Source organism: Mustela nigripes, chromosome 16 (assembly GCF_022355385.1).
Source record: "Mustela nigripes isolate SB6536 chromosome 16, MUSNIG.SB6536, whole genome shotgun sequence".
NCBI classification, from domain to species: Eukaryota; Metazoa; Chordata; class Mammalia; order Carnivora; family Mustelidae; genus Mustela; species Mustela nigripes.
Window position 1 is genome coordinate 37,725,496 of NC_081572.1, and position 69,612 is coordinate 37,795,107.

Sequence of the window (69,612 nt, forward strand, 5' to 3'; positions counted from 1 at the left end):
TCGATTCGTTTTCGGGGTTGAAGACAAATTTTTAAAGAGGAGTTCAGTGCCAGGGCCATTCCAGAGGGGCTGTTAACTTAATGTCCTGCCTCGTTCCCTCCAAGCCTGCTCCCTCTTGAACTACACGAGGGTCAGGACTTGCCATTTCCAGCAATTGCTTCTGAGTTCTCGCATTTGGACGAGGGGTGGGGGTGAGGAATGGAGAGGAAGGGGCACGGATTACAGGACAGGGCGGCAGGCCAGGCTCTGACTCCGTTATGAAGTTCTCCGGGTGACCCTGGGCCAACGGTCCCCTTCTTTGGGGTCTCCCGTGTGTGAAAGTGTGGAGGCTGACAGACACCATCATGACGGCGTCCCCTTGGTTTCCTGGAGTGACCTGGTCTCTGTAGTTCATTTGGGCAGGAGGCCTCAGTGGTGAGCAGTGGCTCGTGTCCCCTCCCCCTCATCCCCACGCGGGACCAAGGAGTTGGCAATTCCACATCCAAATGCCACGGGGTCCACCCAGCTCTGTTCCTGCTGCCTTGGTTCTTGTCCCTTCTGCGGCAGCATCCTCTGAACTGGTTCTCCTGCCCCCCCGCCCCCGAATTTTCCTCCGGTCACCGGGTCAGAGGGAAATAGCCTAAACCTCAAGTCTGAGCCTGACACCCCCACCCCTGCCCTGTCCACGCTGAACTCAGCACACTGCCTCTGGCTTCTGCAATTCTGCATGTGTATTTCGTGCTTCTTTTACCACTAGTGACTCCTATTCCAGAAATATATGCATAAAAAAAATAAAGGAAACATGTGCAGAGATATGGGGAAAAAAAAAAAAGAAAAAAAAAGCACGGGGCATGGGGTGTGCGGCCTTCGGGCCTTTATGCCCACCGGCTTCGCCTCCCAAAATGCCTTTGGCTCCATCCTTAGCAAACTCAGTTTGAGAACGTCCCCTCCCACCTCCTTTGTGTCCCACCAACCAAGGTTAAAACATCACACATGGCATCAATCATTCCAGATAACCGTGGGCAGCTGACTCGTCCATCTTTCCAGCAGGGCTGGGGCTCCTAGGGGGACAGGCTCCTGGTTTTGCCTCCATGCTCCCCAATAGGGCCTGGTGCACAGTAGGAGCCTAATGTGTTGAATAGACCAATAGATCTTGAACATGAAGGCCTGAGAAACTCCATTTGCTGAGAACCTCTAGGAGCAGGGTCTGTGCTGGGAGCTTCAGTCCGGTCAGCAACCCAAGGGCTGCCATGATCCGTTGGGCAGATGACTGTGGAAGACAGGCTTCCTTCCATGCTGGGCGGCAGCAATGTTGGGGCAGGTACCAGTGCAGCCCTAGTCCTGTCCCTGGTACCTCAAGGCACAGATTTCGGTGGCTGTAGCCCCCTGGCTGGGCCTCTGGAGGCTGGCCTGGCATCCTGTCGGGCTCTTGCCTCTGGCCAGGCCTCCTGTCTCCACCCCCATCTCCACCCACCCCAAGGCTGCTGCCTGTTCTGGGGAGTGGCAACCCAGGGCTGTGGAGGCCCTGTGCAAACACACAGACCAGATGTGCCCAGGGACTGTGCACTAGCCCTTGCTAGTCCTCCTGAGAGGGAGAGGCCCACCCAGCCGCCTTTGCTCTCTCCTGCCTGGCTCTCTGCCATAGAGACCCCCTCCCCCCACGGGCTTTCCTCCATGGAGAAGGGAAGCCTCCCTGAGTGTGACAGTGACAGGCAGGGACCTGCTGGGGGGTGGGGGGACTGAAGGGGGAAAGGAATCCAGATACCAATCTTTTTTCAACTCCCCACCCCACCCCAGCCTTTTCTCTGGAAGCCCTGAGGCTTGCCCCACCTTCCCGAATCAATGAGGGCAACTCCTAGAGGAGGTACCTCTTTGTAGGGGAACTTTCTGGGTCAGCACGTCCTCAGCCCCAGGGTCCGAAGGGATGTGAATGTCGGAGCAGCAGCAGGCCTGTGGCCCGGCTCAGCCGTGTTTTGATCTCAGGCCATTTAGTGTGTCCACAGTGTGCGTGTGCATGTGCGTGCGCACGCATGCACCAGGGCAAGACACAGAGCCAGGCACTATGCACTTTTCTCTTCTCCAGGAGCTGCTGCTCCGATCCAGTCTGGTCACCCCCATTTATTTAAGAAAATCAGACACAGTGGTGGGTAGAACCCAAGAGAGAAGCGGCTGTGGGCTGGGAGGGGTGGGGAGACGCTTGGCTCCCTGCTGCCTTGGCCTGTCCCAAGGTCCTTCACAGCATGTCCCCTGGTACCCTCTCCCCTTCCCACCAGATTCTGCTTCCTGGGGGTAGGGTGGCTGGCTGCCCCTGCGGAGAGGAAGGCATGGTCAGCAGAGCAGGAGGGGTGGGGCTAAGGCGCAGTGTTGACCTCGCTGTGGGCTCAGCAGGGGGACCCGGCGTCCCTGGGCTGCCCAGACCACAGTGCTGGGGTATGGTTTGCAAGGGGCAGACCCAGGGCTCCTCCCCACTGAGGCCCCTGCCCACAGCCAGTTTAGACAGAGGAAGGAGTCCTGAGATCTCAGGAAGGTGCCTGGCTTGGCCCAAGACCCCTCTGTAGGGTCAGCTCCCAGGTCCTGGGAAGGGACCAGGGGCACCCAGAAGCCAGCAGATGCTACCAGTGTCCACCCCCCACCACCACCAATAGTTTGTCCACAGCAAGATCCTTGGCAGGGCAGGCCGCCGCCGCCTCCCCACCCTGCAGGACAGAAATCCCTGAATAGTGGTTTGAGAAAAGTCTTTGTGCAGCTTGTGACACAAGACCCCCCAAAGCCCCCCCCCAACACAGGGGGAAGACAGGGGACACGGGGGGCAGGGGCACAGTGTGGCCCACCTCACCCCAAGCTTGGCCTCCATACCTCACTTTTGGGGCAGGGGGTTGTCTACGACGGGAGGAGGTCTGCAAAGAGTGGAACATGGCCCGGGATTGCTTTCCTCCTCGAAGCTCCTGAGGAGGGAGCCCTCCACCTTGAGTGGCAGAATTGGGTACGGGGTGAGGTGGCCGGACGGACCCCGTAGGGTAGGCGGCCACCCAGCACGGAGCAAAGCTGCAGGGGCAGGGAGTACAAAATCCATGTCGGCCGGCCTGCGTCAGTGTGAGCGGGGGTCCCAGCCACGTTTCCCACAGAGCCCCCCCACCCCGGGGGACGGCGCCTCTACGCGATCTCTTTGATTCTGCGCATGTAGTTGTGCAGGTCTGGGGGTGCCGTGGGCCGCGTGGTGCCCGCCACATCCGGGCAGCCCCAACCCAGGTCCTCTTCGTCCTCCTCGTCCTCCTCGCCGGCGGGCACCGAGTCATAGGCCAGCTCCTCCGTGGGCAGCGTGGTGAAGGTGGTAAACTTGACCCGCTTGCGCTTGGAGGTGGGCGAGCTGGCAGGGTCCTCGGCCTGGTCGCGGGCCGAGCCGCCCGAGGAGCCGTCGCCCCGCCCGTGCACCTGGCTCTGCACGCTGGTCTGGGAGCTGCCGCTGCTGTGGTGGTCGCCGTGGCAGCAGGCAGGCACGGTCTCCAGCGGGTTGCCCGCGGGTGGAGATAGCTCCCCCTGCACCCGCAGGGGCTGCCCGTTGCCCAGGAACACCCAGTGGTGAGAGTGGTCCATGCTGGTCTGGCCCTCGGGCGGTATGCGCTTGTGTCGGTAGCGCAGCACAAAGACGATGCAGTTGATGAGGAAGACGAGGATGGCGAGGCAGAAGACGCCCAGCAGTGCGTACATGCCGATCTCCAGGTCCGTCAGCCCGCGCGGCATCTGCAGGAAGCCGGTGGGCAGCGGCAAGAAGTCTTCCGTGGGCGGCACGGCGCTGGCAGTGCCTGGGCCCGGGGCCTCCGCTGCTGGTATCGCTGTGCCCGGGGGGCCGGCTCCCCGGGCCTCGTCCTCGCCCCCGCCGGGGCCTGGCTGGCTGGGGCCCGGGTAGTCGTAAGTGGGGTCCTCCTCGTCCCGCCCAAAGTGCACCCGCAGACCCACGGGGGTCGTGGCCAGCACACTCTTGCGTTTGGTTTTCTGGCAGCTCTCGGCAATGGTGAGCTCTGCGCGCAGCAGATCCCCGGCACCCTCGGCCTCCGCCACCACCAGCGGGAAGGCCCGGTCCTGGGTCACCGTAGCCACCCGCTCGTCCAGGCTGCTCACCAGCAGCCCGTAGTCCCGGGGGCTGTAGAGGGAGAGGGGGGCGGTGGTGCCATCACTGTAGGAAAGCCACAGGCTTAGAAGGGCTTCCTGGAGGAGAAAGAAGGGAACGGGAGTCAGAGAGCTAGTCCTGGCTGGCTTCCCTGCTAGGTGCTGGGCAGATGCTGAGCTCTCTGAGGACAGGGACTGTGGTACTGTGGGTCCCAGCTGTATTCCCAGCCCTGGAACTGCTCCTGGCAGGTGGCAGGGCTTAGGAAGAACTGTGGGAGCAAGAAGTCCTCCTCTGGAGGTTGTGGGCAGGTAAGGGGCATGCTACTGCTCTAAGCATTTCCTTGTCCAGTTGTCCTTCTCCCCTTGATAACCTGAATGTATGTTCTGCCTTGGGTCGACCTTGAGCCCCCTTTGTTGCAGGAGTAACCCCATATCTCCATGCCATGCCTGACTTTGGGATCATTCCCATTAGACATGTGGAGACCTTCTCCTCTTCTCCTCCCAACCTTCTCCTCTGTTAAAACATTCTGAGAATTGCCTTCCCTATGGATGAGGAAGCAAGGCCCTGAGAGAAGGGATTGGCCTGGGGTCACGGAGCAAGTTAGGGGCAGGGGGACTCCTGGCTCAGTGCTCGACACCTGCCTTCTTGCTCCCTGTGCTCCTGCCTGTCACCTTTCTGCCTCTGTCCTGCGCCCCGGTGCATCTGTTGAGGGGCTGCAGCTGGGGCTCCAGAGATGGGTGAGGGTAATTCCTAGGGGTGGAGGCAGAGGTGATGGGCTGTGTGAGAATCCGGGAGGGGGAGCCCTCAGTGGGAACATCTCGGGGTGGCAGGTGCCAGAAGCGAGATCTTGGCTGGACTCCCTGTGCAGATGGGCAGGAGAATGGGGTGGGCCAGGTGTGCTGGGCACCAATAGTGGACAGATCTTCCATTAAAGCCTGAATTTGGGGGGCTCATGGCACAAGGACAAACTGGAATTGCCTTCATCCTTTCACACTGCAAGCCCCCTGGCCAGCAGGCTGGGCACCCGGTTACCTGCTTGAGGAAGCTGAGGGTCTGCTGGGCAGCTGTGGTGGCCAGGATGGTGTGACTGCTCCCTGGGCTGGGCCGCAGGGAGAGGGCGAGGCTGGCTACCACCTGGGCCTGCAGCTGTGTGATGCTGACCTTCTCCTCCGTCACTGTTAGCAGCGTCTCCCCAAGCACAGACTCCGTCAGTGGGGACACCACCTGAGACAGAGTGGAACAGGGGTGGGCCAAGGCCAGGAAAGCAGCATCCCCAAGATTCCTAGCCACAGGAATCCCAGTGTTGCTAGAAGAGAGGGCCAGAGCGTGGGGTGGGGGTGGGAGGGTAGGCTGGGAGGCTGGACTCTTGGGCCCTGCTTTAGGGCTACAGCTGGGAACCAGGGTCCAGAGGCCAAGTGAGGTTCAGGGGCTTGCAGGAGCCAGGCAGGAACACAGATGAAAGGTGGGCAGATTCTAGGGCAAAAAATAGCCCCTCACACTGATAAATAGCGATTGATCTTGGGGAGACAAAAGGGAGTGGTGGGGACTGTGGCAAACAGAACTTGTGCTCATGCAGGATTGACTCCATCCAGTTAGTGCCAGGTAGGAATGCAGGCCCAGGGTTGCCAGATTAATTGTCTGTAAAACCAGAAGTCTAGATCTTCGAAAACAAGAGAGCTCCCAATGTTTCATTGATGAATCAGCCGCTTTACAGATAAATGCATATGGAGGCGGCTTGTAGCCGGTGGGTCACACTATTCACCATATTTTAGAGGGTAGATTTCTACCCAGGCACACAGCTATAGAGGAGGAGGGTCAGACTTGAGTTCCTACGTCCCCAAATTCCCTTTCCTGAGCCCCCTTTCCTCACCCAAACCTGCTCTCAGGGACCACACCGAGCCATATGGGGTTGGTAAAGGTCACCAGGTCTTGCAGGGAGATTGTCCTCCAAGGAGAAGTGAGAGGATCTTAACCTCTGACAGTGGGGTTTCAGTAGGTGGGGGGAGCAGGGCGCGGGGCAGCGAGTGTGTTTTGGGTGCCTGCTGGGGTTGATCCCAGGGACAGAATCCCTGTCCCTCCTGGGACGTCTGTGTTCTCTGCCCGCACGGTGCCCCTGTGCCTACCTTGAAGGGGGTGGTGCCCGGCTCCAGGCCCGCCAGCGTGCTGCTGTCCACCATGCGTGCCACTCGGGGGTCCCCCACCCGCATGAAGTCGCTGACCAGGTCAGTGACCTCTACCAGCCAGTCTGGGCCCAGCATGGGGACCACCTGGTCGGCGCCCTCGGACGATGTTGTGTGGAACTGCGTGAAGACCTGCAGAGTCGCATGTTGATACTGCAAGGTGCAGCCGCGGCTAGCGCTCGGCCGCCGCTCCTCCTCCTCCTCGTCCTCATCCTCACTCTCCCGGGCCGACCTGGAGTGGGGAGGCCGGGGGTCAGGGCTCTTCATCGGCCTCCGACCTGAACAAGTCACTCCCTCACCCTTGTGGGCTGCGGGCTCCGCCCCACTCCTTCTGTCTCTGACCAGCTGGGAGCCAGGTGTCCCCAGCCTTTTCTCTCCCAGAAAGGCAACTTCCTGCCCCTCCCTTGGCACCCTTGGCCTCTGCGGGTCTTCACCCAAGCCTGGAAATCAGCGGCGTCGAACCCTGACAAGCGCGGTCTCTTTCTCAGCACTGAGCACACGCCTGGCCCTGTTCTCCGCTCTCAACTGGGGCGAAGGCACTCCTTGCTCAGAGTGCCAGACTGCTCGGCTGGGGGTGCCCTTACAGCTGGGTGTGAACAGAACTTGGAAGGGATGAACTTGGAGATTTGGCTGAGATTTCCAAGCAGCGTGTGGAATGTGTGGCCTGGTTCCTCCTGCTGCTTATAGGAAAACCCAAGAGGAGAGAGGTAAACTGAGCCAAGCACCAGTAAGCAAAAGGGAGGCAGGACTGGATGAATCGGGACATTCAGCCTATCCAGGTTGCCGAAGATACGAAAACCAGGGGATTCGCGGTCCGGAGAGCAGGCTCTGGAGAGAGTGAGCCAAGGACATGGTTAGCGTTTTGCTACTGCTGTGGAAAAGAAGCCAGAATATCCATCCACAGAGGGCTCTCTCACCTGGCCTGACCCATCCTCACCACCATGCTGAGGTACATGCTAACGTGTCCATTTTGCAGACGAAGAAATGGGGCGCACAGAGAGGATGTGTTAAGTAGTCCAAGGTTGCCCAGCTAGGAAACGGCAATCAGGATTTAAACCCAGCCTATCTCACTTCACAGTGCACTACACCCTCGTGAACTCAAAGCTGGCCCGGGAGCTGGTCCCAGGGCAGAATCACAGACCCCCTCCCAAACCCACTGGGTCAGAATCGGCACTTTAACTGGCTCCTTGGGCTACCACGTGCACGTTCAAGTGTGAGAGGCTCTGATCCACATGGCCTGGCTCTTCCTTGATCTCTGTGTAATTGAACTGAGCCCAGCTCTTCCTTGACCACCACTTCTCCCCCAGCCCAGCCCCTCCCCACTTCGCTGCCCACCCCTCTTCCTCCCTCTGCCCTGCTGGCTCTTCCCTCAAGCAGCAGTGAGGGGTGAATGGAGTACATGCCCCTGAGATGCACACTCAGGTACATGAGGTGCCCCCCAGCGAGGGATCCTGGTGTGAGTCACTGCATGGCTGGGTTGGTACACACGAGGGTGCCCTTGGCGTTCACAGGCTGAGGCACCCACATACAGGTTTTGTCTTTGGCCTGGCTGCTCTCTCACCCTGTCTTCCCAGCCAACTCCTTTCCACTCATTCTTTAAAACTTAGCCAAGAGTCACCTCTTCCAGGAAGCCTGCCTTGACTTATCCTAGAGGAAGAGGTAGTTCTCTCCTCTGTGCCCCTTGATTCCCCACACAGAGGGCTTCCTGGGTCCACCATGTCCTGTGGCATGTACAGGACAGCCTCCCTGCTGGACCCAGACCATGGCTGGGTCAGGCACTGGTCACACTCACCCCATGTCTCAAGCATCCATCAGTGGCAGGCACACAGTAGCTGCTCAGTAAATGTTTGTTGACTGCCTAACCGACCAGCAGCCTGTGTACACCCGGGGCCTTATACACATACATGGGCCAGACCCCATACCAGGGCCGTGTCCACCTGTGAGTATCCCGAGCATCCAGTGTGTGGAAGGGCTGTACCTCCGGTCGGGGAGAATAGGCACCCTCCAGCCCTTCACTTGGCTGAGGCGTGCATCCGAGAGCTCGATGTGCAGGGGCAGCTTGGGGACCCAGACGGTCATTTCCAGAGGGGCATTGAGGATGTCATAGCGGAAGGTGACCCTGGCGTTCATGGACCCGCGCAACTCCTTTCCACTCACAAACACATAGTCGCAGCTGCTGGATACCTGGCGAGGGGGAAAGAGGGAGGTGTTAGCTTTGGGGGTCCCTGTTCCCATTATTTCTTCACAGATCATCATCTCTCAGTGGCCACTATGGGACGTTTTTGCTCCCTGGCAAGGGGTGACCATGCACCTGCCTTTATAGGAGGCTGCTTCTGAAGGCGCAGAGTACACCTCAGAGGAGCCTTAAGGCTGAGGGCCCCCCAAGCTGGCTCCCCTTCCCAACATGACTTCTTGTGCCCTGGCATGGGTGTCTTTTGGTGGCGTACTCCACGGTAGAGAGGGATGTGTCCTGAACTCATGATTCCCCCCGGCCCCCTTGGCCCTGCGACCACCAGAAAATAAGCAGCTGGTTAATTTCTGAGGCAGGGACTGTTCTAGCCAGGGGTGGAGGTAGGGGATGGAGAGAGGAAAAAATCAGGACAGACAGGTGGCTGGCTGCCACCAGTGGCTGCAGCTTGTACGAATGCATGCCTACCAAGACCCCAGCTTGCATTCCTAGAGGTTCCTTGGGTGGGCACGTGCCTGCCAAATACATCTCAGGGGACACCGGTGCCAGTCTGCAGGACAGATCCGGGTGGGTGTATACGTCAAGTGTGCCCAGTAGGTACCTGGCACACTCTGGAGTAAATCTCATGTGCAATGCGTTGAGGTGTTCCTGCTGGTACACACCCATGGGTGCATATCCTCGCATTTGGGGAGGATCTGATCATGCAGCTGGTGGGCTCGTGACATTCTGAAGACTCTGCTGGGGGCCAGGGAGGGTGCCAGGACTCTGGCTCATCTCTCATGAGCCCCTGGCTGTTCACAAACTCCTGCTAGCTCCCATAATCATCTCAGGTGGGGGTGGTAGGGCGTGGGACAGCAGCCCCGCCAGAAATGCTCATTTCCCACTTCAGGAGGCAGCGAACTCCCTCTGAAGGTTGGCAAATTCCACTCTGAGTGCTGGCAAACTTCATACAGAACCCGAGTGCATTCCATCGAGAGTGGAAACAAATTCCATTTCGAGTCTTTGTGAATTCCCTTTGGTATCTAAGCAGTCAAGACTTTGTTCTCGTCCACTCTGCAGCCAGGGTGGCGGAGCCTGGGGGGCAGAGGCAGGATGAGGGCCTTTGCAAGCAGGTCCGTTTTTCTCCTGTCCCAGCCTGCCAGCCCTGGAAAGTTCCACGGGCCTGGGCAAGCCCAGGCACCAAGCCATCTGCTCCTGCTCATTCGGGGTGAGGGGTCATTCTTCCTGGATGCGGGAGGGATGAGGTGAGGCTCTAGCTCCCCAGACCTGGGGGGATCTGGGGAAGAGTGTGGAGAGACAGAGCATACACATTCCCACCCCAGTTAGCCAGAGGGAGAAGGACACCCACGGCCCACTCCTCCTGCTCTCCTTCAGCCTGAGCTATTTACAGGCTCAGGGAACAGATTCCCTTTCCTGATCATCTGATTTGGGCACCTGCTGGAGGCTGGCCCGATGAACAGCTCACCCACCACACCGGCACCAGGACTGCCACTCTCCTGTGTCATTGCCTGTCCCACTGCCTGTGACTGCTGTCGAAAGGGGTAAATCTGGAGGCCCTCCTGGGGAGGTGGCAAACTAGGTGGGTCCCTTGAGTCAGACGGCTGTCCTGTTTGTCGGGCTGTGAGGACCTGGGGCCCAGAGTGGGTCTCTGGGGAGAGAGCTGTGGGAGGGGCCTGTAGGAGTTGGAGGATTTGGGGGTGTGTGTGCCCTGAGCAGGTCCTTCCTTACATAACCTTAACTCACATGCTTCTGGGGCTTCATCTCTGAGCTGAATCTCCTCCATTCGGGCACCAGCACCGGGTTCAGGGCGCGTCCTCGAGAGGCCCCCTTCCCACCCTTGTTGCTTTGCCCAGTGTCTGTCCGGGCAGGGGTTCAGTCATCACTTGATGTGTTAGATTGGGCTCAGGCTGTCTGCCTGCTCCCCTCTGCCTGCCATATTTCATATTCCTGCAGGAAGCCCACCAGGACCAGCAGTACCTGGGGCTTTTCTTCACCCCACTAGCCACGGAGGCCTGAAGCTATTCCTGCCACCCCGCCACCCCCCAGTTTCTCCTCCTCTTGCCTGCCACAGGGAGCTGTTTGGGATGCGAATTCCCCTCTGGCTTGGGTTTCTGTTCCCCCTGAAGGTCTGAGGCCCTTTTCCCAGGGGGCCCCCATCTCCAGGAAACCCACCTTGATGATGTCCTCATTGTCAGATTCACATTCCACTAGGGCAGAGACATCTAGGACGAGACCAGTCACCTCGATGGCGATGACCTTGACCGGGATGGCCACCGTCCTGCCCGTCAGGATAGCCGTGTTGATGATTTCGGTGTCCTGCAGGGAGGGTGGGGCCCTGCTGAGCGAGGGGCGCTTGTGTTCCTCCACTCTCCCAGGACACACCAGCCAAGCCCAGGCTCCTGACTACCCTACCCCTTGGTTGGACAGCCTTTCCCTGGGGACACCTGCACACATATGCACAGAGGTACAGCTGTCCAGTCTCACTCATCTTCTCAGATGCTCTGCTCGCTTGGTCTCCTGCTGTAGCCTTCTGGTCTACCTCCCTCCGCTGCCATGAAATAGCCCTTCCCCAGTGCCCCAACCACCTTCTCTTTGAAAACTTATATGCCTCTCAGAGTCACATTCAACACATCTGCCTGGCCATTCCAGGTGCCCCTGGGCTGGCCCAGTGTCCCTCTGGCCATTGCAGGTGCCCTGGGCTGTTTGGAGACAATCACTCCAGCCTCACCACCTCATGGCACCCTTCCCACATGCACTGTATATTAGGACAGACTACTCCCATTCCCATCCCCACACCTTTGCCCACGGGATCCCTGCCTACAGCACCCTCCTCACCATCTCTGATTGTATGAGCCCTTCCTTCCACCTGTCCTTCAAGGCTCAACTGCACGACCCCCTCCTCCAGGAAGCCTCTCCTGAGTGGCCTCTCTATGGGTGACTTTTCCCACCTCTGGCTCCCTGCGTATCTGCAGTCCTACTCCAGTACCAGGCACAGAGTGCCACCTGCTTCCAGTGAGTGTGCGTGCACACGCGCACACACACACACACACACACACACACACACGCACACACCCTTCCACTCACAGGCACGCCTGGGTGCAGGAGATAGTCACACACTTGGGCTCAGGCCCCCGCGTACACAAGCACTGATCCATATGCATGCTCAGCCGGGCACACATTGGTCACGCACAGGCACCCATGACAGACACATGCGCCCACGGACCCGGCCGCCGCCCTGCTCACCATGGCCAGGGGCAGGATGGCCTGCACATCCCGCTGGATGACTGTCAGCTCGGTGACCGCCCGCTCCAGGTCAGGCAGGGCGCTGTGGCCGCGGTAGTCGACGTGCCACATGATTCTCCTCTTGACCGACTGGCTGGTGAAGTTCTCCATCTCAAAGTCCAGCTGCAGGATCTCCAGCGGCCCCTGGCCTTCCCTGCAGGGTCAGGGCGGGAAGTAGAGCCCGGGAGGAAGGGCTGCAAACAGCCCGGAAGCTCTGAAATCCCTTGTGGGCCCCCCAGCCCTCCTTGGCAGCCTGCTTGCTGGGGCCTTCAAGCCTTCTCCGGCCACCCCAGGTGCCCCAGCCTGGATCTAAAGTACCCAGCACCAGAGCACCGGCCCTCCTGCCAGCCTGGCTTCCTCCATCATGGGTCCCCCCCCCACACCCCTTCTCAGTGCCGTCCGGCAAGGAGGTGGGCAAGGGTGCTTACCAGGGGGGCAGCGGCGTGCCCTGGGCCCAGGCCACATCCACAGTGGCTGTTGAGTGCTTTGCTCCAGTCAGCAGCTCCGAGGTCACGTGCCACTGGCCGCTCCGTGACTTGGTGCCCAGAAGGGTCACACCCTTCTTGGCCTTCACCCTAGGACAACGTGGGAAAAAGAGAGGGAGACAGTCAGCCTAGGGCCCAGTGACTGCCTGTCTGGCCAATCCTGCCCCCCAACCTCAGGATGGGGCTAGGAGTAGGGGCAGCAGGTGAGTAATTCTCCCCAGTAAATTATCCTGGACTCAATGCTGGAGATGAACCTGGGGAATCTGGTATCATATAGCTGAAACCTCCAACCCTCCGTGGAGGCTTCAATCGCTTCTACCATATCTCTCTGCCAAGCTTTTATCAAACCTCTACTTGCATACCTCAGTGATAGGAGACTCACTATTGCACACATCCCATTCCATTCTTAGAAAGCCCCTAAAAACTAGAAACCCCTTTCCCACATTTAGCAGAAGTATAACAGTCATGGGTTCTGCCCGGGCAAGAGAGAACAACTCTCCTTCATTTCAATTGTAACAGTTCTTCAGACAGTGGGAGCGGGGCAGGTGTTCCCTGAGTCTTCTTTGTTGCTTTTTGCCATAGTTTCAAGTTAACCCTTGCAGTTAGGGTTCAGCCCTTGCAACTAGGTCTAGTCACCCTCCTCTGGACACTAAACACATGGGCATTGTGGCCCATACGGAATACAACACTTCAGCTGTGCTCTGATTAACACTGACTAAAGAAGAACAGTGACCACCTCCTGAATTCTACATGTTCTACTCCTGTTAATGCAGCCCAAGATCTGTGGTGACTGATTTAAATAATATTCACATTCAGGTATCAATAAATCAGGTCTATCCCTCTCAGGAATATCTGAACTATAAAGTGACACCCTCAGGAGAGAGGGCAAAATTTAACTCAAAGAAGTTGGAGGTCAATGGCAATGTTTTGGGTCCTATGCATAATACCTGGGGCAGGGGAGATATTTTGCCCTTGATACGACCTACTTAAAGTATCTCTGAGTTTGTGAACTGTATCCTGTTCAGGGTGTAGAAAAGGCTGGGACTCCTGGAAATTTTTTTCTCCCAACTCCAGGATGGGGCAAATGTCCTGATACATGGACAGACTACTGCTCATCTTTTGGCTCCCAGCCAACGGGCTGCTCTCTGATCTCCATTTCTTCTCTTTGGCCTTGGTCTCTTCATCTGTAAAATGAGAGAGGTGCACCAGCTAACATCTATGGGCCCTTCCAACCCCATTCTCTCATTTTTCATACCTACGCTTGTGAAAACTGACATTTCTCCTTGACTGTTTCCCTGACCCACAGAGGTCAGAGGTCGGGCAGAAATTTTTGCTGTCATTAAGCCGGTGAAAACACGAGACTCAAGTAAATAAGGTGTCTTCCTGAAGTTATTCAAGCGATAAACGGAAGAGGTGGGCTTAGGATGCTGGCCAGGCAGGCAGGGAGGGGCTCGCTCCTACAAGGCAGCGAGCTATGCACTTGACCTCTGAAGGGAAGGCAGACCCTACCCCCAACCCACCAGCCCCCTACCTGAGTGTGAAATGCTCCACGCTGGGGCTGGAGGGAGAGGATGAGTTGGGGGCCAGGTAGAGGAGAATGCTGAGCACCTCCCCAGGCTTGAGGGGCCGGTCCGGCAGGCGGATCATCAGGTTGCTGTCCAGCCGGTGCTCCTGCAGGGCCCTTCTAGGGGGCGGGCGGAACAGGCTGATGCTCCCGATGCGCAGCAGTGGGTGCTGGGTGGGGCTTTCCGCGCGGGCGCCGGTCCCCGGCCCGGCTCCCCGACGTGCGCCCCCGCAGCCGCCCGACGCGTCGGGGGCATGGAGGGTGTAGTAGAGTTCGGCCTGCTGACTCTCCCCCGTGGCCTCGGGGTCTAGCCCGTCCGGAGACTTGCGGCGGGTGGTGGGCGGCGCGGCGGGGGCGGGGGGTCCGAACCAGGCCAAGGGCAGCTCGGCGCGCACCAGGCAGGTGGCCAGGCCCCCGCTGAGGCGGCAGGAACTCTTGACCTCCCGGGCGTCCCGGAAGGCGTGCAGGCGGACACAGGGCAGTCGCTCGGTGACGCCGAAGTCGTCCCAGTCGCGGCCAGCCACATAGAACAGCACCTGGGCCACCGGCTGCGAGGCGGGCACGCGGGCGCGGACAATGAAGGCTCGCACCTTCCAGTTGACGGTCAGGCGCTCAGGGATGTCCAGGGTGCTGGATGGCTGCAGCAGCTCCCGGGCCACCACCTGGCTGGTGCTGAAGGGCCCCAGGGAGACGTTGAGGACAGGTAGCTCCTTGGTCTGGAACACCACGAAGGGCTCCGAGCGCTGCAGGGAGCCGTTGGCGACCGCAGGCGGCGGAGGCCGCGCATCCCGCAGGAAGAAGGCCAGCCGAGTCCGCGACAGGCGGTAGCTGACCGGCAGCACGGGGCTGGCCTGCGGCCCCGGGGGGCTGGGGCTGGCTGGGTGGGAGCGGCCAGAGGCTGGGGACAGACAGAAGCAAGAGCCCGGAGGGGTCAGCGGAGGCTGGACTGGGACCTCTGGGCACCCCAGCGTCCCACCCCCGCGGGGGGCGTCAGCTCCAACCCCCTCTTCCCCCTTCACCACTGCCTCTTTTGCCCCAGCATGGGGGCGGTGGTAGGCCTGATAGCAGCGCAAAGCATGGTGAAGCTTTAGAGGCTTTCTTCCCTGGCGTCCTCATCGGTAAAATGAGGATAAAATGGGCTTCTGCCTGGAAATGTGGTCGTGAAGATTTACTAGTAGTGTGCACAAAGGGCTGCGAGCGAAGTGTGGCCCTGGGAATGCGGGGGCTCCGGGGGTTACAAGCTACTCAGCACTTCGCAGGCATTGGCCTGTTTAAGGCTCAAATGGACCCTCCCAGCCAGGTATTCTACCATTTCCTTGGATTTGTTCTGTTTTCTATAAATAATTTCTCTTTTTTGAGAGCCTGTTCTTGTATCTCACCAGTCAAGGTGTGGAATGCTTAAGTAACTTACCCATGTCAACTGAGCGACAGGGCCAGGACTAAGGTTTGAACGCGGGACCACCTGACTCTCAAAGCCAAGGCCGTTCCTGCCCCAACTGCCCAAGAGGGTGCAGGGCCCCCGGAGATCCCTTATTTCCCACTCCCCCCCCCCCATGCGCTATACACTCAGGGAATTTGATCCCAGTCTCCCAAACACAACGTGGGCCTTAGGTCTGACGTCTCTGGTCCCCACATCCGTGCAGGAACCTGCCAAATTCTAGCAATTCCGCTTGTTGACTCTGGGGTGTGTCCCAAGCTGCCCTCGTCCTCCATCCCTGGAACCCTGCCCCAGTTCTGTCCTGGATGCTGTTGCTAGGACGACACATGGCATGACTGGGTCTCCTGTCTCCCCATAATCGTCTCCCCGGCATGCCCTCCCTCCACAGCAGCGGAGTGATGTGCTCGTCCTGGACACAGATGGGAGCTTGTTGGCCCCTCACCGCCGGCCCAACTCCTGCTGGAGACTGTCAAGGAATAGGAAGGACCAACATGTGGGGGTTCGAGGTTTGAGAAGCAGTTCTGGATCTTGCCATGGACCCCTGAGTCACTTTCCTCATATTTAAAATCAGGGTAATGATAACAATGCTGATCTTAAAAAGATGTGGTGCTGTTACTGTTCTGTTTTTGAGAATCAAGTAAGAAAGCACTCTATAAATTATGCAATGTAAATATTAGGAAAGAATCTCTCCCTTTTGCTTACAAAACAAAATCCAAACTCACCTTGAGCTGGACTGTGACGCTCTACAACAGGGTTTCAGGTTCCCCTTTCTCCACTGTTCCCCCCAAGTTCCCACTGCCAACGAGACTGGACACTTTCTGGCTTTAGCACTCGCCAATGCCACCTTATCTCCCCTCCTTGGCTCCTGCCATGCCCTCTAAGTCAAATTCACTCCTTTCCTAACTGTACACATCCAGAATGAAATCTTCCTCCACGGTCCAGTGCCAATGCCACCTCCTCCGTGAAGTCCTCCAAGATATGACCTCAATTCCTGGGGTGTTCCTTCTCTGAGGGAACCTCTCGTCTTGCCTTGTGTGGAAGTTAGTTATCTATGAAGCTGTGCACTGAGCAAGCCTTCCACAAAGTGTGGCTGATTGGTGGGGACCCCCATCGCAAGGAGACTCCCAATCAACGCTATAGTGGTTGCTTGAAGTTTATGCACCTTTGTCACTTTATCACCATCAAAGAAACCTTGACAGTTTTACAAACCTTCCCAGCCAATTCCTCATAAAGGCAATGAACTAAAAATTCCCAGCTCTGGAGACTCTGGTGGCTCTAGTGTTTATGTCCTATTGTTTTTTTTGTTTTTTTTTTTTTTTAAATCTGTGGTTTAATTTCCTCATTCAGAAAAAGAAGCATTTGGCTTGGGGCAAGGTATAGGCCCTTAGAGTCAGGTGCTCTAAGAGGAGTGGCACCTGGTCTCATGCACCTGCTCAGGGCTTTCTCTGAGTGGCCCTTGGGGCCAGCTGGGGAAACTGCCCATGGGGGTGCGGCCCATGCTTTAACCACCAGACTGCTTCTTCCATTCCCAGGAGAACTCTGTTCCTGGGCCACCTTTCCCCCTGGATGCTCTGCACCCTGTGGGGTATGCTGGCTGCCATTGGTGGGCTAGAGGTGGGTAGCTGAGTTCAAGAGGAGGACAGGAAGATGCCTGGAGAGATGGGGGGAGCCTTTCTGGCAGGAATCCCCGCCGCACAGTTACTCCAGGAGTCTCTGACCCTCGCCATTGTTGGGAGGCTGGCCCAAGTCACACATTTGGGGTCCAGGAAAACAATCTGAGCCAGGGCACAAGGAGCCAGCCAATTGCTTTGGAAGCAGCGAGAAGCAGGCAAACAAAGATTTCAAGACTCAGGTTCAAGTTTCTCCCTGTGATACTCCCTGGCAAATTACTTCTCATGTTGGGCCTTGGTTCCCACATCTAAAATTGAGATGGTGATATCGACCCCCTTATAGGGATGTTGAGAGTAGATAAGAGGCCAAGGGGGCAGGGGAGGGCAGTGCTCAGGATGGCGGGATGGCCAGGGCTGGGATGGGGAGGAGTGGCCATGCCTGTCCCGCTGGGGTTGTGGAAGGGCAGCTGCCGCAGCTGTAAGTGCTCCCTGTCCAGGCCGGGTGGGGCTGCAGAGATCATAACCACTGTCCCTGCCTTGCTTACCGTCCCTGGGAGATCCCAGACACTGCTAAGTGGCACTTAGTCCCCTCTGACCCTCTCACTGTCCCAAGCTCCCTGTGGGCCATCTGGACCCCTGGGAGGCACGGCACGGGCCACCAGATGGGCAGCAGATGGGGGCATGGAGGAGGGGACTGGAGACCATGTTTGCATGGACCCCTCTGCCCTCAGTGGATTTTTGGTGAATGAATGGAGTTCTTGGAAGGAGCTGCCCACGGACTGGGGTGCCATGCGGGGTAGAAGTGTCTCCTGCAGCATCCGAGGGGAAACTAGGTGGCACTGAGGGAGAGGGGTCCCAATGCTGGGCAGCAGCGGATAAGGAGGCTGAGTTTCTGAAAGGGGGAGCAGCCTGTGTTAAAAAAACAAAACAAACAAACAAAAAACCCCCAAAAAACCCAGCTTGCTTTCAGACAGGGGAACCAGAAAAGACAGTATTAGGGCGCTACAGTGTCTGTATTTATGTCGTCGTGACACACGACAGCCCCTCCAGTCACCACTGTGAGTCATTCTATCTTCCGGGGCCCGGAGCCTCCTCTGTGGGGGCGGTGAGGGCTTCTGAGACTCCAGCACTAACCCCCTGTCTCCTGGGCTCACTGACTCTGCAGCCTGAAGGAAGCTGCTGGATCTCTCTGGGCCTCGGTTTCCCCAGGGCTGTGGGAGAGGCTCTGGAAGTGTTCTGGGGGTGGTGGGGGCAGGAGGGGAGACCTGTGGAGCTGTCGGCAGACAGATCAGGTTTTCAGGGATGCTCTGTGGGAAGGTGTGTGCACGCTTGTGTGTGTGTGTGCGCACGCGTGTGTGCGTGCGCAAGTGTGCACGCTGGCCTGCATCTCAGCCTGGAGCAGGCCCAGGCTGAGGACGGAAGAGCTGCTGGACAGTTTCCTGAAGGACCGCGGGTGGGAGAGGAGAAGATCTACACAGATCTGAGGTTGGTGGGCTCAGGGGGTGGGGGGCAAGAGGTGCTGTAGGGGTGTGAGTGGTGGACAGCCTGAACCCCCAACAGAGGGGCAGCTGCTCCCATAGGCTGGCGCACACCTGCCCCTAGCTGGTCTTCAGGCTTGGCCCCTCTCCCTGTTCCCCTTGCTCCCCAGATCACTTGCCCTCCAGACCCCTACTTCCTGCTCTCATGTTCTGGACCAGCTCGCCCTGAGGACCAGGCTTGACTCTGTCCTCCTGTCCTGCCTCAGCTCCCCTCGGAGAGGCCTCCCTGCTGGAGTGGAAGCCGGGCTCTTCTCTGTGTACACAGCCTCGGGCCTCCTGAGGCATTTGGGCCTGGCCCCGGGATCCTCTGCTTCTCACAGAAAGGGCTTCTCCATATCCTCTCGGGCACATGAGGGGTGTTAGGAGTTAAACTGTGACCTCCCCACCCCAACTCCTTCATGAAAGGCCTGACCTCCCAGGAGCTCAGAAAGTGGCTGTGTTTGGAGACATGGCTTGCAAAGAGGTGATGAGAGTAACATGAGGTCATTAGGGTGGGCCCCAATCCAGTACGACTGGTGTCCTTACCAGCAGAGGGGATCAAGACACAGATACCCAGAGGGAAGTCCTCGGGAAGACGCAGGGAGAAGGCGGCCCGCTGCGGGGCAAGGAGGGAGGCCCAGGAGCAGTTCTCCCCACTGACCCTTTGGCCTCGGACTTCCAGCCCCAGCACGAGAAGCAAGAGTCTGTTGTTTTAGCCCCCCAGCCTGTGGTGCTGTGCGAGGGCCGCCCAAGCAGACTCACACAGGGAATTGGCTAAATGGGCCCCTCACAGCCTCAGTCTCCCCAGTAGGGAGTAGAGACACCTTACCAGGGATGAAGATGGGCTGGGAGAGCGCACAGGGATAAGGATGGCGGCCAAGGCACTCCGAGCCCCTTCCTAACGCCACACCTAGCATGTGACCCTTTCCCGCTGAGCTGACCCCGGCAGGTGCACCCAGCTCTTCACAGCGGGGTATCTCAGAGCGGGGTGTCTGTGGGTGCCACAGCCTGTACTCCCATCCCTCCCTGCCCAGCCCCTTGGGGAGCACCAACCCAGGGCTGCTTCTGGGTTATGCTTCCCTGAGAGGCATTGGCCTTCATCGTTCCTTTCTTGTTCCAGAAAGACATGATGGCATGAATAGAGGCTTCACTGGCCCTGTGTCCAAGGGCATTGGACTAGACCCGCCGGCACCCAAGAGAAGAGGGCAGGAGATGAGGTGTGGGGTCCCCTCATCCTTCTGTGCCTGGTCCTGGCACTGCCTCTCACCACGGCCACCTGGATTGTGCTTCCCTACTGCTTGGCTCTGTCCAGCTTAGGCTGTGACCGACCTGGAGCTCGGCCCTGGTATGTGCGACACGCAAATGATCGCCAAACTGTTTCATCTGTCACTCCTGGGAATGCTCCCTGAAGGCAGGCCCATGCACCCTGAAGGCAGGCCCATGCGCCCCTCTCAGGCCACACCCAATACCAGGAGGCACCTGCTTAGTTGTGCTTTGGTCTTTCCAGCAGGACTGGGGTATGGGCAGACACTGGGTTAACGAATCTCGATTCTACCATCTTATAAGGCCTGGGGCACCTGTGCAGGGCTAGTGGCTGGACAGAGGCCCTGCCTTCTCATCTCAGCTGGCTGTTGGTGTCTGGGAGAACAGTGGGGGCCTCTGAGCGCCCCCAGGAAACCTTCTCACTTTTTCTCCAGGCGCACAGCCCTGCCCTTTCCCCCGCAAACAGATTGGAGGCTAGAGCCAGGCAGGACGGAGACGGGGGGTGCCTCTGGCCATCTCCCTGCTTCTACCTAATCAAGATCAGATGCCTCCTGCTTCTACCTCTAATTGTCCCAAAATTAAAACTAATCACTGGCAAATCAGAATTAAAAAAAAAAAAAAAAAGATTGTCATTAGCTTTGGTGAGTTTGAGGCTGAGGGACACAGCAGGGTGTCAGCAGGGCCCGAGGGCACTGGGCTGTGCTCTGAGCAGGCTTGGTTACTCACCTGTGTGTGTGAGCATGTGTGTGCCCCACCAGAGGTCAGTGTCAGGGGACCCTTCGGCACTTGCTCCTGAACTTGCCTGAACGTCAGACTCAGCAGGAGCGAACAAAACAAGCACAAACCGACTCTAGGGCTGGACCCGGGCTTAACACCATCCCCTTCGCCAGGGCAGAGACCCGGTGATCTGTATGTTTAGCAAGCATCCCAGGCCTTGTTATCACAGGGTCTGGAAAACACAGTGCTAGGCTGGAAGGGTTGGGAGATGCTGAAGGCTGTGGCTTGTACGGCGTAATTTGGCACTGCTGACAGCAGATGATGAAGGACCCAGAGTCTAGCACAGAGCCTGGCACACACAAGCACCAAATCTATGAATGGATGAAGAAATGAACAAGACGCAGCAAGAGACATGGTTGCTGCAGATGACCAGGATCCCAGGGTCCATGCGTCTGCTGTCAAGGGGCCAGGGATGGGCTTTGCACAGTGAAACCACCCCCCCCCTCCCCCGCAGGTCAAGCTCTAGGCCCATAGCAGGGCTGGGACTTCAGGGGAAACCTCTCTGGTCCAGGAGAGCTTCAGGGGAGGAATTTCCCCTCTGAGGGTGCCTGGAAGACGGCTCTGGCCAGGAGGAGGGGTGCCCGGCTTCCAGTTCTGCTCTTCCTTGGCTAATGGGTTAGATCTCACCGGGGCAAGCCTGTCATTTCTGAGGCCCCGTTTCCCCATCAGCAAAATGGGGAATCATGAACCAATATACCAGGTACCATGGAGAGGGGTGCCTTGGTTGGAAAAAACCTGTCTTGAGGAAGGTTTTTCGGTTTTTGTGTTTTAAATTAGTGATACCAGTATTAGCAAGGGCTGTAAGGAATGGGGGCATCCACACACCCTTCGGTCAGAGGGTACACAAGACAATTTTCCAGAAAGCACTTTCAAAATATGCTTTCAAGACCTTGACACCGTTCATGCTCCTTGACCCAGCGGCTCGCCTTTGGGAATCCCGTGTGTAGACATCAGCTCAAAGATTTATGTAAAAAGATATTCACTGCAATGTTATGTTTCTCAGTAAAAAATTAGAAACACCTAAGTGTCCAAAAGCAGGGTTTAAATAAAAGCAGATGCTTAAGAACGGATGTGTGTAGCCATTACAGGTCTAGTTTTCAAAAAAAGAAAATATTGACTCAGAAGGGAAAATGCTCACTAAATAGTTTGAACTAAACAAAGAAGGGTATAAAACTGGCTCTACGGTGTGATACCAATTTTACATAAAAAGATATAGACCCTGGGAGGAAAGACATCAGAATGCTAATGGTGGTTATATCTGAGGGGCGGGGATTCTCGGTGATTGTTATTTTTTTACTTTAGGCTTTGCTGTATTTTCCAGTTGAATGCAACGAGCATGCATTGCTTGTAAAATAAGAGAGGAAACAATAAATGTCATTAAAAAAATGAAGGAAAGTGTTTGAAGCTGTTCCAAGATTTTTTTTTTTAAAGGAAATTGGGGAAAAAAAAAGTAAAGAAAGAAAGAACCTGTGTGGTTGGGGAGCCACACAAACTCACACTCAGATCCCAGCTTTGATGGTTCCTCTCTGTGTGACCTTAGGTAAGTTACTTAACCTCTCTGGGCCTCAATTTCCACACCTATAAAACGAGGATCCTAGAACCCATTTCCTAATGCTGTTGTGACTAAATAAGCAAATTGCTGGTACAGCGTCTGTGCCCAGTGTTCATTCGTTTATTCATTCAACACTTATTGGTTATTTCATTCTGAGAAGGGAAGGGCCGACCTGCTTTTCTCTAGCACTTGATGTATTGTTTAGCTCACAGCAGTCTTCTGTCAGTGTTTGTTAAGTTAAAAAGGACAAGTACAGAGATGATAGGTGCGTGGAGCAGAGCATCCCAGGGAGCTCAAAAGCAGCACGAGGCTGGAAGGAGTACAAGTTTTGGGGGGCCCTTGAATCCAGCTCAGGCAGACCAGCCAGTGGCCTGCTGTGTGACCTCCGGCCCATGTCTTCCCTTCTCTGGGCCTCATCGGGGAGAAGCAGATAGTCCCTGCCCTGCGTGCCACCTGGGTGACCTAGGCGCGGGCAGGTGCCGTGTGTGGGGGGAGTCTGGTAGGTTCTGGACCAGGCAGAGGTCAGCTGAGTAAAGAGGAAATGACAGCTGGGCCCGGTGGGCCCCGAACACTGCCCTGCCCGATCCGCTAGGACAGGGCCTCCGCGTCCCGGGAAATAGTTTGGGTCTTGCACGAAGATGCCGGCCAGAGAGCCAGCAGGGGACTACGTCCAGCCCGAGGCCCTCCTCATCATGCAGAGACTCATCTGTCTTTCTTATACGACAAGGATGTCGTATAGGCTGGTCCACGGAGGACGTCCCCACCCAAGGCTGGGGCTACCCTAAACCATCTCTTTGCGGATCAGCCCAGTAGAGGGATGGGTGCCTCCCTGTGGGCCTGAGCTGTCCGCCTGCCTTCCCCTTCCCGCCAGCCCCACTCTCCCCTCCTCCACTTCGCTATGCCCCTCCCCAAGGCAGCTCCATCAGGGTGGGGCTGTCTCCCTCCCAGCCTGGCTCCTGAGCACCCCCTGCTGAGGCCCCCTGTGCCTGGAGCCCTGGCTAGGCTGGGAGCAGCCAGGGTGCATACAAGAGCTAACCACTCCTGTCGTGGGCTGTGGAGGGTGGGCTGGAGGTAATCGAAGCTTCCAGAAGCCCATAGCCCCCAGGTGGCTCTTGCTCTCCTACTTGGAGGCTGCAAATCCTTGGGAGGCAGCTTCCCTGTATGGTAACACCCTCTGCGACACCTGGCTGGAAGAAGCTGGGGGGAGGGAGTGGGAGAGAAGCACCCATCCCCTACTCTGCCTCAGTGCCCCACTGCCTTCTCACTGCCAGAAGCGCCGGTGACGGGCCACCAGGTTACTTCCCGCATCTACCCGGGAACTCCCTGTCTCTTCGCTGTAGGGACAGCAGGGTCCCCACCCCAAAACAGAGGGTCAAGAAGGCTCCCCAGAAATGGGCTCTGCCTTCATCAGCTGTGTGAGCTTGGGTAAGCAGCAGCTGAGGACACCTCTACCTGTTTCCTCAGTTGTCCTGGGGTGGGGTGGGGGGGGGTCATAGCAGCCCCTCCCTCTACCGCGAGGCTACAAAAAGGAAATGCATGGGTTGTAAGCGGACTCATAAAGCCCTTCAGCCATGCTGTGCATGTCAGCCTCTTTAAATGTCAGCTTTTGTTTGAGAGTTACCGTCCTCATCACTGGAGGGACACCACACAGCCTCCTGAGGTGGGGCCTAGGGGTCCCCCAAAACCCAGTGACTAGCTCCCTTCCTCCCTGTGCCCAAGCCTTCTGCTGCTGTGACCAGGGGTCACCTGATGCTGCGCGATTGCTTCCTTTATCCCTGGCACCCAGCACAGAGCCACGAACCAATGTATGACTGGGGGTCCTGGGAGGTCGTGTCTGCTGAGGTATACACATGTACGGGCACACACACACACACACACACACACACACACACAGGCCCACACACAGGGTCTGTACCAGTCATCCCCCTACAGGCACCCTGCCCTACTCTTGTCCTGGGACAGCTATCCTGACCTGGCCACCCCTTTTTTCTCCCTCAGCCTAAAATCCCTCCCGCCACCAGCTGTGACCCATCATCTTCTAGAAGAAGGAAGGAAATCAGAGAGACGCAGGCAGAAGAATGGAGGGGAGGAGGAACCATTGGCAGAGGAGAGGAAGAATCAAGCTCAGCTAAGTCGGGGGTTTCCCAGAGGCCCAAAGGAGGGCCAGGGCCCCAGGGGCTCAGGCAGCCATGACCCCCAACGAGCTGCCGCTAGGAGGCCCTCATTGCTGGCCTTGACCATCGGGTCCTGCTCCTGGGTACCTTGAGCCTGGGGAGGGATAAGCTGTACAGCAGGTCAGAGACCCCTGGAGCCAGGGGTCCTGTGTCCCGGCTCCCTGCTGGCCCCAGGGTCACCTTCCTGCTAGCCCCGGAGCCTCGGAGCCAGAGGGGAGGGACTCCAGGAATGGTTTCCTGGTCCTGAGAGCCTGGTTCAGCCCACTCACTCCCTTCCTCTTTAGCCTCCACGCTCTCTGGGGAAAGCTGTGAATTGCACCAGCCAGGCTGGAGGGTACAGACCCTCAGGGCTCATGAAGAGAGAGAGGGTGAGAAGGGATAGCCTGGGAGGGGGTGAGACAGGCCTTTTGGGGGAGTCCAGATGGTGACCCCAGGGCTGGAGGAAACTGAGCACAGAGGTAGGGTTCCTGGGCTGGGTGAGTCCTGGAGAGGAGGGGTTAATCAGCTTTGGGGACAGAATCCTGGTCCCTTCCAAAATGTCCAGGGATCCTGCCCCCACCCCCATCCCTGTGCCTGCTCTGGGGGCCTGCCCTTAGAAGCTGGGAGCGTGTGTCTGTTAGTCTGTCTGCATCTGTGAACTCAGGATGGGGACCAGAGGCTCAGATAGGCTGCTGAGGACAAGGAGGCCTTGTGTTTCCAGGCAAGCATCCCTCACCCCTGGGGAACAGCTCTTTTATTGATTTCTGAAAATCCGGAGGGGACCCCCATCCTCACCTCTGCCCCCTGCCACAACTCCTAGGGCGAGGGCCAATCTCAGTCTGCCCAGCTGTAATGGGTCTGATGTGAGGTCCCCTTTGTGGTGGAAAGGGCTGGGTGGGGGCTCTAGTGTGAAGGAAGAGGGGTTGGGGGGCTCCTACGTGGCCAGGTCTGGAGTCTCCTAATGGCTGTGGTTCTCAGGAACAAAAGGAAACTGCTGGAATAGCCCCTGGTTCCCAGCTTCCCCCTACCCACCTTGGGCCATGTGAGATGGAGGGCTCCCAGAACCCCAAGCCCACATCACTCCAAACATCCCTGTTCCTGGGGAGGGGGCTTCTGCGGACAGAGCCCTGCTCTGCCAGTCCGGTCCTCGGGCCTCGGGCAGGGAGGAGGGAAGGGCAGCTACAAGCAGGGCACCCTCCAGGGAAGCAGGCCTGAGGGAGGTGGGCCCCCCCACGAGTCGCGCCACACACTCGAACTGCCCCTGCCCCAAAACCTGGAAACCCAGGCTTGACCACCTCTGCTGGCCTTACCTGGGAGCTGGTTCTGGCTCCCAGGAGGGCTGGGAAGTGGGGACGGCGGAAATGAGGCAAGGAAGAGGAAGGGTTTGCGGGGGGCGGGGGGGTGGTTGGGAGAAGGGGAGAGAAAGCTAGAGTCAGGAGAGAAGAGGGAAGGTAGAGAAGGAAACCAGGAGAGGGAGAAGGGGGAGGGGGAGGGAGGAACACCTCATCCCGGCAGGTGCCTGGGGGTGGGGGGTTTGGGGGTGGGGATGGAGGACAGGGCAGGGAGGTGGGCAGAGGGCACGGGTGGGAGACACAGGGCGGCCCGGCCTGGGAGCTGCCACGGGAGCCGCAGGGGAGGGGCTGTTCTCTGAGTTACACTAAATGACTAATGTGCATTATCCTAATTATAGCGAAGCAAGCTGAGCCTTCCCACTGGCGCAGCGCCTGCATCTCCTAATAAACAATTAGCTGCAAACAACAGAAAAAGAAAGTGTGTGTGTGTGTGTGTGTGTGTGTGTGTGTGTGGCTCCAGCCTGCGTCTGCCTGCGATGGGTAAGGGAGGGTTTGGAGCTGGGCCTCAGGAAGGGGGAGGCTCGAGGACAGCTGGGGAAATCTCCATCACCCCTGCAGCCCACTCCATCCTGGTGTGTGCGGGTCAGGGCTGCCCTGCTCAGAAGGGCCTCGAAAGGCAGGGCAAACTCCTGGCCGTGGGGGCTGGCTCAGACCTTGGGGGGGCCCAGCTTAGACCTCGGGGCTGCTTTAGAGAGAGCAGACCCTGGGCTAAGTGTATTGCTCCGACCCCACAATAAACCCAGGAAATAACATATCCGTTTCTGCCAGGGAAGGAACCACGGCTCAGAGAGGCTAAGAGGCTACTGGCCCCAGGCCCCAGAGCTGGGGTCAGGTCCCAGTGGGCCTCCTGATTGCTCTGGCCCTGGCCTCACTTCCGGGGAGCACTGGGAACTGGAAGTTGGGGACCCGGCGTACTGACCGATGGAACTGGGTTTCCTTCCAGAGCCGCCACGTGGGCGCTACCACGTGAGCCGTCACAGAGCCCAGAAACGTGAACCGTCTCTGACATTCTGACCCCAGTCCTGAGAAGTGGGCCTTCCTCCGATCCCGTTTTCACTGAGGCCCAGCGACAGGACGGTGTTTGTTCATGGTCCCAAGATTTCGCTACAGAGCAGGGTTGGGAAGTCAGACTCCCGATCCCTGGATGGATCAGCTGGATGGGGAGGGGGGCGGGGATCAGCTGGAGCTGCATGGCTGAGCCCTGGGTGACAAAGCCCCTTTTAGGGTTTCCAATTGGGGAGGAGAGAGCCGCCCACAGAGGGGCAGAGCACATTCCAAGCCAGTCTGGGCCTCGGGACCTGGAGAAGGAGCCCAAGACGGTCCTGAGGCTTTGAGCCTTGGCTGGGTTTCCCTGACTCAGTGGTAGCTGTCTCGTGCCTTCCCAGAGTCTCCTGTGGCTCCCAGCTGGGGCTTCGGGAACTGGGAGGCTGGGGGCAGGGGAGACCCCCCTCTCAAGCCGCCCCTGGGCTGGAACACGTGTGTGTGCCAGAGGTGGGGCCAATTTGGGGACCAGGGCCTTTGCCCCCTGCAAGGAGTGACTTGGGCCTCAGGTCACCTCCTGCAGGGGAGCAGTGTGACCCCTCTGTCTTGGTTTGCTTGAGACTGTCATGGGTTTTGTACAGACAGTCCCTCAGTCCCGGGCGAAATGACATACCCAGTCACCTTAAGAAGGAGGTTGACCATCCCTTCCCTCTCTGCCCCATGGGGTTGTGACGGGGCCCAGAAAGAAGAATGACCTCGTGTGCAGGGTGACTGTGGGGCCTGGCTCAGGTTCCCAGGTGCAGGGCGGGTGGGGGGTGGGACTTTGGGTGACAGGATCTGCCTGCCAGCTGCGGGGAGATCAAGCCACTTAATCTCTGGGCCTCAACTCCCTCACCCACAAAATGGGGCCAACAAAACCTACCTATATACAGGTGTTGTCAAGAGTAGGTGAGGGAATCCATACTGAGTGCTCTCAAGGACCCCTGCTCACAGGTGCTCCCCATCACCCCCGAGGAGCCCTCCTAATCTGCTCTGCCCCACCCTCACTGCCCCTCCAAACCCAGGCCCCCTGGTACCTGATTGCTCTTGGCCCCACACTGACTAACTGACGGGCAGTCGTCTAGCTGATGCTCCATGGGCATTTCTGATCCAGGGCTGGTCAGGGGTCTTCAAGACTCTCTGATTGGAACCACCCACTCTCCAGGTGAGAAGACTGAGGTTCAGAGAGGAGAAAAACCCTGCCCGAGATCTCACAGCTCCCGCCTCCCACATGTACCATGCAGCCTCATTGCTGCCCATTCCTCCTCTTCGTGGGATGCTTTCTATCCTGCTCTCTGGGTCAATATCCCAGGAGCGTTTCATTTCCACAGTGCCCTGCTTTGCGTGTCCCAACCTGTTCTGAAGTCATCTCCCACTCCCCACACCACACACTTGGGTCTGGGCCACTCCAGCCCTGCTCTCTGCCTCTGTGCCTTTGCAATGCTGTTCCCCACACACTTTGCCTGGTAGGTGTCGCTTGTCCTTTGATTTCTCCCACGTGTCACCTCCTCTGTGATGCCCTCCTTGACCACCCCCACGGCTGGGTTAGGCACTTCTGAGCTGCTTGCATCCATCGTTCTGCATTTTCTCTGTATGGTGACTCGCTTTCCAGGTTTTGCTTTCTCTTAGACCGAAGCCTTGCTGAGGGCAGGGACTGGACCTTTCACCTTGCAGCCTGACTGCCCAGTACTATAGTACTCAGTAAAGATATTCAACACATTACTTAGCCCCTTCTCTGCTCCAGACCCTGCTGGGAGCTGCCAGGGAGACAGAGATAAAGCAGATAGTTTCTGGCAAACAGGGAGAACAGACAGGTACATAAATAACCACGCTGCAAGGTAGGAAGTGCTGCAATGGTGGGGGGGCGGGGAGCCAGATGCCCCGGGGGTGGGGGCGGGGAAGGAGGGACTGAGGAGCAGGGGTGTCCACGAATGGGAGAAATGCATCAACTCAGGAGCGTGATGGGACCTGGCAGGGTGGGGGCTTCCAGGCAGAGGGAGCAGGGTGGCAAATGGGGCCTGGCGTTAAGTTGCTCTGGGCTGGGTGGCATGAACCAGAGAGCTGGGGAGGATGGCAGGGGGCAGTGATGGAGGGGGGCGACGGGCTTTGGGTGCCAGAGGGAGGAATCTGGGGATTTTATCCCAGGGGTTTTCTAGCTGTATACCCTGGAGCCCTGGGGCTCTGCAGATGGGTCTGAGGCCCTACGAGGCCCAGGGTGGCACAAGGAGGGGGCGTTACGGGGTCCTCAGTAGCTTCCCAGACTACAGAAGCTCGTCAGGGATTTTCACAGAGGCTTTCACATGCATGATAGCTTTTAAAAGTTTGCCCATCATGACTCGGGTGATGGGGAGCCATCAGGGTTCGGGAGCAGGACAGTCACGCCATGAGGGGGTCTCCCAGCCCCCCTCCCATACGCCCTGCCTCCAGCATACACTCAAGAGACAGCAGGACAGAAGCAGGGGACCTGGATGACGCTGCAGCTCAGAGGGGCTGATGCATGGCATGAGAAGCAAACGCCGTAATTGCCAAGAATTTCCTGAGTTTATGTTATTGCAACAACCTGTCAGGTCAGCCTGGGCTCCAGGCATCCTCAGACCAAGGGAATAGACCCCTGGCAGGCACCTGCCCTGGCCTCCAGCTCACCTGATGGCCCCCTCTGTTGACAACAGCCTTCTGCTTCCTCCTCTCTTGCCCAGTCCCTGTACTGGGTCCACTCAAAGCCAGTCCCACCAGCTGTCTCCCGAGCACCTGCTGGGAGGGCAGCAGAATGGAGCCCAGGGCCCTCCCCACCCACACCTGGAACATGCCTCCTTTAGGAAGCTGCGTGGGCTGCTGCAAGGCAAGACTGGTGAGGAATTCCTGCTCCTCCCGTGGAGGAGCGTGAGTCGAGGGTGACCGTGAATCTGAGCAGTCAATGCTGAACAGTGTGTGCTGTTGGGGACACGGATGGGGATGGGGACATCAGTGGCCCCTGCATCTGTCTTCAGTGCCCAGACCCTCCTGACTCTGAGCCGGAGATGGGGTATTCAACGAGCCCTTTCTGAGCTTCCTTACAGCCCTCAGATTCCAGAAGACGCCACACCAGGGCAGGTGGCATCGCTTCAGTGTGAAGTCCCGCCCTGCAGGTCAAAGTCTGAACTTGCCCAGCGAGGATGTGCTAACTGCTGCCTCCCTCTTGGGGCGCGTGACGAACAGCGAGGGGGACAACAGTGCCATTCGTGGAGCCCATCTGTGTGCCAAGACCTTTATGCAGTCCTCCTTCTGTTCTCCCACCAGGCCATGTATGCAATAGCCCAGGGTTATACAGGAGGGCGCTATGGCTTAGCCATGCCCAAGGTCACAGCTAACAGATCATGACTCTGGAATTCAAGCCCAGGTCTGACTAGTACCAAGGCACCTCAGGATGAGAGGGAAGAGGAAGAGATCTGTCTGTGGCTCCAGGAAGCAGGAAGGTTAGGACACCACCCAAGGATAACCATGACTCCCCGATCTGAACACCCATCACTTTGTACCCTTGTCCGCCTCTCCTGTGGTCTGTGGTCCCTTGGGTGTGAGGACGGACTCTCATCTCATTGCTATATCCCCAGGCCCCAGAGGACAAGTAAGTTTTCCTAAATATTGGACTAAGATCAGCGAATAGAATTTTGGGGCAGGCAGACTTGGAACTAAAAATGAGGTGGTAATTTCTTGGGGTCCGAGCTGTCCGGCAATGGAAAGGACTGCCTTGTATAGGTAGTGAGCTCCCCATCCCTGGAAGGATCCCAGCCACTTGAGGCTGACGATCTCCCACAGGGGCTTCTGGACAGGCAGAGGGTTGGCCTGGAGGACCTTCCAACCATGAGATTCCATGAGGCTACGGTTCTTAGCAACTGTGAATAAAGCTGGAGGAAGAAAGGAAGGAGTAAGGGAATGGAGCCGAGAGGGAAGGGGTGAATGGGAGATGCAGAGTGGGGAGCTGTCCTTCAGGCAGGGTGGGTGCAGCCAGGGAGGGCTGTAGGGATGGCAGCAGGAGACACTCAAGCTCCTTAGGGGAGGTCACCGGATTGGGGTGGCACACTGCCCCCAACCCCAGGTGGTCCAGCCCCTCCCTCTCTCTAGGGACACAAGCACAAATGCAGAGTATGAGGCAGCATCCGTCCCATGCCTCCCTAGGCATGTCCTGTCCTATTCCTGGGCCGCAGTTTCTATGCCTGTGATCTCTGGGCCCCTTTCCAGCTCTGAGTCTGCCTCAGTTTCTCCCTGGGTGACAGGTGGAATTGTTGGTCTCGGTTCTTCAGTGCCCTGTACCCCGCCATGGCCTTGTGGAGGTGGGGTGGCCTTCCCCACCTCCTGATCTGGAGCTTGGCCACAGCTTGCTTAAGCTAATGAGATTCTAGAGAATGAAACACACAGAGGCTTGAAACGGGCTTGCACGGTTGGGCCTTTTCAGCACGAAAATACACCCCAAGTAGCTTCTGATCCAAAGAAGATGCGAGAAACGTGGAGTGACGGAGGCCCAAACTGCAGCTCAGTGTCCATCCGGCCGAGCCCAGCGCAAAACAGCCAAACCCCAGACACCCCACAGACTCACGAGAAAGACACACACCTTGACCCGGAGGGGTGGGGCTTGTCTGTTATGTGGCTTTATCATGGCAGGAGTTGACTGATAATCATTCCTAGACACAGGGAATCCTGTGAAAGGTCGCCTCAGCCCTTCTCCCGCCAGTGGACAAGCCCAGAGCTTAGAGCAGGCACAGGGCGGTTTCCTGTTGGGCTACAGCCCAGGTGGGACAGCGGGACAGGGTCAGGCTGCCCTGAAGCTAGAGTGTATTGGGGGGGAAGCTGGTGCCTCCTCCAGGCTGGCTCTGGATGACCAGGGAAGGGCCCCCAAGGAGGCTGCCTGGAAGGATCAGCCCCTCCTGTCCCATGTGGCCCTGGAGATGGGGGTGCCGGGCACACCTGACTCCCAAAAAGAGATACCTTCGCTGGTCCGGCCGTGAAGAGCCATGTGGTTCTAGTGCCGGGCTGAGCCTCACTCATCATATAGTTCATGCTCGGAGGGCCCCAATTGCCCGTGTGACAGTCAGGGACAAGGGACCTGAGTCTGCTCACTTAGGACTTCATGGCTGATTACATACAGAAATGCAAGCTGCTTTCAGGCCGCTGAGGACAGGCGCATCCTCTCAGCGCTGCCCACGCACGCATGGCCCTTCCAGTCTTGCCCCATTTTTCTGGGCAGTTTGGCAGCGGGGTTGTTGGCAGTGGGGGTCTGCAGCTCAAGTTTGGACTCCAACAAACCCGGCTCTGAACTCCAGGTCTGCTTCTCTCCAACTGTGTGACCTTGAGCGAGCTGCTCAACCTTTCTGAGCCTCAGTCGCCTGTGCGTTAAAGCGCTGACAACGGTTTGGATGCTTCATGGGGCAGCCATGAGGATAGGAGGGTACACGCAGGCTCGCGCGTGGTGCCCGACAGGTAGGAGCTCGCTCAGGAATAAATGCTAGTCATTGCTATTCATCATAAATCCCACTCATTAGACTCAGGACTTTATCTTCCTGAAAATGCATTTGTTCCTCAATCAGTCCTTCAAAGGCTTTCCATGTGCCAGGTGGGGCCGAGAGAGGTCACCACTGGATGCCGAGGGGAACAGACCACAGGGAGCTAACTTGGCTGCTGGGGGTGTATAGAGCAGGGAATCATGGGGTCCCCCCGCGGAGGCTCAGCCATCTCCTCAGCTGGCAGCTTGACTATGATTTCGCCAGGAAGAGCCAGGGCTGGGCCACATGGGACATTTGGGACATGGTGAGTTCAGGCACTGAGGGCCATCCGGGTGGGGGAGCACCCTGAGAGCACATGTTCATGGGGAGAGGGCAGAGAGGTGGGTGAAAGCACAGGAGAATGGGCGAAGCCAGATCAGGGCCCCGGATGCCACCGTGAGGAGCTTGGAGGATTCTATCCTGCACATGGGCAACGGGAGAGGGAAGCTAGTAAAGGCGGGAATGTGGTGGTGATGTGGTCAGATTTTCATGTTGATGGCAGCCCCTCGGACACGGGATGCAGTTGCGGTGGTCCAGGGGAGAGACATGGGGCCCGGGTGGTAAGGTGACAGTGAGGAAGTGGGGGGGGGGTACCCTTCCTGAGAAGTCTCTGTGAAGCCCAGACTCAAGGGCCCGTCTGTCTGAGCCTGGTCCCGACTCCACACCCCAGCTGCTGTGTGGCTTTGGGCAAATCACCACCCTCTCTGGGCCTGCTTCCTTTTCTGCAAAATGTGAACAGCACTGGCACCCACTGGGGTTGTTAGGAGGATTCTATGAGTTAATATGTGCAAAGCCCTTGGGAAAAAATGCCAGGTCATGGGTAAGCTCTGGCAGGTGACAACTACTTCTGCTGTCACTTTATAGCAGCACTGCCAACAAGACCCCAGGCTGGATGAGGGAGGAGGAGGCGGGAGAGGGAGAGGTCTAGATGACGGGCACTTTCCCTACTTTGGCCTCTGGGTGGAAGCAGGGCAGCTCTGCTGAGGGAGGTGGAGCTCAGAGGGTGACTGGGCCGGTGGGTGACCTCAGGGAGGAAGCCGAGTGATATCCAGAGCAGACGTGGCTGGGTGGCTGGGTCTGGCACCCAGGGCTCAGAGCATGGCTGAGAGAGCCTAGAGGGAGGGCTGCTCTCCAGGGCACATGGCTGAGGGTGGAGGGGAAGGAGAGGGGCCCCAAGTAGGCTGAGAAGGCAGGGTCAGCGGCGGGGGAGGAAGGCTCAGGGGAGACAGCTGGCCAGAGGAGGGAGGGGCCACAGATCACACCTAGAGAAGGAACAGCCCCTTGTGGGCTCCCTCCAAGTTCAGGGCCAAAGTCCTTCCCACATGACCACCCACCCTGCCCTGGGTGCACCCACAATCAAATGGATGTCTGTACCGGAGCAGGCATGGCCCATCCCCTCCCCGCCCACGGTACCGACCCCAGTGTGGGGGTTTATTTAATATGACCTGGAAGGCCACACTTGGCTAAGCCTGGGAGTCATCAGGTGGCTTCCACGGAGCACATCTGCACGACGTGCTGGCCACTGAGCTGTCTCCTCCCCTGTGACCTCTCTGGGCCTCGGTCTCTCTCCCAGAAACACTAACAAAGGGCTAAGCTGGGCCATCCCTGGGCCCCCTCCAGCCCTGACAGCTTCTGCCCCAAGGGTTCAGGTGGTCTGCGAGTCTGTCACTCGGTCTCCTGCCCTGCGGGCCCCCGAGACCCACAGACTGGGGCATCTGAGGTCCCTCACATCTGACTGGTTTATGCACGGCCCGCCAGTGTGGCAAAGTGTCCCGCCGGCTCTCCCCTCTACAGAGGGGAGGCCGAGAGGGAGCACTCCATCTTGCAGGCATGGAAGAGAGAAGGGCCCCTTCCCTTCCCTTCTAGGATGACTTGTCAAATATGACGGCTGTAGGGCCCTAGTTTACCTTCCTTTTCAGGCCCAAAGTTGGGTCAACTAAGGGTAAACTAAGGCCCAGAGGAGTGAAGGGGGCTGTCTCAGTTCCCACAGCTCGACCTACATGTTGGTCTTGGAAACCTGGTCTCTGGCCCTGTGCTCGCCTCAAATGCTGCTGCTCCCACCCCTCTCGTGGGTGAGGCCAGGCCCGGACACCCACAGGGCCCAGCTTCCAGGCAGCACTAGTGTCCCTTCCAGAAGATGGCTGTTCTCTCCTTGGCTGGAAATCCTGGTTTTGTCCCCACCTCCCTCTTCTGAGGGAAAATGGAGCCTGATAGAGTGGGGAAGTGGTTTCCAAACGGTGTTCCTGGGAACCTCGCAAGGGCACAGACCGAGCTCCCTCAGGAAGCTGCAGAGTCCCAGTGCTGTGGGGAGAGGAGCGCGCGACCAGGCTCCGAACGCCAGGCCTAGATCCTTCTATTCTGCTAGCTCGGAGCCGTCTCCTCCCTGGAGGACCCCTAATTGCTCATCTGTGGAGCAGGGATTAACCCTCCCTGACCTACCTTCTGGGGCAAGTGCAGGGGTGACAGCTGTGGAGGCTGTCAGGAAGTGCACCAGGAGGGGTCACAAGGTTCAGGAATGTCCCTGAGCCTGGGGCTTTGGGATGGGGGTGGGAGAAAGGCCACTGAGGCCAGGGCACTGCCTCATCCTTCCCTCCGCCCTGCTTCCTCCCTTGGAAGCCCCAGAGGGACCGCAGCCATTACAGAGAAGGGACTTCAAGTCGACAAAGACAAATTGGCTTAATTGACCCAAATTAGCAGCAGGGAGGGCCCTGATGGCCCAGCTGCTGGTACGTTTAATCACTGTCACCCTGTGTGGTCAGGGGAGGACCCCTCCCCCAAGGCCAACAGGGTCACCTCCCCTGTGAATGGCTGCCTCTCTGGAGTCCTCGGTCAGCAGGAAGTAGGGCTGGGACTTTGGGGACAAAGATAGCCTTCGGCAGGAGGTCAGAGCGCCCTGTGGAGCTGAGCCTGGCTTCAGGAGAGACAGCCTGGGCTGGGCTGGGGCAACCTCAAGAGCCAGGGTGGGAGGGCTCTCTCAAGCCCCTCATTCTGAGTTCTATGGCTGCCCTTTGGAGATAGATGGATGCCCCGGGGCTGTCCGGCCCGCAGATAGACCCTCATTCCTCCCTGGAGATGCTGCCCCACTCCTATATTTTGGAGGCTCAGGGGAGGGAGGGCCCTGACCAGGCCTCTTGCCCAGTCTCTGCTTCTCTGTCAGCTTTCCACAGAGTTCCTTAATGACGTTGGGATGATGGTCAAGTCGGGGTCTCCTGCAAAACTCCAGAAGGTTGTGAGTCAGACCCCTCCTTGATGTCTGGTGACACTCTTCCCAGGACTCTGGTCAGCTGTCACTGCCCAAATCCTGGGTCATGAGAGGGCAGTAAAGACACTCCTCCCCACTCCAGCCCCCTTCTGGTTTGGGCCTGCTCCCTGGTGGGGACGGTCCCTTCTCTCTTCTCACAGCAAACACAGTTAGAGACCCACGGTGAGCTGGGCCTGGACCGAAGCTCCAGGTCAGGGGCTCCTGTGACCTCATGGCCTCCCTCTCACAGCTCCCTGTCTTTGGCTGTTTCTGCTTGGAATCTCTTATCTGCCGGGCCTGTCCTTGCACACTCTATGGAGGCCGTGTGTGTAAAGGACCCTGACGTCTGTGTTCTTCACAGCGGCACCTTGGGCCGCAGCTCTGCCCTGACCACTCCAGTCCCCTCTGCCTGTCCTGGACACCTCAGCCCTTCTCTGGCTTCACTCCTCAACTACCACTCAGGCCCTCCTCCCTCTGACCCCTCTCTGCCTTCTCCATAAATGCACCACAGAGGTCAATCTGGGTAGCCAAAGCCCATGTCAGTGCAGGCCCCGAGGGTGGGTCCCATACTAGGGAGCTGAACAGTCTCTCTCTCTCACATACATACGTACAAACACCTCCACACACTCCAACGTATTCGCGGGCTGCCTGTCAGAAGTTCCCTGGAAATGGGGTATGAGAACCTAGAACCGCATTTCAACATCTTCCTCCATAGAGCTGGTGTTATCCCCAGCAGTTCTGTTCCCAGGCGAGCCCACCAAACGGATCTCGCCTATAATGTGTCCCATAAATATTTATTGGGCACCCACGAGGTGTCTCATGAAACTGAACAGGGGTTCTCACCGTGTTCCCTTGAGTTCTGGGCCCTGAAACAGAGGACTACGTGAGAGAGTGAGAAGATGAAAAACTCAAACCAAGTCTCTCTTCAAATCACTGTCTACTCTCTTCCTCCTTCCCAGCACCCCCAGCCTCTGGACCTCAAGGGCCTCCAAGTCCCCTCCACACAGGACCACGGCATGGCAGCAGCCCCCCCCCGAGCCCATCCCGATTCTAGAAGCTTTATAAGATGCAGGTTCCTGGTCCTTCTCCAGCCACACAGGTCAGCAGGTCTCAGTGGGTCCAGGAAGGGGATGCCTGCCCCACTGCCAGCCCTCCCCTCTTGCTCTAGTAATGAGCCTCAGGGATCACCTGGGAGCCCATGCTGCACCCCAGACCTGTGGCTTAATGACGTTGGGATGATTGTCAAGTCAGGGTCTCCTGCAAACCTCCAGAAGGTTGTGAGTCAGACCCCTCCTTGATGTCTGGTGACACTCTTCCCAGGACTCTGGTCAGCTGTCACTGCCCAAATCCTGGGTCATGAGAGGGCAGTGGAATTGAGAGGGAACTGAGAGGGAATTGCTAGGGCTGGGACCAAGGTACGAGCAATTTTTCTTTTTCTTTTTTTTTAAACTCCTGCATGTGCAGCCAAGATTCGGAACTGCTGCCTGAGTTGTTCTATTTCTCTTTGTCTCCCCTTTCCCTAGACCTGAACCCACAGACACCAGCACTCACACCTGCCCCCCACTTTTCTCACTCCCATATCTTCTGGGGACCCATGGCCCTGCCTCAGTGGTGACCCTTACTTCCATATACCTGGAGTCAGATAAGCAAGTATCTGTGGGATCTGGGATGGGGATTCCACACCTTGGGTAGGTCAAGTTTGGCTGAATGGGATATCAGAGGCTGGAGACCAGAGGCTGTGCTCGGGCAGAGGGGGCTGGCTGGGATGACCCTGCATCTCTCCCAGCTGGGGGGGGGGGGGGTGTGTCCTGTGGGTCCCCACTTGCCCAGCCCCTGGAAACCCTGTGTTGCTGGGCCAGGGCCGGGGCCGCAGCCTGTGTCCCACAGACTCATGCCGAGTGCAGGATCACATCCCCAATTCCGTGGAAGGTGATTTCACATTTGTAACAATTACTCACTTAATTGGGTTCCAATTAAATTGGAGAGGAAGCGGAGGGCTGTGTCTGTGTTTATTCTCCTCCTTCCTCCTTCTGCGCATCAAAGAGAGTGCAGGGAGGGTGACAAACGGGCTTTATCCCATCTGGAACAATCCGCCTCCTATCAGGGGCGGGCAGGGCTGTCCTGGGGCTGGCCCCACCTGCTCCTTCTGAGCGGCTCTCATGCCTGCATTTCTCATCAGAGGCTGGACTCATTCAAGGGCCCTAGGGGGTGCTGGGTGCTCAGGAGAGAGCCCTGTCTTTTTATGGACTTCACCCTTAACTGGGGGGCTGAGTGTGGACCTGGGGAATCGGGGGGGCAGAGAGGTAGAGGGAACAGTACTACCCAGGCAGAGTGGATAGGGGCTCAGGGCTGGGTTAAGTAGACCCCTGTCTTGCCAGCTGGGCTCACTGGGGAGTCTCCAGGCTTCCCCAGAGCAACAGGGGGAGGTGAGGCAGATAAGCCCTCAAGGAGACAACCCTACTCTCCATTTAGCTAGTAGCTCTGCACTGTGTAACACCTGTATTATATGAAACTCATACACTCTATGTAATATAGAGTATAGACTATGTATTTCCCTTGCCAGAAAAAAAAAAATTGCTGATTGAGTCCAATTCTGTCACATCCTAGAAAGGGAAACTGAGGCCCAGAAAGGGGAAGAGATTTGTTCAAGTCCATGCCACCATTTTAGGGCCTGGTTTGTTAGGATCAAGGACTCCTGGCTTGATCTCAGCCCCCTGTGGCTAGGAGATGGTCTTGGGGTGAGGAGGGTTGGGGAGAGGTTATGGAGGGAACGACGTCCAGGCCAGGGTCTCCATGGAAGCACCTCCCTCCTGCCTCTGACCTCTGTTCCCCAAGAGAAACCCCTCTCTGGTCCACACAACAAAGAGGCCAGGAGGTCATGACGGTGACCAGGGACTGAGGCTGGGCTCATGCCCCCGGGCAATGCGAGCCCAGCTGGCCCTCTGGCTGGATACCCTACCCCCAGGAGAGCCAGGCTTGTGCCAGGGGGCCCTGGTCAGAGGAGCCCCGCAAAGGGGCCAGATCTGCAGAAAGTCAGTGTCTGGCACCCAGGAGGTATTTAGAAAAGCTTTCTACAATGAAGGAGTGAATGAATGAATGAATGAATGAATGCTTGATTGGAGTCAAGGACACGGACCCCAGTCTAGGAATCAGGGCCCAAGCTTCTAAGGTGGGCTGAAGGAAATGAGGTTCTACAAAGAACTGGTTGCAGGACAGGGGAAGTTAGCCCCGCCCAGAGAGAAGCCCCTGCTTCATGGGGCAAGTGCCCCTGCTCCTGGGAAAACCTCTCATCTGACGATGGAGGCACTATCTTCTCTGGAAGACTGATGAGGGAGGCGCAGCTCCATCCTGGGAGAGTCCCCAGCCTGGTGGGGGTGGGGATGGGGAAGGGGAAGGAAGAACATCCCTTCCTGGGGCTCTCTCTCTCTCTGATGGGGACTTGGGCAGCCTCCTGCCTGAGGGAGGAGGCAAGGCTGGTTCTATGAGGCCGTGCTCCTTGTTCCTGGGTTAAGGAGTGGAGGGTGCTCTGTCTGGGTGCCGGGCAGGAAGGAGCTGGGAGTGGGGACCAGGCCGGGGGAAAGCCATCCGCATTCTGGTCAGGCAGCCACTCGCTGAGTTATTATTATTTCTTTTTTTTGAGCTACTTAGAGCAATTTACAGAAATCATTTAGGGGCCGTTTAGGGAGAAGAGAAAAAATGAAGACTTTTAAAGGCAGGGCCCGGGGATGGTTTTATGCAGATCAGCTTCTCAGGGCTGCCAAGGAGAATCTGGATTCCTCCGGGTGTGGGGAAGGGGAGGAGGCCTGCAGGGTTTCTACTCCGACAAATCTCCCGCGGGGGTCCCAAGGCAGCAGCCCCGGACAGAGGAAAGGGATGAGTGGGGAAGATCTGTCAGGCAGAGGGCGGAGACCCATGAGGAGGGAAGCCAGCCCCAGGGGATGAGCCCGTCACTCTGTGCCTCAGTTTCCCCTTTGGTAACCGGGGTGTGTGCATGGATGAGTTGACAGCTCTGGAACCACGCTGAAAGGGGGTGGCTCTTCTCCATGATTTCGGGGCGAGAAGAGAGGCCCTTGGACCTGGAGCCACAGACTCAGGAGATAGGGCCCAGGGGGAATGGAAGGTAGTGTCCAAAGGAAGAGACAGATTTCCCCATCTGTGACCTGGGCTGGTCATTTCTCCTCTCTAATCCCCACCTCATCCATATAATGGGGATCAGGATGGCCCATTTCATAGGCTGGGCTTACCTGGGATAAGGTGATAGAGAGTGTGCTAGCCGTTTTGGAACTATCCAGGGCACCACATTCCTTGGTCTTGGTGGGGAACAGTGGTGACCATCAGGGGTGACGAATAGCCTCTCCTCCTGTCCCCCCCCCCACCCACACCCCAGTCCTGACAGGAAAAATTGCTCTTCGAGGGCTGAACAGGGACCTAAGTGACCTACGCTGGGCTGGGACCAGAAGCCCAAACCGGGATACCTGGGGAGTGCAGGTCACGTGCGTGTGCGTCCACGTGTGGGCGTGTGATGTGGCAGCGGTGGGGGGGTGGGGGAGCTGGCGTTTGGAGGGAAAATAAGGAAACGGGTCGCACATGTAGCAAAGCCTTCCCCACACTTCCCATTTCACGCTGTTTGTGATGTGATTATTGGGGACGGAATCTAGTTACTCCAGTAAACACCGTGCCTGCTGAGACAGACAGATCCCCCAGATACAGCCGCTGGGGAAGCCGGATGTGGTGGGGGGACCCTATCTCTGATACCCTCATGCCAGACCTTTGAAGACACAAGGACAAGCCCACTGGGCTGGGCATCAGGAACCCAGGTCTTAGGCGTGGCTTTGCCATGCCCGATTGCTGTGTGGTCTGTCCCTTTCTGGACCCTCGATGTTGCTCTCTCTCCAAACAGGGATGGTTCAAGGATGAGAGGGGGCTGACACTCCCATCTAGCTCCCCTGACCCGAGGCACTCTGACGTTAAGGCTCTCACTGCACTGAGTGGCCCCCGTGTGCCAGGATGCAGACGCAGTTTCAGAGGGCACCAGCTTTCAGTGCACTCTGCAGGCACGGACGGAGAGCCCACCGTGGGCAGGGCGCCGTTCATGGAGACTCCACTGCCTGCCGGTACTTCAGGAGTGAGGGTGATAATATAACTGGTACCTTTTGCCTACCCGGCACCCGGACAGAGCTGGGGCCATCATGTGCACCAGCTCACAGAACCCCCGTGATCTCAGATGTAGGTGCTGATGGCAAGGAGGTTCCCTTGGCGCTCCCCTGGGCTCTGTCCAGCACTCGGCAGGAGCCAGGTGGGCGCGCCTCAGGACGGAATGGACACCCCTGTTGCTCCTGGGGCTCAACGCACCAGGTCACAGAGATCTGGGCAGTGACTGTGGCAAAATGACTGGACGCTGCTGCTGCCGCTGCCGCCGCCCCCCAGAGTCCAGGGGAGGCCCTTCTGCCACCCCGCTCTCCTGCACTTGGCTACCCTGGCCCGGGTTCTGTTGCACAGAAAGTGTTTGCATCCTTGTCCCACATCTGCCAGTGACTGTGTCGTCACTGCTGCATGACCACTGCCGGTCACAGAGCTGGGCGCGGAGCAGGTATACAAACCATGGGCTGAACACAAGTATCGTTACCGTTTCCTAAGCACTTAACTACCAGCTGGGCGCTGCTCCAAGTGGATTACGTGCCTTAATGTATTCATTGCCACAACCCTATGAGATGGGTACTCTTGGTCTCCCATTCTATGGATGTGGAAACTGAGCCCACAGAACAGTGATGCAATTTTCCCGAGACCACAAAGTTAGGATACGGCAGAGGAGTGTGGGAAGGAAGGCAGGCCAGGAAGGAAAGAAGGACAGAAAGGAAGGAAGGAAGGGAGAGAGGGAAGGAGGGAGAAATTGCTCTATGGTCTAATGTCATCCATTTAATCCCAGATCTCTCATCCCAGCTGCAACCTGGGGAGAAAGCTAAGAGGAGGGAAAGTCGCAACCTTTTTCTTCTTTCATTCCACACATAGGTACCGAGCATCTCCCGTGTGCCGGGCACCGATCCAGGTGCTGGGAATGAGTATAGCAGTGACCAGGACAGCCGGCACCCAGCTTTCAGGAGCTCCCATCCCAAGGAGGGTGCCGGTCCCTGATCCAGCAGACACATAACTACACATCATGTCAGGTGAAGAGAGACCGTGGGGGGCAGAGCGAGGTGTGGGCAGGGCTAGTGTGGCTAGGGGACGGCCAGGGAGGGCCACTCTGGGACATGCATTTGAGCGGAGGCCTCAAAGGATGGGGGCATTGAGTCACACGTATTGGGGGGAAGAGGCCAGGTGAGGGCAGCCAGGGTCGAGTCGCTGAGGCTTGGTGAGGACAGTGGAGGACAGGGTTGGGGGTGGGGCGAGCCGCTGAGAAAGAAGATATGGCCAGGAAAAGGGACAGATCACGCCAGGCTTGTCACCTACCGTAAGGACTCTGGCTTTCCCTCTCAGGGAGGTGGAGGGCTCTGAGCAGGAGAGTGACTTGATCTAACACGTGGTTTATATGATTTCAGGATAAAGCAGAAGGGAAAATGGCCCCTGGGAGGCGACTGGGAGCCCCTGCATGAATGGGACACTGTAGCCAGGGCTGGGGAGGAGCTGGGTGGGCTCCTAGTGGGCAGGGAATCTCCTAGGACTGCATTTGAAAGGCCAGTGGCCCAGCCCACCAGCCCCAGGGCCCCCAGAGGAAGCTCCCAGGGGGGAATTTGGTAGCGTCCTTGGGGAGCACCTAGCCCCGGCCTGTCCAGGACGCCAGCCACACACACACACTCTCCACTCCACTACCAAGCAACCGAAATGGGGCGTGCTGGGATTGCCATGTGCTTCTACAGGAGTCAGTCATAAGGGATTTCAAAGATTTAATACAGAAGTCAAAAGAAACAACATAAAATAGCTCCTTACTAATTAAATGGAATGATAACCTTTTGTATGCATTGGTTAAAATATATTTTGAAATATATTGGAATGATAACCTTTTGTATATATTGGTTAAAATACATTAAAATCAATTTCACCTGTTTCTTTCCACTTCTTCTCATGTGAGAATTAGGAAAATGTAACTTACACAGGTGTCTTGGGGGTCTATTTCCATGGGGCAGCCCTGATCCAGTACAGAAGCCCTGGTTTCAGCGACCTGGGCATTGAACTCCAGCGGGAGGAAGGCTCTGTCCGAGGTGGGTGGCTGGCGGAAAGAGCCCAGAGGCAGAGGAGGGACACGGCACGAGGCTGGGGAGACAGGGGCCCTGTGGGTGGTTTGGGTCATTGGAGGTGACCGCTAGGGACTCATGATGAAGAAGAAACAGTCACAGTGACCTGTACCAAATCCCGACTCTGCCAGCAGGATGAAGGAGCTCAGGGACCTTGCTCTCAACTCCCCTACACGGTGGGTTTGGTTTTTTCCCTCCAGTCTGCAGAAGAAGAATCGTGAGACCCAAGAGGGAGACAAGGCAGCTCTGGGACAAGGGTCTGCACATGCTTTGGGCAGCAGGATGCATCAGAGTAAGCATTTTAGGAACGCCCCGGGCTCAGCATCTATAACCTGAGACCTGATTTTTGGCCACGGCTCAGAACTACCGTGCAAGTGACGTATGCAGTCACAAGCCGGTGCGACCCAGGTACTGCAGGGGGGTCAGCTGCAGGACCCAGGAATGCCTCCTGTGCCCCGGGGTGGGAATGGGGGCCCCACAAGGTCTGTGGCTGCTTTCCTGGTTAAGGACACGAAGAGAAATGAGGGAGTGCAGGCAAGGGGCTGGCTGCTGGCCACTGCTGTGTTTAAAACAGGCAGCATGTTGCTAGGAGGCATCAAGGGTAAGAAAAATAAGACCCCAAACAAAACAAAACAAAACAAAACAAAAAAACCCAACCACCGGGAAGCAGAGCTCCGGGAAGCCTTTGGCACCGTCTTAACCCATGCTTCCCAGCAGCGAGGCCTGGCTTCAGGCAAGAAAGGAAGGACACAAACCAAGCCTACCACACTTACTGAGGTCTCCGGCAGGCCCACAGCTTTTGTTCTGGGCACTTCCATGCTTGAACCCTTGGAGTAGCCCCACCCCGGAGAGGTGATAGTATTACGCCCATTCTGCAGATGGAGAAGCTGAGGCTCAGGGAGATAGGCCGGCAAAAGCTTCTGGGTCACCCAGCTGTACTGACGCAGGGCTGAGAGTCCAACCTACATTTGCATGAACTTAAAAACCTACCACTGTTCTCTGAGCTGATGTGGTTTCTTCTGAGGTTTTCCCGGAGCCCAAGGGCTGGCAGTGACCCCTGGGATCTGACCCCTTGGCCTCTGGCTGCCAGTTGGGCTGGGGAATGAGGAGGGAGGCCGGGTGTTTGTTAAAAATACTGAGGGAGATCTTGTCTCTCTCACTTCTCCTACCAGGCCATGTTCCCCAGGACTCCTGACACTCCTGGACCCCCAGGAGGTCAGAAATGGCTGTGGGTCTTAGGCGAGTCCTTTTGGCTCCCTGGGCCTTAGCTGCCAGGACAATCAAGGTAGCTCCAAACACTGAGGTTTAGGCTGCAGGCTTTGGACCTCACATCTGCTGTCAGATCTCAACAGAAGCGGCAACCAAGGAGTAGAAAGAAGTCAAGCCACGGACAAGTGGCAGAGCCAGCCCTTAGCTCTGTCTCTCTGGTTCTAAGGGTGGACTCTTTCCCATAGGGTGGTGCTCTTATGATGGCTAGTGGTTACTTCCCATCCCCAGTGTCCTCACTCAATGGTGTCCTTCAGCATTGCTCCAACCTGTAAATTGCCCCCAACCGAGTCATTGCAGAGAACCCTGCTTTGATCACATCACTCCCTCACTTCAGAACACTCAGTAGCTCCCCAGTGCTCCATAGATATTAGATCAAAGTTATGAGGGGGCCTCAAAAGAGCATCCAGGTAAAGAATTACCAACCATATACCCTGCACTTAGCCCCTGTCCTACTACTCCTTCCCAGGCAGCCTTGGTTCTCCCTCACTGGACTGAATTTGTAGGCCAAGAGCCATTTTTGCCCTGCAATTCTGTCCTCCCCAGGGTAACAGACACATAGTAGATGTTGACTGATTAGTTTTCAGGGGCAGAACTCAAACCTTGTTAAGGCCTCCTAAAGTGGTACCTCCTCTGTGAAGCCTGCCCTGATTTCTTGAATAGTTATGAGATTTCTCCCTCCATGACCCTCTTCATCCCTCCTGACGCACCTATGACCGCCTAGTATCACAGTCTGTGCAGACACAGCTCATCTGCCTGGGGCGCCCCCTTAAAAGCCCCTCAAGGGACAGGCACCATATTTTCTTCATTTTTACATTTAACGCAATGCCTGGCATATACTAGGCATATTAATAACAGTGGCATTGACAGCCATCATTCTGGGGCACTTAGTATGTGCCAGGCACTATTCTCAGTATCTGACATGAAACACGGACTCGTTTATGTAATTATGATTACAACTCTGGAAGTTGGGTACTTTCATAATCCTTTGCAGATGAGTCAACCAAGGCACAGAGTCACACAGGAAGGGACAAAGCCAGACAAGGTGGTTATAGAGTCCAGAGCAGGGACGAATAAGGGTCGAAGAGGAGAGCTATGAATATCAGGACTAAAACAAAAACAGAACAAAGTCTACTCCTGGCTCCATGGGAAAGATTCCTGGTGCCCAGCATAGTGGGTGGTGCATAGCAGGTGCTCAGTTAACAGAAGTGAGGTAATCAGGTAATTCCATAGGTGCCCTGACATAGGCCTGTGGTCAGTGGGGGCTGGGCTGGAGGAGGGCTGCAGGGCCCAAGTGGGGAAGCTAGTCTCCTGCATGATGCCAGTGCCCCCACTGCTCACCTCGCCACCTCTGCCAGCTCCAGCCTCCCTTCTCCTGCGTTTCAGACCTCTCATGCATGGGGCAGGCGGCTGGCCGTTTTTCTCCTGCCGAGAACAGCCACAGAAAATTGAGATCATTTCTCTGCTGTGTTGGCAGCTGAGAAAATGGTAATTTTTTCCTATTTTCAATCCAAGAGTTCCTTCCCATTGGACAAAGGCCCCATACCATCTCGCTCTCCCCAGAGAAGGACAGGGCTGGCGAGGGTGTGGTTCCACACACCCCCTCCCCGCCACCCTGGCTCAGGTCACCTCCCTGCCTAAGAGGTGTGGGCTGCACTGATCCTGCCGTGGCAGGGGGCTTGTGGTGGAGGGAGGGGGCCCCCGACCGAGCACTTGCAGACATAAAACAGGGACAGGCAGAGGTCAAAGCAACAGGTAATCTGGAATCACTGCAGGGCACTCAGGGATCCAGGGAAATGGGGTTTTGCTTTCCCTGCACACATCCTGGCTGTCATCCTTCCCAAATCAGTGGTATAAGATCGCTGTCCAAACAAGCGCCTATAACCCCCCTTGCTCCTGAAGAGAATTTTTTTGCAAAAGGAGATAATTAGTTAAAAAAAAAATCAGAATCTGTGAAATAAACTAAAGCTAGCTTAGCATCCCAAATCCCTCAGCTGAGAAGAAGATACTGGCGTCTGGCTCCCACCATGGAGGCGATGGTGGGGGTTTGGGCAAGAAGAGGCCGAGGAAGCACCCAGGGCTGCAGCCCTGTTTTATAGACAAGTGGTCCACGCCCATTGGAAGAGGCCTGGACAGCCACATGGCTGGCCGGGCGGGGCTGGACATCAGCTCGGCCTCTCCTTGGATGGTCTCTGCTGCAGCTGGGCCCCGGTGTGTCCTGCTCCTTTCCCACTACCATGGGGTGGCCATGGGCCTTATGCCCATGGGCATTGGGCATTGGGAAAGGGCCTTATGCCCATGAGCCATGGGCATTGGGAAAGGAGGCCACAGCCAGGACGGTGAGGGTCAGTGGGCTAAAGGGAGCAGACAGAGGACCCCTCCTGTGGCCCTGGGTTGGGGGGTGGGGAGCAGTCCCTGACCCTGCAGTTTCTGAAGCTCTGCAAGCTTGCAACAGTGGGTCAGCTCAGGTCACCCCTGCTCTACGCCCTGCTATGGCTCCCCCTTTCACTGAGCCTACAAGGCAATGTTCTTACATTGCCCCCCACCCATTTTCCCCAACCCTCCTCTTCTCAGGGTGTCCAGTTCCTCCCGCCTCCTTCCCTCGGGCAGTCCTCGCTGTGTCAGAATGGTCAAGCCCACTCCTGCCCTAGGCTGCCATCGGCAATATTTGCATACTTGGTGTGCTCCGCACCCCCGTGAGTGTGCTTAATGACACTTATCAGGTGAGAGCATTCATTCCGTACTGCACAACCCCTCCCAACACACAGGCATTCCCAATGTCCCTTACCCTACCGTTTTTATTTTCCTTAGACTCCTTTGCCTTCTAACATATAATCCACTTACTGAATGTATGTATTCCTTGCTGTCTGCCTTCCGCCACGTCTTCCACCAGAATACAGGCTCCTGAATGCAGAGAATGTGCTATATTCCCTGAAGACGGGAAGTGCCTGGAACAGTGCCTGGTCCACAGTAACCACCAACTGAATACTCACGGAGTGACAGGGAAGGTGTCTCCGTGTGCAAGTATGTGCACAAGGGTACACTGATTACCCATCTGACAAATCACTGGATGTCTATTTTATTCCGGATGTCCCAGTAGACCCTGGGAGTACAGCAGCAGGGAGGAGGCCACACACCGTCCAGGTCCACTCAGGCTAGTGGCCCGCAGGGAGGTCACGCAACGCAATTACACATAGGGCAAATCGGCAATGAGTTGCAGAAGGTAGTGGGTCTTTGCCCACCTGAGAATCAGGGTGGGCTTCCAAGAGGAGGTGTGGTTACCTTCAGACCTGAAGGCTGACGAGGAGACAGGTATGGGACGGTGTTCTGGTGAGAGGCCACACCATGCACAGAGGGGCACCATTCATTCAAGGGACTGAAAGAAGCCTAGAGAGCAAGGGGGAGAGAGGCTCGAGAGGAGGAGGGACTCACTCGGGTGTATGGGTCCGTGTGTCTGTCTGTCCACGTCTGCTTATCCTCTGTACGTGTGAGACGGGGAGGTAAACGGCAAGACTTCCATGGTCAGGGTCCGAAAATGTGACTTCAAGAGTTGGTGTGGCGAGGACTCCGTGGAGCCTCGGTTTTGCTCTCTGTAAAATGGGGATCTGCTGTGGACATCCAGAGAAAAGGTGGATCTGAACTCCAAGGAGCCGTTCGAGCTTTCAAGTGCGTCCGGCTGTGCCCATGAGTGTGTGGGTGTGCACGCAAGTGTGTGCCTGTGCTGCAAGCTCCCAGCGACACTGCTCTCCTGCCGTGACAAGTCTGCTGTATCATCTGTACTGAGCCACCAAAAATATACTCACTCCTGGCCCAGCGCCATGCTCTCCAACAGCCCCGGGGGCGGTGGGGAGCGGAGGACGAGGCCTGCAAGGTGGGGCCCTACGCTTCTGGGCAGAGGGGGCCCTCTCGTCTCTCACTGTCAGACTGTCACCATGCAAGGGGACCGAGGCCACCTCTGAGGGCTGGGGCTGTGCCTCTCCCATCAGACTGGGGCCTCTCTGGTATGGGCACTCCTGGGGGGCAGAAACCATTTTCCCTTCTCTCTGTTTCTCCCTCAGAAAAACAAGGAGGTTGGCCCTCAGTGTGGCTGTGGCTCATTAGGTGTGAGGGCTGGCCCCCTCTGGGGCTGTGCCCCTGGGCAGGGCTTCAGGGTTCAGGGGGCCCTGGCGGCCAGGGGCCTGCCGTGTGAGGTCTGACGCAGTTCAGACCTGGATTCTTGGATGGAGATGCCTCCGGAAGCCTCGACTCTCGTGACTGTCATCCCGCTTATCCAGGTAAGCCTGGGCACACCGGTCTCCGGGCTCTGCGGGCCCCGAGGTATGGGCCTAGGACACGGACGCAAGCTGCAGAGTCCACCAGCAAGTCCACATCTTGCTTCCTGCGTCCAGTGTGGACAGAACAGGAGGAGTCCCTCAAGAGAAGAGAGCAACCCGTTGTCCAACCTCTCGGGCCAGAAAGGTGCGGGCAAGAACGTGGGAGGAGAATGTAGGAGGGATTCAAGGGCTGATAAAAAGCAGAACTTTCCAAAATCCTCTAGATAATTTAGGCAAAAAGTGATTTTCTTCAATTACTTCTTTTCTTTTTAACCTTTTTCTGCCCTGAGTTCCTTATTCTCGCATTCATTCCTTCCCGCCCCAAGCCCTGAGTACCAGGCAGGCACGTCTGTCTCCCACTCCATCCAGCCCATGGGGGTGGACGTGTGGGCATGGGGGGCCAGGAGAGGTAGGGCTGAAAGGGGCAAACATGACCGAAGAAAGGAGAACATGACTTCTGGCCTCTCCACCTGTGTCCTCAGAGCAGCTTGTCCCCTGTCTGTCACTGTGCTGGCCTCCCCGGCCCGGTGCCTCCCTCCCCAGGGCGGGTGGTTTGTCTCCCAGAGACCAGTGTAGCCCCATGCTGGCGCTCCCTGACACACTGCCCCATCCTTGGGGACAGCTGGAGTACGGCAGAGCTGGCCGAATTGATGGTCAGGGGCCCACTTTTCATGTCAAAAGACAGAAAAGGGATCTAGAAAAAGAAATTCATCTTAAAAAAAAAAAAAAACAAAACACAATGCCCCACAACTGGCTCATTAATCTCTTATTAAAATTCTGTGCTAAGTGCTGGCAAGGAAGAAGTAAGGAGGACCCTGGGGAGGGAACGGGGAGAAAGAAACGGATTCCCTTGTTAGCGTCTGCTGTGGGCATCCGTGGAGGGGGGGCCCCGCGTCGGGTAGAGACACGTAAGGGACGAAACAGCAGGCTCGACCATCACAAGAGATGTGAAAGGGGGCGTGCCGGGCACTGTCTCCTCCTTGGCAGAGGAGGAAAGAACTCAGAGAGGAAGATGGCTTTACTGCAGTTTGCACAGCATGTGGATGACAAGGTTAGGACTTGAGCCCCTGTCTTCTGTCTCCTAGGGACTCCAATTTCAAACTGCCTCAAATTTCAGAACCTGGGCTTTTTTCTGGTCTCCTCCACTGGACTTTGAGCTCATGAAAGAGAGGTGAAGACCAACTCCGGAGCCCCACCACACTCCCCTGTAGTGCTCACCAAGGCCTATTACCACCCCTGGTGGTTGCCTGTCCTGACTGGTTGGGACTTGAGGCTGGCCTGAGGCCAGAAGGGCATCTTTGCACAAAGCCCTCAGGAGATGGGATAGCAGAGGTGGCAGGGGTGTCTGTGCAGTGGCCTGGAGCCGACTACCAATCCAGGAAACCCCTGGGCTCTGGTGCTGGTTCTGATTCCAGAACACACTGGCAGGGTGACCTTGGCCAGTCCTCTCCCCTCTCCCAGCACCCATGTCCTCATCTGCATGAAGGTTGAGGTGGGGCTCCGTGTGCGTCTTTCAGCTTCCGATTGTGGATGGACATCACCATATGCAGGGCAGCAAAGCCAACCCTTCCACTACCCCCACCACGTAAGCCCCCCACGTCCCTGCCCCAGGTGGGCAGGTGGACCCTGGTGGTGGGAGTTGGTGCCTCTAAGGTTCTGTATTTCTGCAGCCTCATGGGCACTCACTGCCCATCTCAGGTCTGGGGGCCATCAGTTCTAGACTGGCCCCCCAGCAAGGGTCTAGGAGATGGCCACGTCCTCCACTCATGTTCTAATGTGGCCTTACCCCGTATAGCCAAGCACTGAGTTCTCCTCAGCATCTAATAAAGCTTCTGCCACCAAGTTTATAACACATCCCCACCTACTGGTCTTAAATGTAACCGGGCTGTGTTGTGGTGTAGGACTCCGTGTGGCCAGCGAGAAGATGGGTGTGTGTGCTTGCAGGGGCGGGGGGTGGGGGGGGCGTTTCTCCTCACTCCCAGCAGTGAGGGGTCGTCCCAAGGGACAGTGTTGACCCTGTACTGCTGTGGTCCCTTCTGCCTCTCAAAAGGATCCCAGAGTTTGGGTCATCAGTGGGGTGGGGAGAGCATGGACCCAAGCCACCAGGGAAACTTGAGGTTGCCAGGTTGCCTGTAGGGACACATCCATCTGAGGTCATGTAGTCAGAATGCCGTGGGACCCTACATTCGTCTGGGGAGTGATGTTACTCATGTCACTCCAGATGTGTGTTTCCTGTATGTTTCCCTCAAGAGGGTGTGGCATGGCTCTGCCCCATTCCTTTGCGCTCTTTCCCAGTGCCTCTCCCTAGCTCCTCCCTGTCCCAACTTCTGCCCCATGTCCCAGAACTCCCTTTTCAATTGCCACAGGAAGGCCCCCCTTCCTTCCATACGGAGCTGTTGTCCCACCGCCATTCATTTCTTCGGAGCGCCTACCATGTGTCACAGACTGCAGAATGGGGCAAGAATAAAGAATGCATGGCACCTGCTCTCAATGCAAGGATGTGGACACCAGGGGGGTGCACACATGAATATCCCCACGCACACCCTGCACGCGCGTGTGTGCACACACTGTGGCCCTGGGGGGGGAGTGCTGGGAAGGAGGCACAAAGAGCACTTGCTTCTGTTACAGGGCGGGGGCCACTGGTGGGAAGCCAAGGGGGAACAGAGTCAGATTCCCTGGGGGGAATGAGGTTGGAATTGGGTTTTGATGGCTGGGTAAGAACTGGAGGCTGGTATTCTGGGGTGGGGGTGGGGTTGCTGGGTGCAAAAGCAGAGAAGCAGGAAGGTGAGGAGAGGGATACCTCCTAAGATGCATGGATGATGCCGGGCAGGCAGTGCCCGCCCCTGAGGGCAGGTCGAGATGAGATTGTATAGGGCCTTTGATTGTCTAGGCCAAAGACGGATCCTTGATTCTACAGGCAGCAGAGAGCCAGTGAAGGTTACCGAGTAGGAGGCTGACATTACCGGCTCGACCACAGACTTCACCAGCACCCTGCCCCCCTACACTCCCATTCACACTAAAAATGGAGCAGAAAGCCTTCCCAAAGACCAGATGCAGGAAAGTGGCCTTCTTAGATGTTCTCTGGCAGAAGCCTGGAGATCGAGAGGGGAGTCTGGACTCCCACCCCACAGGCTGAGCTGGGCCCCGAAAGGTAGCAGGGCTCTGTTAACATATGGTACCTGCCCAGTAGTCCCAGCAGAAAGTGAGAAAGGGGACGGAGGGGGGGCCACATGGCTTGTGGAAGTTGGGGGATGAGGGAGACAGCCCAAGGTCACCCTGCCCGATGGCACCAGAGTCGATCAGAGAGCAACCCAGGCTATTTGGCTCAGTCTGGCTGTGTGGTCAGAAGCCTGGGGGCTCAGTAGCTTGCTGGAGAACCAACCCCAGCTTCTTTGAAGAGCCCAGAGATCCCAACCAAAGCTAGCTTGAAGTGTGGCAAAATCCTTTTCTTGACAGAGGAATGGTTTGGGTGGGTGGGTGTCAGGCAACCTTGAAGGTGGAAGGTCCAGGGAATATGGGTTTTATTGGGGGGTGAGGGGAAGAACTTCTGTGATTCTAGTCTTATCCATCTCTGCGGGGGCATCCCCTAAGCTTTGAGCATCTGCTGGTACCATTCCTTGAGGAAGGGGAGATTGAGGCATGGGATGGGGACTTAGGGAAGGAGCTCAGAAGGGGAGCCGGACCAGCCGTGGGTCCTGTGGGTACCAGCACCGTGCTAAGAGCTGCTTGCATGGAGGGACAGTGGAGAATAAGCCCACGGGTCTGCCTCCACCACTCGGGGACTAACCCGGCACAGGGAAGACACAGACATCTAAGGAGAAAACGAAGCAGACTGCTAACACTCCAGAGAAGCAAGCGCAAGGACAGCCAGGCCCTACCTGGCTGGATCTTAGGAAGCAGGCAAGATTCTGGCACAGGAGGGAAGAGAAAGGATCTTTAATGCCAGGTTTGACGGGTTGGGAAGCTGGGCAGTGGGAACCTAATAGGAGCCCCTGCGCTGCCCCCAAGTGGGGCCATGGCTGGGGTTTAGAACAGAAAGTGGGCAATAAGGCACAAGACTCGGAGGGGGGCAGAACCACGCCTAGCCCCACGCAGGAGCTCAGTTTCCTCCAGCTAGGCACCCAGACACCCTGCTGACCAGGGCCCGGTCCCAGGCGTAGCCCCTGCAGCTCCAGGGCGCAGAAGTGCGGAGCCCACAACCCCACCCGCTCCCCGCCCTAAGTCTTGCACAGGGAGCCGAGATTTCTGGTTCCCAGCTGCATTCGCCCTGCTCCCACCCGATCCTGCTGCCCTGCCCATTCTTCTGATAAAGAACTGAGCTTGGCTGGGTCTGGTGAATTGAACTCAAATCCGCTCCCATTCTAGGGTCACCCCCAGCCGGGAAGAACCAATCCACCCTAGAGGGAGGTCAGCCTGTTCCCCACCCCCTCCTAGCCCCAGGACCTTAGATTCGGGGAGCCGATTCCTTTCTTTATTCTTCCACCTTGAGAAAGCGCCTTGGTCAGGTTGAGGGGCAGCTGGTTAGTGGCTGTGGGCCTGAGCAAGGGGAGCTTAGAGCTTGGGCAGGCTCCCCAGGACTGGGCAGATGTGGGCAAAAGCTGAGCGCGACCTATCCAGGGTCCTCCATCAATGCGCAGAGCCTACTGCTCTCTCCATCTAAGTCCCTCTCCAGCCTGTCCAGGCTCACCCCTCAACACGCGGTTAACAAAGCTTCCTTCGCCGACGCCCGTTAGGGAAATGTGTCCCAGGTCTGCCGGCTTCAGGTTGGGAGGGGGCAGAGGGCCTCTCTTCTCCTTTCTCCTCCTCCGCCCCAGCTCTCGTCCTCCCCAATCGGTCAGCACCCTCGCCTCCTGGAGCGCCTCCAGCTTGCAGAAGGCCCGCTGCAGCCTCCTCCCGTCGGATTGGAGTTCCCACTGTGGGGGGCTGTTCAGAGACCCTCTGTCCCCTACCCGTATTCCTGCTGTCCCACTGCCAGAGCGCGCCAACCCCGGGCCCTCCCTCTCCCACCCCCTTTCCCGCGGAGCCCGGGGCGAGCCCAGGGAGCAGACGCAACAGATTGCAGAACGCGAGAGCGCGGAGCCCGCTCCCTCCGCGCGCCGCCCGCCGCCCCGGCCTGCGCCCGTGGCCCAGACCCCCGCCCTCCAGGCTCAGCTAAGCCGGCCATTTAGATGCAGCTCACAGGACGGCGGGCGGCGAACGGCGAGCCGCCGCGGCTCCCCGGGCCCTGGTCAGTCCACTTCCCTTCCCGAGGACCGCCGCAGGAAGCGAGGCGACGGGCGGCGCGGCCCCGTACCGGCCTGCGCACCAGGCGCGGAGAAGACAAGATCCCCGCGGACCCAAACGTCCCCCAGCCCCGCCGGCTGCGGGGGTGGGAGTGCAAGGAGGGGCGGCCCGGACGCGATCTAGCGGATCCCTTGGATCCCCGCAGATTTCCGTGGGCGGACACGCCCCCAGACTCTTGGGTTTGGACCCTTCTTCCTAACCTGCAAAGCACTGGAGTGTACCCCCCCCCCCGCCCTTTTCCGGGGCCGGGCTCGGTCCCCAGGGCGGGGCTCGCAGCCTCCGCTCCCGCCAAAGGGCTGGGGGAGCTGGAGGTAACTCGAGCTGCAGCCCGAGATGCAAGGCTGGGAGCAGCGGCTTCGAGTCCGGGGTGGGGGCTCGCCTTTCTCTAGTCTTCCCTGTGCCCCCTCCAGAGGCGCCCGCCGCATCTCCACTTCCGAGTCCGCGCCGCGACACTTACCGTGGGCGAGCAGCGCCGAGAGGCAGAGCAGGGCGGCGCCGCCGCGGCCCGACATCCTTGGGGCCATGGCCGAGGCGGGAGCGGGAAGGGGCCGAAGGGGCAATAGTCGTCGATGACTTGGCCCCAGGCTGGGTTCGGTCACATCCAACTCAGGGTGGTCGTGGCGTCCGAATGTCTCTGCTGTAGCTCTGGGGACCAGGGAGTGCAATTCGGGGACACTTTGAGGGGAGGGGGCGTCCCAGGCGCCGCCGGCTACACCCTCGGAGCTGGTAGGGGCGCAGCTCCGGGCGGGAGGAGCCTCCACCTCCCCGGGCTGGTGCCCCCTGCAGGATCTGTGCGGCGAGGGGGGAGCCGCACGTGCGGTCCCGGAGCCCAGTGGCCACCAGCGTCTCGGAGACTACCTAGAGCCAAGTGCAGGATCCCCCAGTCCCGAGGCCCAGCTCCAATCTGAACTCGCCCGAGGGTGCAGATTTCCGGCGCAAGCCCCAGTTTCTTCGGTGTCGGTAGTAACCCCACATAGATAGCGCGGCTTCCTTCCTCCAAGCGCCCTGCAGCAGCCCCAGCATAAAAATCCCAGGTTAGGAGCAAATGAATGCTTTCTTTCGCAAAGAAAGAGAAAATCCAGGCAACTTTAATCCATCTGGAGCAGGAAAAGTTTCCGTGCAGTGATGAGACTGGCGACGCGGGTCGCCGCCACCCTAGGCGCCGCCGGGACAAAATGCCCGAGGCGGGCGGCCCGCGGCTCGTCCCCTCACAGAGCTCGCTGCACGGCTCCAGCGCGCTCTCCAGTCTCGACCAGGGCCCGGGCTCCACGCAAGCTGGCTCAGCGCCGCCTGCTCGGGCAGCGGCTCCGCGGCTGGGGCGCGGGTGGTGCGGCCGGAACCGGCTGCCCCATGGAGACCCGGCCTGGGGAAGCGGGGGAGCGGGACAGCCGGCTAATGTGCCGGACCCGCGCCCTCCCTGCCCGGGGCGCCGACTCCAGCCTCCCGGCTGTCAGCCGTAGTAGGATGGCGAGGGGGGTCGGCCAGCCCGCGGCGGCTCCCGGCCGTCCCCCTCTCCTCCCAGGTCTCGCTGTCTCAGCAGAGGGGCGCGCAGCTCCGCCTCGCTCCTCGCCTCCCCCGGGGGGAACCTGCACAAACCTTGAACTTTTGTGGGGTTCAGAGTCTCCGACGTCTCCGTCTCCCTGCCGCCCCCGCCCTGCCCCCGGACGCCCGCTCGCCCGCTGTCTCGGTGCAGCTGAGCATCGGTTTCCTCTCTCTCGGAGTCAGTTTGGGCGAGCGGAGCGCCGCGCCAGCCCCGGCTGCGGGCGGCGAGACCTGGGCGCCACGCCAGGGGCCGGGGCCGGGGCACCGGGCGCCCGCGCAGCCCGCGGCCAGGGAGGCGGCAGCTGGTTCCTAGGGGGCCAAGCCGAGAGGAGGTGCCGGCAGGGGGGCCGGCTCCCCATGGACGTGTGTGGGGGGCGAAGAATCAAGGAGCAAAAAGCGAGAGGAGGTGGAGGGAGCCACAGTTGCACGAAGCCGCCGCCGCCGCTGCCTCCTCGGCGCTCGCGCCGGCTGCTCCGCCGTAAATGACTCGAGAGAGACACACACACTCGCGCCCGCCCGCCCTCCTCCCCCGTCCGGGATTCAGCGCCCACCCCGGCAGTAGCGGGCGCCGAGCCGGACGCGCTCGCTCCCTTCCCCTCCCCTCCCCTCCCAGATTCCCCGTGGTCACGTGGGCCCGGAGCGCGCGGCCCACGACTCGCGCGCTTCGGAGACCCCCCCCTCCCACGCCATTCCCCCCTCCCCGGTCCACGTGTCCATTCCGCATTCCCAGCCTGGGGGCGCGCGCGGCTCCTTAATGAGACTCGGGCCGCGGCAGACCTCGCAATTCTGTTCGCCTCTCTTTTATGTTTTATTTTTCTTCCCCATTGTAGGCTAGCGCTGGGGCCCGAGTAGGGCCGGCCGGCTGCGGTGGCTGCATTTCCCCCGGGGTAGACGCCACCGCAGCCACCGATGTCCCTTTTCAAAGGAAGCACGCTCCTCGCCAGGCGCCGGCGGTGCTTTACAGCCGCTCTGCCAGAGGCGCGGGTAGGGGGCACCCTACCCCCACCCCCAGAGTCTCTTTGGGGGTACTGGCTGGGAATCCACCGAGCTGTCGCGCCCAGCCCTTCCGGCGCGCGGGAGCTCGCCCGCTGGGCTTCTTTTGGGATGGATCCCGGGCGCAGCTGGGGAAAAACCCGTCCGTTGGTAGGGGTGGGGGGCGGAGAGGGAGGGACGCGCCTTCCTACAGGTTGTTTTGCAAGGCTTTAAAGGGATATGGGGGGTGGGGAACTGCCCCTCCTGCACACTCACCCAGGCACCTGCTGACGAGGGGGAGGGGTGGCTGGGGTGGCGTCCTTTCCCACCGTCAGGCCGGTTCCATTAGAGCGCAACCCAGATCAGACCCGACAAGTCAACCGTCAACCGTCAGCCAGGCGTTCGATCAATGGCAATGATTTTATAGCATCCTTGGGTATGGTGCCCCAAACCCCAGGGGCCGCATCTCAATCCCACTCAACTCTGGACGGACAGGGTCTTCAATCCTATAGACATCGCTCTCGTGGGAGAAGGGGGCAGTGGCCATGGATCTTGAGGGTCACTCTCTCAACCAGTCTGAGAGTGTGGGGTGAGGTAGGTCGGAGCAAGGCCAGCTGGGGTGCTCTGTCTCTGCACACACTCCCCCCCCGCCCCCCCCCCCCCCCCCCCCCCCCCCCCCCCTCCCCCGTACCTGACTCTGCCCCAGACTTATTGGCCCTGTGAGTTTCCTTTTCATCCAGGAAAGTGACATTTTCTTTTTGGAAAATAGGCTTGGACCGTTCCTGGAAGCCTCCCTCCTCCCTGGCTGCTGGCTGTTGCTGCCTCAGCTTAGAACTGGGGCCTGTGGAGAATCTCTCGCGCCCCTCCCCCACCCCCACATCTGTCTGGAGCTCTGAGGTGCAGCTAGGGAGGGCTGGCGGGGCTCTGGGAGGCCCTCAGGATGGAAGGTGCTGGTCGTCAAGGAAGATGATTCTCATTAAGCCCCTAATGCCTGATAGCAATTAATGTCACCCAAGAGCTTATTAACCATCCCACTGAGAGGCAAGCCAGCAATCAGGCTCCGTGTGTGGGAGAAAGGGGGAAAGAAGCCACTTTCTCAGATAGGAGGGCTCCAGGAAAAAGAGGAAGAAAGCAGGGAGAACTTCCATCCCTTTCCACCAGCTGGAAGGGGCACCAGGCCTGTAAAGAGTAAGTCTTAGGGAGAGACACAGATTGCTTTTCTGAGCTGAGGACCCATGGTCTCCAGTGATGGGGTCCCAGCTTGTCCTCAACAGGTGTTTGCGGCTGACGTGGATCAGCTGTTTCAGCCCATTCTCCTGGCCTTCTCTGGAAACTGAGCACAGAGTTCTAGTTCTTCTCTCTAAGTGCCACCCCACCCACCCAGATATTAGGTGAAGGGAAGGTAAGCCTCTCTCCACCCCCTCCATTTGCCCCCCTCCTTTCACCACACTTTGGTGAACTTCATGATCCATCACAGGACCATAGGCCCGTTTGATCAATGGCAATGATTTTATAGCATCCTTGGGTATCGTGCCCCAAACCCCAGGGGCTGCATCTCAATCCCACTCAACTCCGGACGGACAGGGTCTTCAATCCTATAGACATCACTTTCATGGGGGAAGGGGGCGGTGGCCATGGATCTTGAGGGTCACTCTCTCAACCAGTCTGAGAGTGTTGAGGTAGGTCGGAGCAAGGCCAGCTGGGGTGCTCTGTCTCTGCCCACCCGCCCCCGCCTTGTACCTGACTCTGCCCCAGACTTACTGGCCCTGTGAGTTTCCTTTTCACCCAGGAAAGTGACATTTTCTTTTTGGAAAATAGGCTTGGCCCGTTCCTAGAAGCCTCACAACAGAGAGCAAGGTAGACCTAGCTGGGCCTCATGCAACTTACATTCTGGAGGACAAGACAGACATTAAGCTTATGACTGATCACCTCTGTGATAAGTTATAGGTCAGCATGCATTTTTCTCCTCTTATGGTGGAGACTGAGGCCCAGGGTCAGGAAGGCAGGGGCAGCCTGCTATGTCATTTCAGACCCAGGTTCTTCTGGTACCCTCTCTGTGGATCTACCCTTCATGTTCTGGGAGCCTCCTGCCAGGCAGTGGGTCTGATTACCCTCTGTTGCTCCAAATGGCAATGCGTCCTTCCTGCCCTAGGGAAGCAAAGAGCTGTGGACAGCCCACCTGGGGAGTAAAATGCCCCAAATACTCCAACCCCAGTACCCCCATGGGCCTGTTACTCTTGGCAATGCCAGTTCTAGGACTCAGAGAGAAAGCGGTCGGCAATGAGATTAACACAGCCAGCTGTCCCCAACTAATCCCACGTGGTGTTTACCTGGAAAGGAGGCTCATACCTTCCTTCAGGTCTTTTCTACCATCCCTGCAGACTGCTGTGGCCTCACCTGTGAGCCCCGTGGAGCCCAACTGGAACCCGGGTAGGAGGTCAGAGGAGCAAACCCAGGGGGGACCCCAGGCTGGAAAAAGGGCCTGGCATCTGTGTGCTCTTCTGCCCCAAACCTTTTTCATCCAGGTGGCGACATCTCCTTTCTGCTGTTCCCATTTTGTCCGGGGCCAAGTATCTTTCCAGCCAGAGGACTGGCAATGGTTGGGTGTTTCCTAGATCCCCAGCTCTTGGTTGGTACTTGTAACAGCCCCACTCTCCTGCCAGGCAGCCAGAGAGGAAGCTGGGCTCTGTGTCAGGCCCCTCTGCCCTGCATGGGTATCTCTGAAGGACCGAGGCTGAACCAGGCACCCACTTCCCCTGCTGCTAGGCCTGTCACCATGGGCCTGTGTTTCAGGATGCCTGCCAACAGGGGAGGATAGGGCAGGCCAATGTGGGACATCACCAAGAGGAACTCACCATTTGTGGGGAGTTCCTGGGATTCCCCTAGAATCCTAGTCTGCTGACGAGGGGCTTGGTGATATTCTAAGCTAGGCCTTTCATTTTCCAGCTGCAAAAACAGAGGTCCTTCTATTCATTCATTTTCTTTAATTAATTAATTCAGTCATTTTATTAATTACCTTGACTTTTTTTTTTTTTTTTGTTGAGCTCTAATTCTGTGTGAAGCACTGTACTAGGTCTGGGAACACAGGGGTTGGATGAGAGAGACAAGAGCCAGACGGAGAGGTTCTAGAGCTTAGTTCTACGGACCCGTATTGAGTGGCTGGTCACATTAATAGCTACCATTTACTGAGCATTTTTGCCATACCAGGCATTGTGCTGGGCATTTTGCAGGCATTCTCTGGGTGCTCCCTGCAATCCCGTTCGGTAGACACTGTTCACACTGCTATTTTCCAGAGGAAGACCCTGGAAGGCTCAGAGAAGGTAAGTGTCTTGCCTAGGCTCACACAGCTAGAAATCCGAGTAACCTGCATAACCACTTTAACTGGTGAGTTGTAAGTCCCCACGCTTCCATTTGACAAAGCTATAGCCTCTGGCTGGAGACGATCACGGTCAGTGCGGGCACTGGGCACCAACAGGCCATTCAGTGCTGGGAGGGCACTGCTGCGGAGGCTAGCTCAGGGATTCTGGGGGGGGGGGTACCCTCATGGCGAGAGCAGCGCCATGTTCTGACTCATTCCCCAGTGTGAATCCTCTGTCCCAGTCAGGCCAGGCCAGCCAGCAACATCGCCAGGCACGGCCCTCCGCACGCAGGCTTATTCCTCTCCCCACATCTTGGCTTGCGCTGTGCCCCTGCCTCCTTACTCTTCTTCCCCAGCTAAAACTCTGCCCATCTTCACATGTCCCCGCTCAGGGGCCTCCAATATGAAGTCTCCCCAGATTCAGTGGGATAGGGTTACGTGGCTTCGTGAGAAAAAGGAACACACAGAGGGTATGGAATGAACCAGGGTCCAAATCCTGATTTCATTACCCTGTGCTCAGTTTCTCTCTGTCCTGAGTACCCAGTCATTATTACACAGTTAATTCCCCACCCCCCAGGGATGGGGGTCATGTTCTCAATGAGGATTATGATCAGAATCCACTCCCTTCCTGTTTTGTCAATAAGAAATCCAAGGCCCAGAGAGGGCTAGTGACAGGCTCAAGGTCACACAGCCAGTTATTGACAGATAGGAAGCTCACATACAGATAGGCCTAGCTTCCAGCTCTACCGTGTGGTCATCCCCAACATCTAACCAACTGTCTCAGTCCTGCTGTGGCCTTGGGAACCAATCTTCTCATTGATGGAGGGTATGAAGCTCCCCAGGTCATTATTTTGGGGGTTCAGCCCTGATTTGGTTCAGCTCAGAACTTGGATTCATTTCATAATCACTTGTTCCATCTCCCCTGAGACACCTGTTCCCCTCTGAAGCCTTCTCCAGTGCTGCCCACCCAGCCTTACTCTGTGCCCCCTAGCAGGCCTTGTTTCTGGAATCTAAGGATGCACAGGCATGCCGACATGCCCATGTCGACTCATGCACGTGTCGATGTGTCTTCTGTCCTCTATAAGAGGGAGACCAGGAAGGCAGGCATCACATATCTTTTGTCCCCATTGTATGCCCCTGGAGAGGCATCTGTTGGATGCTCAGTTAGTGGCTATTGAATAAAGGAATTATTGACCACCTACTCTGTGTCTGGAGCTAAGCTAACCAAATAGAATTGTCTCTGCCCTCAGAGAGCTCACCATTGTTGGAGAAGGAAAGTGGGCAGACACAAGGATTGTGAGACAGGCTAGCTGGGCATGCTTCCAGAGAAGGTGACACAGGGGCTGTGGGGACTGGGACGAAGGATGTCTAGCTCAGCCTAGATCTTGGGTATTGCAAGAAAAGGGAGGGCTTCCTGGAGGAGATGAGCTTTGAGCTGAAGAAAGACAAGCTATGGTATGCCAAGAAAGTGTGTGTGGTGGGGATGAGAAACAGAAGAGACTGCTGCTGGAAGAGGGTGCATCTTTCCTAAGGGCCTGGAGCTGGGGGTGGGTGGGTGGGGGAAATAGAATATGATCGGGAAACAACAGGGCTGAGGCATGGAGAGCTGGAGTGGCGCTGGAGAGGGAGGCTGGAGAGGCAAGGGGCACACAAAGGTCCTGTGATGACGCGCACTCTCACATTATTCTAGTCAGTTACACACAACTTCACACACACACACACACGAGCAAAGACACTGAGAGGCTTATAAAGCATCTTAACAGCGCGTGAGTGTGCAAGCCCCACACGCATGCACACACACGCCCTTCCCCCCAACTCTCTGCAAAATGAGTTGCCCCCCGAACCATCTGTTTAAGATCTTTCTAGTTTCATTTCCCTAGAGCACTCCACCTTTGCTTCCCCGTCAGGCAGCACACTCCTCCAACCCCCACCCTCTGCCGGCCTTAACTCTAGCCATCCCCCTGCCCTTCCTCCCCTGGGCACACACTGACAGTAAGCTGGGACCACCCCTGGGCACCTGGCCAAGGGAGGATTTGGACTCCGGCCATGTGGGCTGGGCTCTGCTCTCCCATCTTTTCCTCCCCAGCCCCCACACGGCTTCACTTAATTCCAGGGCAAAGCTCTGATCAAATGTGAAGCAGAGAAACAGAGAGCCAGAACCAGAGAGAGAGAGAAATACAGAGGGAGCAAGCATGCTGTCTTTGCCACGGCCTAGCAGCTAAATGGCAGCAAACTCTTGCTTTTCCTACAACTCACTCAGCTTCTCTTTCGTCAGCCAGCTTGGCTGCCAGGTGCAGGTGGAAGAGGGAGAGCCAGGGGTCCAGCTTCTCCACAGCCCCTTCTCAATCCACTGTGATGCCACAGAGGTATCGAGCTAGTTCTGCCAGGCTCCTGGGGTTGGCAGAGCCCAGGGCTCCTGCTTTGGGTGGAGGATGCCAGGCTGGGCTGCTGGGGAAGCTGAGAGGGGAGCCAAGTGTGCTGAGGACTGGCGAGGAGGCCCTGACCCCTTAGGCTTGTGTTGGTCATTCTGGGTCACCTGGGAGGTCCGTGAGTGTAACAAGTGGGGACTGGAGACCTGGAGCCGTGAACAACTTTGCACAGGGAGCTCATTCAGAGTTGGGATGCACACTGAGGTTCTTCTTCCTGGTCCCTTGGGAGGGGAACCCTTGGTTTAGTTTCCCACCCCACCCCACCCCACCCCCAAATCTGATTCTCAGCTTCCTTATGTCTCCCTCTTGTTAGAAGCCCAGCTCCCCATGTCCCACTGCCTGCAGGATTAATTCCAAATTTCCCAGACTTGCATTTAATGCTCGACACACACACACACCTATGCCTCACCTTTTAGACGCTCCCTCTGACGTGAGCTGAATCCTTCTCTGCCTTGGACCCCTTTCTCTTCTCTCTCTTGGAATACTTGCTCCTCCTTCCCACCTCCTCATGGAGCCTTTTCTGCAAAACCTTATTCCTCACTCCAGATGGAATCCATCACTGTCTGCCTTGTAGTTAGGGTTCACCCGTTCTCCTAGGTTCCCCCCATTCACTTACAAAATCCTTAAGGACAGCAATGATATCTTATTCATCTTTAAGTCTCCCACGACACCAAGTGTAGTTCCGTCTATGCGTTAAATGTTCAGTAAGTGTTTCATGAACAAACGAATGAAGGGCAGAGGGGCAGTGGCCCAGGGTACTTCCTCTCCATCATGCCTTTGAAACTTCACTGTGATTCCAAGTGGTACGGAAATATCCTCCCCACTGGGAGATGAGGAAGCCGAGGCCCAGAGAGGCAAAGCAACCTGCTCGGTTACACAGCTTAGGAAGTGGGGGGGGGGGCGGGGTTCGAGTCCGAGTCTGTCTCCCTCCAACGCTTGTGTTCTTCTCACCTGTTCAGAGGCTCCTCTCCCCAGGACTGCTCAGCACTGGTCATTCAGATCCTCACGGGCAGCTTCCAGGGGCCGTCTAGAGCGTGGTTTGGAATGTAATCCCTGGGGCCGGACTGCCTGAGTTCAAATCCCAGCGCTGCTGTCTACGAGCTGTGTGACCTTGGGCAACTTATTGAACCTCTCTGTGCCCAGTTGCCCATCTCTAAATGAGGATGTTGATCGTACCTACCTTACAGGGTTACAAAGCACTTTGGAGCAGTGATTGGTTCATGGTAAATCACGTGTGAATTTGCTGTCATTACGATCCACAGCATGTTTCTCCTCTGGGATGCAAGGCCCAGAGGGTTTGCCTTCTCTCTTCTCTGTCTGCGAAGAGCAGCCTCCATGTTTCCCTGTGTGTTCTTGACCGGCCCTCTAAACTCTTAAGGCCTCCTATGTGAGATAAGGAAGGAAAATTGGGCAGGGAGAAGAGCTCCAAGGAAAAGCCAAATCAAAGTGACTTTTGTGGTGACAAATGCTTAATAATAACTTTACAAATCCAGTCGAATTACTATGAATAACAACCCTCTTTTTTTTTTTTTTTTTTCTTGTGTGGATACCGCTCCTGTCTCCCAGAGAGCATGCAGCTACAACCCTGAAATCCACCCAAAAGAATCATTACCGGGAAAACAAGCTAAAAATAACCCCAAAGGAAGCAGTGCCAGCTCAGAGGCAGTTCTTTGGAGGTCGGGGGTGTCCAAGAACTGTTCTGTTGCTTCTGGAGTAATAAAGTCGAATTCTTAAATCTGGAATTGCTTTGGGAAGTCGGCTCTGTCTCCCTGGCCCCACACAGTCCGGACCCCTATGTCATCTTCAGGATGGCCCCTGGGCCTCTGCCTTTTTGCTGTCTTCGAGTGACTTAAAGAGGACTGTGGAACACTGGGGCCCTGCTTCTGGTCCCACTGCTGGCTTGGTTACTCCCCTGTGGGACCTGGCCTCCCTCTTCCCTCAAGGGCCAGGATCCCTGAGCTGGCTGGACTGCTTCTCTGTCCCATCCTGTGAGCTGGTCTGACCCAGAGGCTGCTGCCCACCCCTAAGGGTCTCCCTGTACCACAGAGGCCCACTGCTTCCTCCTCAAAGCAGGTCCCATTTTCCAGGTAAAGAAAGAGGCTCAGAGAGGCCGAGGCACTGGTTTAAGGACACACAGGAAGGAAAGCACAGAGTTGGAATTTGAACTCAGGCAGGTCTGCCGAATGCCAAAGATGAGAAATGCTTCTTTAGGAAGCCCTGAATTGAGGGGCTCTTCCTCTCTGGGGCCCACACAGGGTGGGGTACAGGGGGTGCCCAAGATGTGGCAGAGACCATGTCTGACATTCAGATGGAGTTTCCCAAGGCAGGAGCTTTGTTTCCACCATCAGGAAGGGGCTGTGTTCCCCTTTTAGGCCTGGGGTGTCCCCTTGGCAGGGCCTGTGTCTCTCAGACAGGGCTTCTCACAAGGTAGGTCTAGGTCTCCTTTCCCAGGAAGAGGATTCCCCAACGCAGGACTCGCCACTCAGCCTGGCACTTGCCCCAAACAAGACCATCTCTTGTCAGCCTGGAAGAAGCCTGGGGGCAGGGGTTCTCTCAGATTGAGGGCTGCCTCAGGGAAGGGCTAAAGCTGCCCCATGAGGCAAGGCTCCCCTACCAGGGGCCCCACACTCCTCAAACCAAGCCCCTTCAGACCCTCTCCTTTTCCAAACCTCAGAGCTCCTGGCTGGCCGGTGACAGCCCAACTAATGGGAAGGGCAGAGGCATGAACACGGGGCTCCCCTTGGCGGGGCCCACGACTATTTTTCTCCTCCCAGGGAGATGGATGCTTGTCCCTGGGAAGGCTGACGGCTTCTCTTCCTCAGAGTGCTGCAGTCCTCTTGATTGAAATGTGTCCCTGTGGTGACGAGGCCGGCTCTGGGCATGGGGGCCGCGGGTCCCCCCTGCCTGGCCTGCAGGCTCCGTCCGTCTGGGGAAGATAGATGACGTTATTCCAAGCCGAGATGATGCAACCAAGGTCAGAGTGAAGTGTTTAATTGGAATGTCAGGGGCCGGGGCCTGGCTCGGCCGAGGTGATTGATTCCCTAGCGGTGCTCGTCAGAGGCGCAGCCGTGGCGGTGGGGGTGGGGGGGAGGAGGGGCGGGCGGCGCGTGAGTGACCCTGGGGAGGCCATGGTGGTAGGAGGCTGCCAGCCGCTGTCCACTCTGCAGTGAAGCAACCAGTGCGCCTCCGCATCTGTCAGTGGTTCTGCCTCCTGCAAAGGGGAAACTGAGGCACAGGCGAGAGGGCGGCATAACGGGAAGCGTTACTGGATGAGAACGCTGGAGCTCCAAACCTCAGCCTTCAATTCTGGCTGACAGCTCTGTCTCCCTTCTGCTCTCAGTCCTTCCTGGTTTGGGTCCTGACCCCTCCCTGTGCCAAGACGAAGGCCCTGGAAGAGGGCGTGGTTGTCCCAGGACGCGGACAGGACCCAGCCTACGCTACCGCCTCCCCTCACCCCTCTGGCTCCAGCCTACCAAGGACTGGCAGGTGGCAACGGAGTTTGGAAGCCGCTGACCCTCATTTGCACGGGCAGGAAACTCTCTCGTAGTCTCCAGAGACTGAGTCGTCACTCCCGTGTGGCAGGAATGGAAGCAGAAGGCTAGGCTTGGGGCTACCCCAGGGGCAGCCCTCATACATCCCACAGTGGTCCTGTCCCAGGAGCCTTGGGAGAGCCTCAGGTAGGGAGCGGGCAGCCCTGTCCATACTGTCTTCTGTCTTAGAAAGCCGATTGCAGAGCAGTGCTGGATGGAAGGAGTCCAGGGCTGGGCAAACTCGAGGTGTTCTGGGTATGAAGAGCCATGGTGAGTGTGCTCACCCTCCCTGCCCGTGCAGCTGTGAGTCTAGGGAAGGAACCGGTGGCTGAGGTGGCCAGGAAAGGGGAGCTGAGAAGGATGCTACAGTGAGAGAGGGGACACTTGGGCTCCGGATAGAGTGGCATCTGCAAAGGAGGGGCTGAGGAGATGGGAAAGCTGAAGGTCTGGAGCCTGGATCTGCAGTTTGGGGTAATTTGAAGGGGAAGTTGGGATTGGAGGTCTGGGCTCACAGAAGGTGGAGAGAGGTCCCTGGGTGTGGGGTGGAGGAGGGCTGCTGGCTCCGAAGCATGCCCGTTGTCTTATATCTCAGGCTCAGAAGGCTGGATCAGGGCATTATCCTGTGTTACTGTGAACATGATCACCACGGTCACCATCACAGATCGCAACGGTCACTTTCATCACAGCTCTTGTGACTACCATCCCCGTTGTCCCTGTCATTCTACCACCATCATCTCCACCATTACTGCCATCATCACTATCACCACCATCACCATCACCAGCTCCACGATTTATAACCATCACCATCATCACCATCACCATGATCACTGCCATCACCGTCCTCACTACCACCACCACCATCACCGTCATCATCTCCACCACCACCATCATTACCGCTGCCATCATCACGACCACCATCACCAGGGTTATCACTGTCACTGATCCTTAACCATCATCTTTGTCCTGCCTTCCATCACTGCCTGATGCCTTACAATTTATTCCAAAGCACTTCCATATCCTTGCTGTAATGAAAAATTAACCAGAGGCTCTTGAAGCAGGTGGGGTTGCTCTGATCATCTCCATTTCCTAGCACAGGAGACTGAGGCTGTGATGGTAAGTGACGCGAGCACGGTCCATGCTCATGGACCAGCTGTTACTAGAACTGAGTTCTCGTCCACTGGCCCAATGTGCTTCTTACTCCGCCTTGCTGCTGTGGGGTCACCACTGCTCCCCTCTCTCCTGCATACCCTGCTCCCAATCAGCATCAGCATGAACTGACAATGAAGACTCTGGCTTTGATCAAATAAGAGAGGCTCTTGCCACAGTAGTACAAGCTTTGGTGTCTACCCAGGGCAGGCCCCTTTCCCTTGTTGGGCCCCCATTCTCTCTTTTCCACAAGTACATTTGGGGTCTGATGAAGTCTAAATCCTCTTTCTACCTGTTGGTCCGTGATGGCACAGAAAAAGTTGTAGAGAAAGAGGAAAAGATAGAAAAAGACAGTGACACAGAGATATAGACAGACATAGATCAAGACAGAGAGCCAGAGGGGCGCCTGGGTGGCTCAGTGGGTTAAGCCGCTGCCTTCAGCTCAGGTCATGATCTCAGGGTCCTGGGATCGAGTCCCGCATCGGGCTCTCTGCTCAGCAGGGAGCCTGCTTCCCTCTCTCTCTCTCTGCCTGCCTCTCCATCTACTTGTGATTTCTCTCTGTCAAATAAATAAATAAAATCTTTAAAAAAAAAAAAAAAGACAGAGAGCCAGAGACACCTAGGAAGTCATAGCTGGAAGGTGGAGTAAGATCCAGGAAGACATGGGAATAGGGACAGAGACGGGAAGCAGGATGGGGACTGAGAACCCATCAGAGGCGATTCAGAGCCCAGGAAGAAAAGCCCAGTGAAGCAGCTACCACTGTGTGTGGCGCTCTGTATGCTGGGCCCCTGCCCGATTGCTGAGCGAGAGCTGCCTGAAGAAGGGACGGCCAAGGCAGCTCTAAATGCTTCGAAAGGGCTGTGGCTGTGTCTGCAACTCCCGCCACTCGCTGTCTGCATGTGTCTCTGCGTGTGGAGTTGCAGCTTTGGAATTCTTCCGTCTGGATCCCAGGAAGGATGCTGGGACTCCTCTCACATTCTGCCTCCTCTTAGCCCTGCCCCCACGGCCATGAGGTTGCTGATTTAGCTACCTCTGGCCGTGTTGCAGGAAGTGCTGAAAAATGGGAGGGGGGGGGCTCTGGGTGTAGGCCACATCCATAAGGGAGCTGGGGTGGGGGCCTGTGGGGTTCCCCACTCTCTTACACAGAGCTGGGGATGGCTTCGTCCTTCTTGCAAGGCTCCCTTGTCAGCTTATAGCTTACAGCTACAGAGCCTCCACAGCACTGGACTGAAGTTCAGGGCACTAACTCACACAGTGATCTTTAGCAAGACTCTTTTTTTAAGATTTTATTTATTTATTTGACCGAGATCACAAGCAGGCAGAGAGGCAGGGAGAGAGAGAGGGGGAAGCAGGCTCTGCGCTGAGCAGAGAGCCCAATATGGGGCTTGATCCCAGGACCCTGAGACCATGACCTGAGCTGAAGGCAGAGGCTTAACCCACTGAGCCACCGAGGCACCCCTTGTGCAAGACTCTTGCTCCTTAGGGACTTGGAGAGGTGGGGAGGGGAGGGAAGAGCACCACCTCCTGCCAGCATGGGCAAGGTTCTTCTTGAGCTACTAGCTCCCATCAGTGTGCTCCAGGCTCCCAGACCCCTGTTTTATGGGAAGACAGGCCAGCGCTGCCTCCCCGCTGAGCATTCCAGTGGGCCCCACACGGCCAAGCACTCGGTAGGGCTGTCACTCGCATCTTCCATCATCTGTTTAATTCACAAACCTAGCATTATCATGTCCTCCGTTTGGGACCTTTCTCTGACTTCTCATGGCGCTCAGAGCAGAAGCCGAGTGTTTCCATCAAGGGCCCCTGGGAACTGCTGCAGAGCCAGACCTGGAGGTGTTCCCACCTCACGCCTGCCCAGGCCAGTCTCCTCTCTGCAGGGCCCTCACTGCAAGGGCAGCCGCAGGGCCCCCTCTGGGTTTCAGCTGGCTGGACCGGGGTGGGGAGCTCACTCCAGGACAGGCAACCCAAGGCTGCAGGGATCTGGAGTGCACACAAAAGTCCAGGAAAAATGGGCATCTTGACAAGCGAGCACAAGTGGGGAGGGGGGCACGAAGCTAGGAGGGAGCAGGCGCTCTAGGCGGGAGGCTTGGTTGTTCCTGGGCTCTGCTGGGGAGTTTTAGCAGTCTCTAGCCCCCAGGTGTCCCACCAGGAACACCCCCAGTGGCAGAGGGAGGGTCTCAGCAAAGCAACACAGAAATGTACTCCCTGCTTGCTCTGCACCCTTGGTTCCCCCACTCACTCCTTTCCTCTGGTTTCCCGCCGTATGTGTCAGCCGCAGAGGACCATGTTCTCTGAACACATCATGCTGTTCAGCTGTTTCAGACACGCTGTGTCTTTTGCCTGGAATGCTCCTTCCCAGCTGTGCCCAGGACGCTCAGCCCTCAGACTGCCTCCTCTGGGGAAGTTTTCCTGACCACCCCCTGCCTCGCCTGCAAGGCGGATCACTTCCTCCTCTGCCCCATAGGCCCCTGCAGTTGCCCCTCAGGGCCTGGTCTCTGTCTTCCCCATTAGACTGAGAACTTGCCAAGCGCCGGGACCATGGCTTTCATCTCAGCATCCCCAGCTGCTGGCACAGGGCCTGGCATGCAGGCGGCATTGAAGTTGTGTTGGACAAATGAATGGCTTCAAAAGTTCCTGCACTGACAGAGGGAGTGTGGGAGGAAGAACAGGTTGGGGTGGGCTGGGGACAGAAGGTGAGTGAGGTTTGACAGGCTGACTTTGGGCTGTCTCTGGATTTGGACGTGGAGGTGACCAGGACGAAAGGGGCATTTGGGTCTGGAACTGGGGAGCAGGTCTGGACTGGGGAGCGATGTGGGAACTGCACATTTATGGGTGGTGGCTGGAGCCATAGGGTGCATGCTCATGGTCAGGGACAAAGAATAGAGAGAGGAGTTAAGGTCCCTGAGCAAGGATGGGTTGGAGGAGTACAGACTTCCCCCTTTCTCCAGCTCCCTGAGCTGGGTGTAGCCCATCTGTCCTTTTGGGGCCAGAAGCAGCCAGCTACATATTGTGGAGGAGGGAGGTGCTCAGGTTGAGGAGATCTCTGCTGCTCTGAGCAGCTATATCCCTCCTCCAGTCCCTAGGTTGTAGTGGATGACAATTTTCCTCATTAATGAGCATATGCAGACAGGCCGCTGAGATTTTCTTTGGCTCACTCTCTACTGGGGAAAGGATCCCCCTCTCTCCTTTCATGGGTGGGCCCTACCAGCAAGAGACAGGTCAGCCTCCCTTATAAGGCATGATGGGACTGCAAAAACCTGGTGACAGCAGAGGGTAGCGGGTAGCGGGTAGCGGGTAGTGGGAGGGGGGGAATAGATGGGGAGG

The 69,612-nt window shown here is 57.3% G+C and overlaps 1 protein-coding gene across 1 annotated transcript; it reads right to left on the reverse strand.

Annotated features, from left to right (window-relative positions):
• Positions 1 to 2,082: 2,082 nt before the first annotated feature.
• Positions 2,083 to 54,318, reverse strand: TMEM132E (transmembrane protein 132E). The gene is made up of 9 exons (XM_059378768.1): positions 53,771 to 54,318; positions 13,754 to 14,684; positions 12,166 to 12,312; positions 11,699 to 11,891; positions 10,628 to 10,771; positions 8,246 to 8,451; positions 6,211 to 6,499; positions 5,120 to 5,311; positions 2,083 to 4,185 (listed from the first exon to the last, which is right to left on the reverse strand). The coding sequence occupies exons 1-9, from the start codon at positions 53,835 to 53,837 to the stop codon at positions 3,133 to 3,135; spliced, it is 3,222 nt and encodes a 1,073-aa protein (XP_059234751.1). The 5' UTR covers positions 53,838 to 54,318; the 3' UTR covers positions 2,083 to 3,132.
• Positions 54,319 to 69,612: the final 15,294 nt, after the last annotated feature.

Excerpts from the sequence above, each read along its gene's own strand:
- TMEM132E (XM_059378768.1), bottom strand. The coding sequence starts at position 53,837 with ATGGCCCCAAGGATGTCGGGCCGCGGCGGCGCCGCCCTGCTCTGCCTC. Across the intron at positions 12,313-13,753 it reads GTGGAGCATTTCACACTCAG|GGTGAAGGCCAAGAAGGGTG; the intron begins GTAGGGGGCTGG and ends ACGTTGTCCTAG. Across the intron at positions 4,186-5,119 it reads CCCTCAGCTTCCTCAAGCAG|GAAGCCCTTCTAAGCCTGTG; the intron begins GTAACCGGGTGC and ends TTTCTCCTCCAG.